Source organism: Mytilus trossulus, chromosome 12 (genome assembly GCF_036588685.1).
Source record: "Mytilus trossulus isolate FHL-02 chromosome 12, PNRI_Mtr1.1.1.hap1, whole genome shotgun sequence".
NCBI classification, from domain to species: domain Eukaryota; kingdom Metazoa; phylum Mollusca; class Bivalvia; order Mytilida; family Mytilidae; genus Mytilus; species Mytilus trossulus.
Window position 1 is genome coordinate 36,459,610 of NC_086384.1, and position 69,231 is coordinate 36,528,840.

Below are 69,231 nucleotides of genomic sequence, written 5' to 3' on the forward strand. Positions count from 1 at the left end.
TATGTTACCTTCATATAAAAATAGCTGCGCCATTAAAATCTGATGATTTATTGTAACCTTATTATAATAAGCTCTACATCTTGCGTTTGTCATCTGGTATTAACGTTGGAATGTCTAAACTATTTCCTTATACATGTTATAGACAGCTGTGTCTCTATGTTGATCGACATACATGTGTTGAAGACCGTACTTTGACCTATTATGGTTTACTTTTACAAAGATTGACTTGAAGGGAGCGTTGTTTCATTGGCACTCATACCACATCTTCTTTTACATGTACCGGTATCTAGGCGTAAGATGTTCTATGATTGTGAGTGGGTCGCATAAATGAAAAGATGAGCACAAAGACATTTGTCTGAATTCGTTTAGATTAGAAAGAAAGGAGGAGACTACATCTATTACAAAGATTACATTTCTCATGTTCCTTTTCTACATATACCGTGCGAATTCACCACGTCTATTCATTCCGATTGAGTAGTATTCACTTGTGAAGGAAAAGACTTCACCGCCAAGCCCTTTTTGTTGTGTTCTCTGTTTCAGAGACATTTTACGCTTATCTTGTCTTAGTTTATACCCCTTGTTTTTGCCCTCTTGTATGGATGAATGATAGGTAATTGTCTTTGTTTGGTTTTAAATGGTCTATACTATATCTAGATAGCAGCTATACACTTTGTCGTATATTGACCCATAAATGTACATAATGTATTTGTTTTATTACTATTATTTTGTTATTGAAAGGACGGTAGTATTACGTATACTTCACATCTCAGTCGGTCATATTCTTATTAATCAACCCATAGCACAGCTGAACCAAACTATATACCTCTAGAGGACATCATGTTGAATGTCTCAAATTCAACAGAAACGAAAGGCATAAACTAGAACGTAGTGTATAAGGCAGTTTGTGTTATATAACAGTGAGTGAGTCGTATAAAAAGAAAAGAAAAGCACAATGACATTTGTGAGGCAAACAAATAATATTGATATACAAAACAAACTTGTATTTACAAATAATAACAAAGTATAAAATACCCATATAGGACAGGCGTAACTATGATTCACATTATATATATTATGCGCAGATAATTCAAACAGTAATTGCATTTTAAAACACAAAACTCATATCCTTTTCCTCAGCCAATAATAACTGTTTCCTTATTTACTACACCAGCTCCAGGAGGATTCGTTATAATCCGGGTTGTAAATGCTGATGTGTCTTTATAAGGCGCGGGTGTTTCGACATTTGGTAAAGTAGGGGCCGGGGTTACAACATTTGGCAAAACTGTCGGCGCTGGTGTTTCAACGTTTGGCAAAACTGTCGGCGCTGGTGTTTCAACGTTTGGCAAAACTGTCGGTGCTGGTGTTTCAATCTTTGCTAACGTAGTCGCAGTTGATGTTTGTGTCTTAGCCATAGTTGTTGGCACCGGTGTTTCAACGTTCGTTCCGGTTGTAGGAGATGTCAACATTTTAGGCATTTCTGAAACATACAATGATTTATTCAACTATGTATTCACCTTACAAAAGCTGTCTAGATGAACCGTATTAAAACGAATTTATTTTGTATTTACCTTAATGTCAATTTCAAGGTGATGAAATATGATGTAAACACTATTGCCTTTATGGTATTTATTCTCTCTCCCAAACAATGCAGGAATCTAATGTTCAGTAGTTTGTTGACGTGGTTCATAAGTGTTTCTCGTTTTCCGTTTTCACATAGACTATAACTAGACCGTTGTTTTTCCCGTTTGAATGATTTTACACTTAGTCTAGTAATTTTTAGGCCCTTTACAGCTTGCTTTTCATTGTGAGCTAAAGTTTGTGTGAAAGACCGTACTTTGACCCATAATGGTATACTTTTACAAATTGTGACTTAGATGGGAAGGTGTATAATTGGCACTCACACTTTCTTATATCTTTATTATGCATTAATGTATTCATTTAAGAAAGTGTCGTTGTCTACTATATTCAAGGGTACATGTATTGAAGATTTTATGACGTGTCAAAACACACAATTGTCATTCAACAGAGATTTGTTTTTTTTTAATGTATCAACACTTGCATATAGGTATTCATTCTTTTGGAATCTATTCATTACTGTAATTACTCACTATATTCACAAATACTGGAATAATGATAAGCAGGTCCACCACTGCATGGGAAATCATGCCATTTATAACCGTCATTAACACGGATCTGAGCACAATCTTCAAAAGTTCCCTTTGCAAACAGGAATCCAGTTTGAGTCACTCCTTGACCATGTTGCCAGTAACCCCAGCTCATCTTTTCTCCTTATTAAATTAAATGATTGTTTCGTTCATATTTGATATAAGAGACATATCTAAAAAACATGTACATGTAAATAGAAATTCTTTTTTTCGTATGTTATATTTTATTTTTCGAATTTAATAATTCTCTTTAAAGATTTACTTTTACCAATTGTTTCTTGGATGAAGAGTTGTCGCATTGGCACTCATACCGCATGCCATCTGCTTATATATTGTACTAGCTATATAGTACCTATATCTTTTAAAATTAGCTTAATATTTAACTGGTCTGTCTTTAACCAATTATGTTTTGAGTATTTTACTAGTTAACAACAATTTAGTGTTTGGTTTACTTAAATCAAAACAGAGAATATTACTAAGGATTTCTATGACCGTGTCGTCAGTAAAGGGGAATAATTGTTATGACGCTTGATATTTACCTGTGACCCATTTCCACTCGCCTTCCTTGTCTGCGTCCGTTCCGCCGATCCAGACACCTTTTTTGTCCCAACGAAGATATTTCAAAGCATTCATTACAAACTGTTGCTTTGTTAGGTCTTTTATGACTACCAAGTCGCCGCCATGTTGTTGACAGTGTCCTCTCGCATCGTTCCAGGAATGTTCGTCGTGAACGATTTCAAAACATGTGTCTATGTAGGCAAACAAGTTTGAATTCCGAGGAAGAATTGGAGGACAACGAGTTAAATCATCTGTAATAAGTTGATATGAATAAAGTAAACATGAGGGACAAATTCATACAATTCCTACAATATACTAAGCCATAAATATACAACCAATTGTGGAGAATAAGTATTGTAGCAGACTTTTTATATTTAAACAAAATTGCGGAACACCTCCATAAATACAAGAACACAAGACAACCGAAAATATGCAAACTGCTTGAAATGAACAAAACAACGTTAACTTTGTTAACCAATATAGAAGTCTTTTCATAGTATGCTAAAGAATAATTATAATTTTGTATGCTCGGCAACGTTTATTCATCTAATAATAATTAAGAAGAAAATGATCGCCACGAAAAAGCACCAAATAACGTAATGTGGAGTAAAACACCAATCATTCAATCAATGTATTATGTACAACATACAAGCTTACCTTTGTTAAAAATAACATTTGCCTCTAACAGTACGACTAAAAAGCTTAGGAATAAAAGTACTGTTTCCATGTTTGAGTTAATATTCTAATTTAATATGAAGACAAGGGGTCGCATTCACTTTATATACATTAGGTTGTATGCCTTATCAACATAGACATGTAGACAAACAATGACCGAGAGAATAACGGCATTTATAGATAACACCAAAACGAACCATGTATACAATGAAATTCGGTAAGGATGACTGTCTGTGTCCGAATTTTGTTAAATTGTACAATAACAACATTCGATCTCTTGATCAATCGTACGTGGTCTTATCGGTCATCGAATGTCCGAACATTGAACACAGTGAATGTAAATAAATCGTAGATAACATGATTTTTTTAGAAATATTAATAGCGGTTATTTCCACCATAAATCTTGGTAAGATCCCATTTGTGGTTTTGTCTTCCAAACAAAATGTATTTAATTTCGTGTCATTTCGTTTTGTTATATTTGTTTATTAGTTAATTTGATTTTAATTGTTTTTTTGTTAATTTGATTTTATTTGTTTATTTGTTAATTTAATTTTATTTGTTTACTTTTTTGTCGTATGTCTTTCTGGAGAGTATAAAAACCTAGTCTAATACAAATTAATCAATGTTAACATTTAAACATGATACCTAAATCATACCACATCTGCGTATACATGTTTCTACTAAATATATAATTGCTGCATGTATACATGTATCTGTGCAGGAAATAGTATATTCATGACCATACATCTTCTAGATACTGTTTACTTATATTTTGGCATTGCTCAATGTCACGCATTGGTTAGACTCTTGATGACGAGTTTACAAAAAATCCGTTGGATGTGCACCGATAAATACTTAATTCTGAGGGACCATGACTTATTTATTATAAGTTGATATTTGCGTTGAACTAGCATTCAATAAGCGCGAATACTTCGTTCTGGGGTGCTTTGTGGGACATGGTTAGTGTGTATCGTGGAAGCCTTAGAGCTTTGTACTGATAGATTGAGTTAAGACTTTTGCAATTTACAGTTTGTCCTTGTATTGTGTTATTTATGTGCCTGTCCTAAATAAGCTAACAGCCTTTTATCAACTGATTTTTGTTGATTTTAATATCTATAATATTTGAATTTCAAGTATTGTTATAAATTAGACTTTTTACCGGGTTTGTACTAAAAATGAGCAAAATGATTGGTGCCACATGAGCAACTGAGATCACCCCTAATTTTTTGCGGGGTTTGTGTTGCTCTAAAAATAGAAAATGTACATTATGTAATGAGGGAATAAGGGATGAGTTTTATATATTGTTTACCTTTAAAATTGATGATGTTTCTACTCTTAGATCAAAGTTTATACCAAATTATTATGTAATGAATCCAAGCAAGAACAAATTCACTGGCTTGTTGTCTATAGGTAACGTACCAGCTCAAAGGAAATTATCAATTTTCGTGAAGAAAAACATAAAATAATTAATCTGATTATACCTGTCCAATTGTCTTTTATAGTATACTATGTATCTGGTTTCGTTTGTCCTGTCTCGCTATGTATTATCTTATAAAAAAGAAGATGTGGTATTATTGCCAATGAGACAATTGTAATATTTAAATGCAGTCAACTTTAGCTATATAGCGTTTGATAGTTCATTGATAACAATGAGACAGCTATCCACAAAAGACCAAAACGACACAGACATTAACAACTATAGGTCACCGTACGGCCTTCAACAATGAGCAAAGCCCATACCGCATAGTCAGCTATACAAGAACCCGATAAGACAATGTAAAACAATTCAAACGAGAAAAAAAATAGTTTGTATATATTGTCCTCTTGTACTCAAGTATGTCTCTGAGGTTATGAATAAAATCTTGAAATCCTGTTGTTGTTTTGCTTGTCTGTTTGTATTTGTTATCCCTGCCGCGCCGTTGTCACTTTATTTTCGACTTTTGTGAGTTTTCATACCCCTGGTATCTTTCACCTTACAATACGGTATTAAATTTTCTTATTGTTATAAATGCACACATTCACGTGATTTGAACTCTAGCGAATAGTTGTAAAATAAAGTCAAATTTGTCCCTAAAACGTGTAACCGATTTTTAATGTGTCAAATAAAAACTGCAGTTTTTTTTCTTTTCGTAAGAATACTATCCTCGTGACTCTCCTATACATCTATAAATATTCGTCTTCGTATTGCTTTATAAAAAACTCTACTGAACTTCATTGGTTCCTGATAGCATATAAAAATATAGAATGTATGATACAATCCTAGATCAAGAGTGATGAGAGCGACATACACCAATTAAAATGTTGCTGTCTGTAAGGCTAGTTTTATATTACAAAAGAATGCTGTCCACATGGACATTTCAAGAAGACGCATTTTTCTTTTGACATCATTTATATTCAAACGACTATATATACTTTTTATAGATAAGTAAGGTGATGAACAACACAGGCAACAATGAGATTGTCTAATGACATATTTGTTGGTTACAGCTATAGGGTTGTCCTTGGTCTTCAATACAACATTAATATGTTGTTTAAATTGAAATACTTCGAGACTTGGGAATAGAATTATGGTACTTTTAAACATTTCACAAAAGACAGTAAAAAGTAAAAGGTAAAATAGATAAAAAGAAGTCCCTGATCAAATGGCAAAATCTCCAACAGATCAAACAATTTTTTGTCAACCTAGGGTGTCCGTTTGATTGCGGGATGTATAAATACACAGCCATGTGCGATCAGAACTCGTTCATTAACTCTTTGAGGAGCCCGTGTCCTATAACAAGCTAATTTTCGGTTCCTATCTTATTGAGTACCTTCATTAATTGTTTGTTTTCGGCAGTCAACAATCGGCGACTATTAATCAGGCCTATGCTTACATTGTATTACTGGACCTACGTACTCAAAGTTATCTCGGATGCAAGGATGTTTTTTTTCAAATTAAAAACCGGCTTATTCATAGAGGCGTTCAGTCAAAGATGTATTTTACCCCTTTTTAGCCCTGGACTTTTCACCTTTAATTTGAGCTCAAATAAGTTTTCAAAAAATATTTATTGCCTCTCCCATCCCAATAAAAATACACTAAAGAACAGATCTGAGACTATTTGCAGTCAATAGAATATTTCTAAAACTCAAAATGGTTTAAACAAATGTTTTTGTTTTGTTTGGTTTTGATTGTGCGGCAAACATTTCTAACGGAAGTTTACAGCCGATAGTGCAAAATTAATGAATAAATAAGCGCTCCCTCTTTTTTCGTTACGGCAAGTTACGTCAAGTTAGGGCGATTTTCGTTCGTTCGTAAGATGTTGAGAAACCTCTAATAGGCCGTTACATTATACATGTAGTTTTCTCGTTTGAAATGATATTTTTTTTTCATGGTAGAACCTTTAATGACTGACTGTACCGTATGGGTTTAGTCATTGTTGAAGACTGTACGGTGTGTTAAGTTGTGAGTAATGCATAAAAACGCACAAATATTCGGTCAGAATGGCTTAATATTATGCTTGATATAGAGAGAGATCCACGATCCATGCATGTGATGAACTACTGCAGCAACTCTTTAGGGCGTCCATAGTTGTTCTATTGCAAGGTACATTTGTAGTGAAGTATTTTTCTAGTAGCCTTCATAATTCCCGTAATATCTTATTGGTTAGCCCTTAATACAAGACCTACGTATTGTATGTACTGTGAATTTGTTCTCGTTCTAAACTTGCCTGACATGTTTGCCACTGGACGTATGACAAATATCAATCAATCTGATTGGAAACGAAAGAAAATGATATATGATACGATATTGATGACCTTATTATCTCCTGCCATTTCTGACATGCTTACATGTACAGTATGATTATAAATATGAAATGTAAATAAACAATTCGTTTATTATCAGTGATTGTACTATACATTAAGGTCACCGATTACGGTCGCGGTTTTATGTGTCAGGGTGTAATATCCCACAGAAAAGGATGAAAACACTTGAACAAGTTACAAATTGTCAGAAAGTCAGCTATGAATGCAAGTGGCATTTCTAACAGCATATCATTTCGAAACAGCTAAGCCAGCTTTGTAAACAATTAACAAGGAGTGATGGTAATGACAAAAAGGGGGTTACCTACATTAATATTATATACTTCAATTTCTTTAATTATGTAATTTTTGAAAACGAAATATATATTTCTGTATTTTCAGAAGAATTTCTTTGCTGAATTTCAAAACAATTGTTAAACATGTTAAAAATTTGACCTTGACATTTGAACACATATCAGTGTGAAATCCGTAATCGAATTTTGTCCACAAACAAGATAACAACTACATGTAGATTATACGTTTTATACACTATTTGTTTTCAAACAGAAAACATAAAAAGGCTTTATTTTGTCCACATTTACAACCAGTTACTAGTTATATTAATGTACTATTTAAACTGTAAAATTTACATTGCATGTACGATCCGATCCTACTTTTGTATGATTTCGTTCCCTTTATATATGATTGTTTTCATCTTATATCTTCTATTCAAGTCAGAAGTATATAACGCGTAGTTGTCGGTTTTTTTCTGTTTGTTATATTTATTTATCGTTTATTGTTTTGTTAGACTAACAACTTGTTCTTGTGTTGAGGTGTTAAACCATCATCCCAGGTTAGGGGAGGATTAGTTTCTTCAAACATGTTAACCCTGCAGCATTTTTGTATGTGCCTGTCTCAAGCCAGGAGCTTGTAGTTCAGTAGTTGTCGTTGGGTCATGTCTATGATATCAATTTTTCGTAAATTGTTTTGTGATATAAAATGCCTTTATGGTTCATGTCGGGTCTTTTATTGTCAAATTATCGTCATGTTTTTGCTGTTGTTGATATTGAACGGTTCATCCACGTTATCCGAACTTTGGTAGATAATTGTCTCATTGGCATGCAAACCAAATTTCCTTATTTTTATAAAATTTTCTATATTTTGTGCAGCCGAAACGACTGAATCAGTTGCACTGCATCACGTACGCTTAAACCCAAACATGTCAAAGCCAAAGCTGAAAAACGAACTAAAATTTGTATTCTCAATTCTATTGAAAACAAGACGCGCAATAACCCCAAAAAGGGCATCTCATCTCTTTACATATATCACGGCAGCACATAAACACTGATTATACTGAGCCGCATTTGCAGTTCGTTAGCATCGGTGTATTACGTATTTATTGATCTAAAATCATGCAGTAATAAACAGATCGGTTAACGGCCTTTCGACCGCGATAGATATTAAGCTAATCTTTTTAGTTCAGATGGTTATATTTTCAATAAAAAAATAATAAAGCTAATTTAAGTACAATCCAGCTCGATCTGAGTGATGTAGCTTCTGTATAAACTTCTTATCACGGCCAATCTCGCGACAAGACGAATAACACAATTAATATTAACAATGTAACTTAAGGCTTGTGAGCCAACAAATCATCCCTTTTCATTATCAATACAATGTAAATAATGACTTTTATTTTGGTTATTGATATAAATATATAATTATCTCTCATCGTACGATGCTGGACCGTCTACATGTTAGTTTGGACAAGCTGATATCATTATGATTGTAAACATATAACTTCAAGCTACCTTAAACTGCATCATCATTTCATTTGTTGTCAAACATGGATAGATTACTTACTTTTATTATATTTGTCTCACTTTTGTCTTATTGTGAAGCATGGTTTTTTGACGGGGTTTTAGATCACGGTAAGGAATTAAATTAAATGTAATATGTGGTCTAATGTGTGAGGTACATTTTTGTACAAGCGTTTTGACTAACAAGGTTGTCTACATACTGCTTGTTAATTGACGTCTCACGTTAAAAGTCTAATTTTTATTGTATGTGTACAAAAGTCATGTTTTTGTGTGAGATGTGACCTTATATTTTAAAGTTTTAGCTGAGAATGGCCATTACTGTCATAAACAATCAAATAATAAGTATGTAATTGACAGTGTATGCTTAACATTGAAATTTTGTATTTGCATCTAATAAAATTCTTTATTATGAAAAAAAACCATTTGGCTGAGAAAAATACCAGAATATGATCAATCGAATTTAAAAAAATAGATAATCTGTACACACTTGATAACAATTTGGATGCAATAATACTTTTACATTTGTCATTGTTTGAATTATTTACCCATTAGGAAATGTTCAGCGGTGCCCTCAGAGCATTCCAAGAGATAACTTCTTGTTTGCCCTCAATGATACATGTATTGAGCTGATACGTAACGAACACTCCTGGTATGATGCAAGACGACATTGTACACAGCATCACGGCGACTTGGTGGTGATACAAGACATGGCAAAACAACAAATTATCATGAACGCCTTAAAAACATCTGGGTGGGTTAAACATGGTATCTGGATTGGTGGCACTGATAGAGAAAGGGAAGGACACTGGAAGTGGGTCAATGGTATGTTTGCTCACTAACATGCTTTTTAACCAAATTGATACCAATGCAATTCATTTTTGTTTCCATACTCGTTATTTTACATATCTTTAAGTGACAGTTACAAATGTATCGAGTAAATGTAAAAAAAAAACACAAAAAAACACACCAGATATTATAATTTAATGCATGAGATCGTTGATAAGGCAGTTTTCAACTTATATCAAGGTTTTGTAATTTTCAATGTAGTTAATCTGAAAGGACGGTTTTGTAAACAAAGTTAGTTGGGACGTTTCCAATGCCTTGTAGAAAGACATCGGCATACACATCATGAATCATCGACAAGAATATATATGTGTCAGGGTGCTTACAAATTGCAAAGTTCAACCTAAATTATCTTTCAAAATGACATAACGCCTGTCAAAATAGTAGGTTAGTGCTGAATTTAGAATTCACCAAGACATTTCGCACATAAACCTATTAAAAATGTATATATATTTGATGATAGTTTTACAAAATATACAAGAGTGTAACAAAGGGCATACATCTTTTCAAACAAAAAAAAATATTGGTATTTTACCGAACGTGTTTTAGACATTGCTGAAACACTTCTGGTTATTTAAATCTTGCAAAAAAGTGACTTCGCAAATATTATGCTGTTGAAAAGTTTAAGAATTTGTTTAATTCATACAATTCTATGATTCAAAATATAAAATATGTAAGTTTTATCTAATTAAAGCAAATAAAAAGTAAACATTTTTTACAATGTCTTGAATGAATTTTGATAAATGTATGAAATTTTTTTTAAAAATCGGTGAAAACGCCTATATCAGTTTTTGGTTTATTTAAAACTATAGGACAAACAATTACATGGGGTAACTGGAAGAGAGGTCAAGGACCAGGAAACAGAGGGTTTCTTTTCTCAAGTGGAACATTGGAAGATTGTGCTGTGATTCGCAAAGATGATGGATATAAATGGCATGACTACGCCTGCAACCTTCCACAATATCATTACGGCAGTATATGCGAATACAGTAAGCATAAGTTATTACTTAAACATACAATGAGTATATTTGTCACTACAACAGCATAAATAGAGATTATGCCGTTTTTATATTACGAATTACGATTACGAAATAAATATTATTCTGTCTTCGGCTGACATTGTTTCTTTCTGATTCCATCTTTGGAAATGTGATTCAAACAATGAATGCAGCATGGATTTTTTTATTGAAAGAAAATATCAGAAAACGCATCTTAAACCATACAAAAAATTTGCCACTGTTTTCTTTATACAGTTGCATCTCCCGTAACCTACATTCTATTGATCATCATAACTTATTAGTGTATGCAGTAGTTATTTTTAATGACAGACATATACAAATTTGAGGAGAATTGTTTGAGTCTAAACAGAGAAAAAACAATTTCGTTTACACAAAAACTATTTGTGCTACAAATTTTATATCAATTGAAAACACTTTGATTTATTTAACAGATTTTATACCATCAACTTATAGACCAACTACTCAAATATCGACAACACCTGCATCAACAACTCAGTCATCGACAACAATGTTGGAAACTTCACAGACATCGACAACACCTGCTCCAACTACTCGAACATCGACAACAACTTCACCAACTACTCATACATCGACAATACCTTCACCAACTACTCACACATCGACAACACCTGCACCAACTACTCATACATCGACTACACCTTCACCAACTACTCACACATCGACAACACCTGCACCAACTACTCACACATCGACAACACCTTCACCAACTACTCACACATCGACAACACCCCCACAAACTACTCAGAAATCATCATCAGAATTAACAACTACTTACACATCGACAACACCTGCACCATCTACCAAGAAATCGACAACACATGCACCAACTACTCAGACATTGAGAACACCTGTACCAACTCCTCAGACATCGAGAACAACATATACAACTACTCAGACATCGACAACACCTGCTCAAACTACTACCTCGGTAACGACCTCATCAACAACATTAAAAACTACAACCCCTGTTCAAGCAACGTATGTGCCCTCGACGTTAACTACAAAAGTTATTTCAGCTGCACCATCAACAACTAAGTCTCATGTTACGTCAACTCTAGAAACGCCTCATTCGGCAAAACCTTTCCACACATTGCGAACAACGAAAACTAAGTCGACTTTGTTATCGACGCCTATTCCAATAATAAGACAGACGAAGACTGCTGCCACAACTACTAAAGAAATGAAGAAAACGACGACTAAGCCAACTATTCAACTAACTACACAACTAGTCAACAATCAAGGCGGTCTCTTAAGACGCAGTAAGAAATATTATAAATATAGAAAATAAATCAATATCAATCATTATTAAAATTTCTTTTCCTTACTCTCTTGACATTTACCATAAATATCTATGGTATAATTAATTTCTTCTATTAATAAAATCGGTTATTCCCTTTTCTTCAATTATTGTAGTCTTGTGTATTGGTTGCATTTTAAATTAGACGAAGAAAGGAAGAACCGAACAAATAACGGTATAATGATTTGAATTTAAAGTCAAGAACACTTATACAGTTTTCCGCATTAGTACCTTTTGAAACACGCAAAAGTATTTGACGGTTAGAAATTTGCAGAATGATAATAATTCAATTGTTTTTCCAAATTATTGCAGGTGATACTGATCAGAAACCAACAAACAAGTCAAATAAAGGTACTTCGTTTATGATTTAAATCTAACACTCTTTTGAAATCTAAAATGAACCACTTTCTGTATATTATGAAACGGTTTTTTTTTTGCCCTGATATTAAAATGATTAATAGAGACCTTCCCGATGTTATAAATGCATAGCCTAAGCAACTTCTGATGATTAAGTTCATCTGTTGTTTTATAAAAAAAAATGGATTCCAGGAATTGCCACAATACTGTAGAGTACAACAAATCACAAACACCTGATCCCATGTACATCTCAAAACAGACAAACAAAGACTTGAAAAAACTTTTATCAAAATTGGATAGATATATCATTTCCCTCAACATGCTCAATACCATCAAATAGTTCTGTAAAAAAAACATTTTGATAACTACGTTGTTTGATTTTCATCATGTCTTTAAACTTTTAAAAGTACACACTCAGTCTTACTTTTAGTATTACTACTAAAGTCTAAACCCATCCAAATGTGTAGCTAGTTATGTACAATCACCAACTTATGGACACTTACGACAATATGTACTGCATAAGTGCACTGCAGGAAAAGACTCCGTTTCAATCCGCCCCTCAGACGTTCAAAATTTATGAATAAAAATATATAATTGCCACCTTTTATACTGCAGTCTAGAACTTATTACCGGAAACAGTTACGCTGCAGCGCACTTTGATTAAGCCGAGTACATCATAAATACAAACAAAAAGGGTACTGAATATTTTTTTTGGTAAGTCATGACAGAATTAATTTACATGCATAAAAAATTAATAATATATTTTAAGGTTACATCATTGGAGGAGTTTGTGTGGCAGTTGTCGTAGCTGGTATAATCGTAGCAGTGTTTGTCATCAGGAGGTATCTATTTCAATTATTTGTTAAATTTCTAAAATTGGTCTTGTTTTGTCGTCGTTATTATCATGTATTGATGATTATGGGATCATGGTTTATTTTTCGACTAAATCACCCGGACTCGGTCTGAAACTTAGGTTGTAATTATTTTTTTAAACCAATTACTGATTGAATGTCAATACAATGTACATGAGCTTTTACTTGATTGAGTTAAACTTAAAATCTTCTTGATGGGAAACGCAAAAATTAATGTTTACGCAATACAAAAGTACTCACATAAATAAAGGCAACAGTAGTATATCGATGTGTTCAAAAATCATAAATCGATTAAGAAAATATAAATCCTGGTTACAAACTAAAACCGAGGGAAACACATCAACTATTATAGGAAAACGAAACAACAGAACACTGAAGTGGAACAAAAAAACCAAACGACAATGCAACATCCATAGAAACGAACTTCTAGAAAACAACTGCCATACAAGTTATTCGGACATTATAAGAACAAATGGTGGGTTGAACCTGGTTGTATGGTTAGCCAATCCTCCGCGTTTTATGGCAATATTAAATATACCGCTAAAATGACAACATTACGTAAAAAAGTAACATTAAAAGTATATGTGCTTATACTTTTGTTACATTTGTTTGCATTTCTGAAATTAAATAAATATTTTTTTCTTCCAGGAGAAGGCTATCCTCCAATGATGCAAACAGAAAAGTTCATGGAGCAGAAAATCCTATGTATAGTGTTATGTATGACGATACATCAGTACCACCAGTAGGTGCTGATATTCAGATTAATGATATGTATGAACCGACAAAGTATTTTACGAATGGAGAATCCATGTCTTAATCTGTATTAAACAATGTAAACTAGATCTGCATAAATAATTGAATAGTTGAATTGAATGAGTGCTAAGTTATCTAATATTTGTATGCTTGTTTCGTTTTATATGAGTATCATTTTGCGTATTTATGTATTATTGGTTCTGTAACCATCATTTCTTACATATGTTTTTATATTCTGGTTTATGTTTTGAGTGTCAATGTATATATATGTTGTATGTAATATAGACATACATGTATAGACTGTAAATAAACCTTTTTTTACAAAACTATATTACATTTTATATTCATACTTTAACTAATTGACAAGATGACACTATAAGTTTTGGGTAATTTGAGAACTCCTTTCTTAAAAGTCAATGCAGCTGTAATAAATTGAGATGAAATTTGAAATTTAAAAATCTAAATACTATGAAAAAAAAATTTGAACACAGGAATTATAATGCAACAAAAGAAGCAAAAACATACAGCTTTAGATTTTTGAAGGTAGCCAAATGATTTATTTTATATTGTCTATACGTTACAAAATTGCGTACTTTTCCACTAGTAATCCTCTATGTCAATGATAAGCATGCGTCACAACTTTTCAAAATACATAATACATTTTGCTTAAAAATTTATAAGAATGCAGCATATAAAAAAGAACAAAAAGACCTACCTAGTCCTTACTATATAACTTAAGAAGTAGTGTCACGTCGGTTAACACTTTAATGTTCCTTCTGAAAATGCACCTTTTACAACATAGCAAAGATTATTTACATAAGCTAAACAACTAAGCACAAAATAGTTGTTTAGCTAATGTAAATATTGTGAAACTTTTTTTTACTTGGATTGGCACACTTTTTGTTCTTTCGCTAAAAATGGGTAGTCTGAAAATTCCTTTCCAAGTGATTCATGTCAATATGAAATAACTGGTATTATTACCTTTTATTTTATTTTTTAAGCAATCATTGTCTTATTAAAAAAACACGAATCATTCAATGTTTACATGCATTCAATTTATCTATGTATATTGGTTATGATAATTATATTTATCGCTATTTTGTGCGTTTTACCTTTGATCTTTTTTTGTGATAATTATCATATCATGCTTCTCGCTTGAGATGGAAAAAATTATCGCTAGAAACTAAGGAGGTCACGTGGCGTTGCTAACGAAATGGACATTGAAATTGACACCGTCGTCATAGGTAAAATAGCGATAAACAGATTATCATTGGTCATCTCAACTCGATTGCTTTTCTCACTTTCGCTGTACCAGCTCAAGCGAGAAAATCAATCTCGTTGAGATAATCAACGATAATCTATAATTACTGGATAAATTGGTTACACTTAAGCACGTATAGAATCGACTTATGATATGTTTTTTTAACGCCTGGTTACTTTATCGTTCATCTTTTTTTGCCAGTCGCACTGGTGTGTTGTAGGTTTGAAATTCTAGCACGACAAAGTGTAAGCAAAGACAATTATTCTTTAGCTGTATGTCTTTTAATATTTGGAGAACGTAATTTTTTTTTAAATAAATGTTATGTCCTGTATTTGATGATGTAATGGTTTTGCCACTTTGTTTTGTCAATTACTATTTACTTACTTTGAAAAAAAGGTCGAATTATACAGGAGGTCACTACTGAAAATTGGATTGAACAAAAATATCAAGAAAAATGCCAAACTCCTAACAAACTTCAAAAGGGAGAATCCATGATATCTGACAAAACAACCTTCATGTATCACTAAATGCATGACTACTTTCAGATACTTTCGAACAACTTGACACATTAAAACTTTCTTTTGTTTAACTTCTATGAAAGACCTTTCATATATGTTTGCCTTCATGACACATACCTTACATCTATATCGACATAACATTCGTGTCCTGATTGCAATTTTATTATTGGTATAAGGACATCATTCGTAAATATAACTCAACTTTCAGTAATCTTATATGTTCAGGTATTTCACATCGAATCTTTTATGGTAATATCTTTTACAAAGCACAAACATGTCAGTATTTACCTCTAAAGCTAACAAAACCTTTAAACAGACTTATTAAGAGGGGGTATAGTTACGATACTGTTGTCAGGTCATTAAAGATTGCACATTTTGGTTTTCATATTGATTCACTTATAGGGTCTTTGCATTTAGAAATAAACACATATTTTTTATGATGGTATAATACTAAACCCTAAGGTGAAGGATTGTGCTTGATATTTATATGATGAAGACATAATCTTTGAATCAGTTTAAGTTAGGTCTGGAGCTGGCATGTCATTAACTGCTTGTAGTTCTGTGTTAATTTATGTAATATTGTTAGTTTCTTTTGTTACCTATTCTGACATCGGACTCGCATAATAGGAAAATTAATATGGAATGGCTTGTTACCCAACATATCATCCCTTTTCATTGTAAATATAATGATATATAATAGATATAAATATGTCATCGTAGTGTGCTGGACTATCTACGTGTAAGTTTTGACTAGCTGATAGCATACTGATTGTCTACATTACTTACCGAAACTTCAAAATAAATTCATGTGTTGCCAAACATGGATGAATTATGTACTTTTATCATATTGCTGTCATTTTTTCAAACTTGTGAACCATGGTTGTTTGACGTTGACGGGATTGCTGATCATGGTAGGTAAATTATTATTACAAGATCATCTGTAGCTTGCAACGAATCTGTCCACAAGTTGATACACAAAAAGGAAAGGTTCTGGCCGGTCACGAATTTTGCAGCACTATTGACAATCAATTTCATTCGTGCTATTTATTATTCCTCATACATTTCAATCATATAATGGTGAGGAAGTCTTTTAATACGGACAACATAAGTATTTTGAATAACTTTTGACTAATTTTAAAATAACCTTCAATACCTTCAATATCATGATTATTGTTAACAAACAAAACATATTTGCCTATATATATCTAATAACAAGCCAGAATCAATTTTTGTTCGTAACATTTAATTCACTAATGAAAGAGGAAATTCATTCTTATTATAAATTTATATGTAATTCTTATATTTGGAAACAAAAGTAAGATTTATTTAAAAAATGGAATGGCATGGCAAAAGTAGGATATTTTTTTTTCTTTACTTACTTGCAAATTTACAATTTAAAAAGTCTCGAATTTGCACGATATTTTATCTTTCACTTGACATGGTTCTATTTATAAAATTATAAGATTCTTGCATTTCTTGAGAAAAAAAAATAATCGGTAGAAGAGAAATAAACTTCTATTAACTGGTATGAAGACATTTAAGCATTTAATCTGTTTCATTTTGATATACTTCTTCTAAAAGCAAAATGTAAAAAAAAGCTACTTATTTCGTGAAATTTCATACGAAGTCTTTAACATATACTGTGTTTTTAAAACAATGACATATCTTTGCAGAACATTTTAAGAAAATATTATTTGTAGAACTGAATAGTCTGTTAAGTTCTCATCTAAACTGCTTTGTATCTTAAGTATGATATAAGTAGCCTTCTTTTCAAACTCCAGAAGTAGAAACTATATGTTATGATTACACAATGTTATCAAATACTTTGAAATATAGCTAGTATTGAATTTGAATGTTTCAATATGATATATGTTTAATTATTTTTTACTTCATTCTCAACTACCAAAAAGGAGATGTTCAGCGATGTCCTCAGAACATTCCAAGAGATAACTTCTTGTTTGCCCTCAATGATACATGTATTGAGCTGATACGTAACGAACACTCCTGGTATGATGCAAGACGATATTGTACACAACATCACGGAGACTTGGTGGTGAAACAAGACATGGCAAAACAACATTTGATCATGAATGCCTTAAACACATCTGGATGGGTTAAGAATGGCATTTGGATCGGTGGCACTGACAGAGAAAGGGAAGGACACTGGAAGTGGGTAAATGGTATGCACATTCACTTATATGTACAGTATAAAATTGAGAATGGCAACGGGGAATGTGTCAAAGAGACAACAACCTGACCATAGAAATAAACAACAACAGAAGGTCACCAACAGGTCTTCACTGAATCAAAAAATTCTGCACCGGACTCGATTAAAATCATGTCATTTAACTTCATTTAAACAATCCAATTTGCAAATATGTGTTTTAAAATAAAACGCAAAAGAATAAGTTAATTTCTCCTAATTTGTAATTATAAAGATTTACGAATTTACAAATATACACTCAGGTTATTATAACAGAACTCATGCTTTTGGCTGTAATAAAACAACAAGTGTTATAATTTATAAAAAGTTAAAAAAAAAAATGTGTTACCGGAATTAGTGTTCCGTAGCCAGTCCTTTAGAATACACATATACTATATTCAACAAGTAATTATTGTCTTGTCAATACACTAGCATATGCATCCATCATAAACCTAAAAAATATGTGGTTTCAGATTAATACTTCTATAACATAAGATACAGATATTAGAAAAGCTACATAACTATTGTTTATTCGTATTAAAGCAAATGAAATAGTAACATTTATTGAATTGATAACAACGTTCTTTTACTATCTTAAAATCCTTATGTCTCAATGTATTTTAAACCTTATAAAATCTGTGTGAATGACCATACTAGTATTTTGTTTTCTAACCCTAAAAGGATTATTCTCCAAATAAATATTATAGGACAAAAAATGACCTGGGGTAACTGGGGGAGAGAAAAAGGACCAGCAAACAGCGGATTTCTCTTCTCAGGTTGACAGTTTGAAGATTGTGCTGTGATTCGCAAAGATGATGGATATAAATGGCATGACTACGCCTGCAACCTTCCATCATACCATTACGGCAGTATATGTGAATACAGTAAGTATGATTTTTTTCATTAAGTTATTACAATATATTTTTGTTTTAGCTTGGATAGACCATTTGTACATTTACAAAACGAATCTAAGAAGCGGTTAAATATGTCTTTCCACAATGAATTGTCATGTCCTACTGACACAAACATTTTTAGTTTTAATAGTTATGTATGCTATAAAATTCTGTCATTTGAGGATGTACATTTTGTTTCTTCTTTGAAAATGAAAAGAATTCCTTGCTGCATCAATTCACCCATAAGTGGGATCCAAGATGAGTTATTACACAGTTAAAGAAAACAAAAACAAACGAGACAGCGCACAATAAACAAAGAATAAGTATGTTTTAAAGATTATCATTATCTTCATACTATGTCAACTTTCCGAAATTGTTTTGTACAAAAGAGGAATGCAAAATACCAAAGGAACAGTCTAACACATAATAAACTCACAACACCATGGCTAAAAAAAAAGACAAACATACAAATAATAGCTAACAAGGCACAAAATATAAAACCAAAGACTAAGCAAAAACTAACACTGCCGAAACCCGGGGATGATGTAAAGTGCTACAGATGGGTAAGCAAATCCCGCGCCACATGTGGTACCCGTCGTGTTGCTCATTTTGTTACAGATCCTTTAAATTCAAGTAATCATAACTTCTTCATAAACTTTATGCATAACACTTTTCGTTAATTGAATGCTATTAGTCTTGTTCAACAGATTTTACCCCATTAACTCCTAGAGGAACGACTATAATGCCTAAAATCATTACTCTATCAGTTGAAACTCTTCCATCGACTTCTGTCACACCATCCAGGTTGTCTACTTTCGGTATTCTTTCAAAAACATCTCCTGCACATACAACAATATATACTAAACCGAAGCCAATCAATACACTAAAAATCCAACAGCAACAACAATCGATCCAACATCAACTGTTTCGACAACCTTGTCAACAACACAGCATGTTCCGAACACTGCATTGAAGACCTTGTCAATTATAACACATGGAAAAACTTATCCGAAAACACCTGCAACAGCTTCACAGAAATCAACAACAACATTACCAACCACCAATTCCATTAAAATACCTGCACAAACCATTGCTATGGTTACTTCATCGACATCCTTTCGAGATACAAAGCCTTTTTTAACGAATTATGTATCTACGATATTATCAGCTAACGTAATTTTAACAACAATATCAACAACTAAGTTCACTGTATCCACATCAGCAAATCAACACACAACATCATCAACAATATCTAATTACACCAGGCAAACGACGAAAGCTGGGTTGACTTTTTCTCCAACACCCATTCCTACATTACAACCACCGACAATTTCACCGAGACCTACTGCTACAATGAGACCGACAAAGGCTACGCCGGCAACCGACATAGTAACCAGGGAAAATAAAAATAGAACTACACTTCCAGTTCTCACTACAGATACACACAACAATCAAAGCGGTAAGTTAACTTGTTAACATGCAGACTCTTAAAACGATATTTTCATCGTTTTGTATGATGATCTTAATTATTATGCATAAAAGGTGCCTTATTTCCATATATATCATAGTTAATTCCCTTTCTTTTCTCACACTATTGTAACTTGCAAAACAAACATGGTGATAATATATCTAATATTCCTTATTCATGTTATTCTTGTTTATTAAAATGATCGTTCAAATATAATAATATCATATAAAAAGTAATAATCACAACAAAAATAGTGTATTCATTATGTTTTGCTAATGTTTTTATCATTTTGTTTTATCTGTTATTTCATCATTATATGGTTTAAATTCATATCATTATCATATGTCATATTTATATCATGTTCATTTATATATTTACATTGACAATTGACGACAAATGATAAGTTTCGCGCGGCGTATCTATAAAAGACAATTGCGTGTTTGATTTTAAGAACTACTTATTTATACCAAGGAATAATTAAAGTAATTAAAACTATAGGCTAGAATGCGGTATTTAATTAAAATCAAAATTGTATAATAAATGAAAGGAAATAGTTATCAAAGGTACCAGGATTATAATTTAGTACGCCAGACGCGCGTTTCGTCTACAGAAGACTCATCAGTGACGCTCATATCAAAATATTCATAAAGCCTAATTAGTACAAAGTTGAAGAGCATTGAGGATCCAAAATTCCAAAAAGTTGTGCCAAATACGGATAAGGTAATCTATGCCTGGAATAAGAAAATCCTTAGTTTTCGAAAAATTCAAAGTTTTGTAAACAGGAAATTTATAAAAATGACCACATTATTGATATTCATGTCAACACCGAAGTGTTGACTACTGGGCTGGTGATACCCTCGGGGACGAAACGTCCACCAGCAGTGACATCGACCCAGTGGTGTTAATAGTTATCAAAGGTATCAGGATTATAATTTAGTACGCCAGACGCGCGTTTTGTCTATATAAGACTCATCAGTGACGCTCATATCTAAATATTCATAAAGCCAAATTAGTACAAAGTTGAAGAGCATTGAGGATCCAAAATTCCAAAAAGTTGTGCCAAATACGGATAAGGTAATCTATGCCTGGAATAAGAAAATCCTTAGTTTTCGAAAAATTCAAAGTTTTGTAAACAGGAAATTTATAAAAATGACCACATTATTGATATTCATGTCAACACCGAAGTGAAACAACTTATTAGTCTTTTATATGTAGTATTTCGGATGGAAAGCCATTTTTTGTATAACAATCAAATATCAGACCATAAATATTTTGAGTGTTAACATTTTGATATGCATATCTGTTTTATAGTGCCGGAACAAATTGTAAATTTCAATTACAGAATGAAAGTTTATTTAATGACAGAAGCTGTATAATGCCGCTTCCCCCTCAACAAAAAATAACACCAACAAAAAACAAGAAATAAAAATAGTAAAATTTGCCGTTTTTAGCTATAAGTCACAGTTTTTGTTTCAAATTATCAAAATACATTACAGTTGTTATGGTAATAGTGGTGAAGTTGATTCTTAAAGTGTGATTGTCATAAAAGAGAGACGAAAGATACCAGATGGACAGTCAAACTCATAAATCGAAAATAAACGGACAACGCCATGCTAAAAATGAGAATGACAAACAAACAAACAACAGTACACAAGATATAAAACATAGAAAACTAAAGAATAAGCAACACGAACCCTACCAAAAACTAGGGGTGATCGCAGGTGCTTTGGAAGGATGAGCAGATCCTGCTCAACATGTGGCACCAGTCGTGTTGCTTATGTAATAACAAATCCGGTAAAAAGTCTTATTCGGAAGGTCAAATTCATGAAAGGGAAGGGGATTGTAGTTACGACGTAAGGAACAGATCCGATATATCCGATATCATTTGTAAAACAGTTATTCCATAACGATCAACCAACTCGCGATGGCAATCCGTACAATTCACGAAGGGATGATTTCAACTTCACCATTTGTATCTGGATAGATATAGTTTTTCTCCATCATCTAAGAAAAGTTGAAAAAAAACCATATTTGATTAGAATCCTTACAACTATGAAAGATATATGATTGAAATTCATAGAACTGTGTTCTCCGATATAATTTAAGGGAAACGTGTAAAGTTAATTGTCCTCTTTTCTAGAATGTTAATATCAAAGCTACTACTAATCCAATTTTGTAGCTGGTTCTGTACATGTAATCTATACGCAAACTATATGTTACATGTGGAGCAGGATCTGCTGACCCTTCCGGAGCACTTGAGATCACCCCTAGTTTTTGGTGGGGTTCATGTTGCTTATTCTTTAGTTCTCTAAGTTGTGTCATATATACTGTTGTCTGTCTGTTTGTCTTTTTTTATTTTTAGCCATGGGGTTGTCATTTTATTTTCGATTAATGAGTTATTAAGATAAAGCGAAACCCAACATCCACGGCTTCCCTCTTCATCTTCACACAATTACTATCATTGTTTTCATAGAACATTGCAAGGTTCATGTTGGGAACCATATCGAAATATATTGGTTTCACTAATGGATTGATTGCAAACATATAAAATTTATAAATAGCATATATAGTACAAACTTAATATTTCTTATCAGAAGGAATCTATCTCTTTATAAACATAATTCTAGATTTTGTGATATAATTATTGCAGGACATTAGTGAAACCAATATATTTCGATATGGTTCCCAACATCAACCTTGCAATGTTCTATGAAAACAATGATAGTAATTGTGTTGAGATGAAGAGGGAAGCCGTGGATATTGGGTTTCGCTTTATCTTAATTTTCTTTCGACCTTCTTTTGACTTGCAGGAACCTAACCCGTTTTAATCCAATTTCTTGTAAATTTAACCCCGTTAAAAACTGAAAATTAGGAATAAAGAGCTACCAAATTTTTATTGAGAACTTCTCCGGTGATTAACTCTCGTTTATAATCAATTGAAGCACGTGCTCTAGAAATAGAAGAAAATTCACTTGCAGTAGATGTATTCCGACTGCTTATTCTTCGGTAAGTCATTTATCTTATCATATTTAATGATACTATGGAGATAAACATTTAGATAAAATACTTGGAAATATGTTTAATTAGTTTTGTATTTTAATAGTACTAAGAACATCATCGGTTGAGCTTGTGTGCTTTGCTATTATAACTCCTTATATTGTACAAGTTTAACTTTGCCTTTACATATTTGTAACCCTAAATTTGACAGCATTCCTTTATAAAATGAAGAGTGCATATGTTCACTAGCAGTAGTGCAGATTATAGGAATATGATATTAATTTCAATACGCATAAACACTGTTATCGCAAGAACTTTATTAATTATTGTTAAAGCACAAAGTTTGAAACGCCCAAATTTAATCAAAATAATGAGTCACGATAAATATGTTAACTACCTTAGATTGTAATTTGGTCTCTTCTGTTTTCTGAAATGGTCAATAATGAATCATACGTAATCCTCGATGTTATAAGCGACTTCGCAATTTTATTTCGTCAATAAGAGACGTTAACAAGCATTTTCAAGCATTTTTAAAATGGTCCGTTATTGTGTATTTTTTGCATTTGTTTCATTTCCCACGATTTTGCTTATTTCAAGTAATGACCAGGAAGGTTATTGTCTTCCTATTCTACTGCTTAGAATCACCATTGAGTATAAGTACCTCCAAAGGATTTGAAAAAAAACAAATGTGAAGCCAGGTAAAGTCAAACTAATATTTATTCATTATTCATTATAATCTTCCCTTTTTTCTGACAAGTAAAGTTTTGTGACAGTGTTTTCTAATATAACGTACGTTTGATTTAGACCGATTCTCTTTTCAAATTGTCAGAATCGGATGGGAGGTATACGTACCTGTTCAAAGTAGCTTTTGACGAATTAAAACTTGATAAAAATGCAGATAGCATTTAATCTTGAACATCACAGCATTCAGAAATTAACTATTTTTGACACAGAGAGGTTCACGCGAATATATTTAGAATACATTCTTCTTATAATAGCTGCGAATTGTTGTTTACTCTACATGTATCATAACATATACTTTTGCTATCATTGTTTCTTTGCTTCGAGTTACCTTTATCCGGTGGTGATTCTTACCGGTGATAAAATTGGATAAAATTTAAAAAGGATGATATATTTTGCAGGTTTTTCAGATCTGAAGTATCTATATGACCAGTACATCCGACGATCGGGAACTAGTTGTCTCGTATAGATGTATTACCACCACTGATTTCCCCTATTAGTCTGTGTTCGATTTGCACTTTCATAATTTGTTGACAAAATTCATCTTTTTTTCAAATAAAGAAAAACCTGGCATGGGGAAGGATTTATCCTGTCTTTGACTATAGACACAATTTCCCATATCATTTTATTGCATATAAGAAAATAATTATGTCTGGAAGTTAAACAATCAAATATTCACATTTTACCTGTGTACAAGGTTGAGTAACTATATTACCTCATGTTTCCAAAAATATTTTATAGAAACACATTTTAAAATATATAATGCTTTTGAAACACCAAAGATATATATTTATGACCCAGAATTTTTTTTACTGCAATGAACTGCAGGATTAATTTCATACATCTTTCAAGTTCTAGGGAATACTTTGTTTGAACCTTTCCCATATGCAAACGGATGTGACATACTATGATTTAGTTTTATAACACTTATGTGCATGTAAAAGAATGTTGATATTTTATAGGACATGAAACCAAACTGAGTGTCGCTTTATTCAATTTGAAATGAGGACAAAATAAGTGTAGCATGTGTAATGAATTGGAAATTGATATAGAAAACATCGGGGTCATACAGTAGCTTGGATACTTCCTATTACAGGAATCTGCACGTGTAACCCATACATTGAGGTAAAACATTTGAGTGTTTGATGAATATTGAAGAGTTTAATACCATGCCAAAGGAGATTTTTTTAAATTTCATAAATGTTCTAGGTCCACATATTTGTTGGATATGTGATCGTTTGGGAGAAGAGGCAAAACTATACAACCCTCTGTCTTAAAATGCTATAGAAGAAAAAACGACGTCCTTAAACAGGGTAAATGAAAAAAACTGTACTTAGCCATAGATTTGCTTACATGATATTTGAGAAAAAAATTGAACCGTCAGGAATAAACATGTGTCACGTTATGTCCCCAGCAGCATTATGTGAACTCTTAGCACCCGTAATTTGGCCGATACGGTGTTAAACCATGCCCCTAACAGAGACTCCATGTCATCAAATCGGAAAAAGGTAGAAAAAAAAATAATGAACAATCCACGGGATTAATATACACAATTTGTTATATTTGCTAGAAAGAACAACAGGGTATGCCATCAATAATCCATCTTAGGGTGTCACTTTAGATTTCAATGGTTATTGGTCACACAATGCATGAAGACGGTACTTATATGAACGTTGCAATTTTGCACATAATACATGATAACGCGTTTGGTTTATATGTACAATTCATTCTTTTCCCTTTGTTACAGTTTCGTGATAACTTTTGTTGCTGTTAACTTAATACGAATCTATTTCATGAAAGTGGAATCGAAAAATCTATGATTTATCATTTGAACAACATAAATTATTACTAGTTAGACCATTCGCCACATTGTTTTTGGACATTGTACAAACCACAAGGGTACCAACGGTGTATAGTGTATATTTTTAAAAGGGTTGTTATATTGACAGTCAGGTTCAACTAGTATTTTCCGATATCTTATTTTCTATACCCATCTTTTAAGTTCTTGTTTGCTGTCGGGGAAATAGTAAAACCACACTGGATCTGTTCATTTAGATTTGCAGCCTTTAAGACAATTTATTAACAATATAATATCTACCATCTTGACCTCTAACGTCGAACAAAAACTAACAGTTTTTATTTTCAACATTTACTTATCAATCCCCATCTCAATCCGATTATAAAGTTTCTTTTTTTCTAATTTCAGTAGTAAAACGTGTTTCGACATTCATGCTGAGAAGTGTACAATTTGGAGAAGCATCAGTGGAGTTATTATCAGGCTGAAGATATTTGTCAACAACATCTGGATTTATGGGCTTTAGTCGACGAATATGTTCAACAGAAGATCTATCAATATTCCAATTTTTAATGTTACTTTGTATTAATCTTTGGTAGAAATCGCGTTGAAGACATTTTTTTTACCTCTAATAAACTGCTTAAACTGATTTCTGATGATAGTCAGATTAAATTAAATGAAGTCAAATATCTGTCTCTTATGAAACCATTATAATATGTATATGTTCTATGTTTATTTATAGCTGACTATACGGTATAGGCTTTGCTAATTTTTGAAGGCCGTACGGTGACCTGCAGTTGTTAATTTCTGAATTGGTCCCTTGTGGAGATTTATCTCAATGGCTTTGTTCTGATACATGGGTAAGAAAAATGCATTGTTATTTGGATTATAGCTGACATCTATGGACATTGTATGTTTGGCTGAATTGTTGCTGCAAATTAACCTTTCTTTAAAAAAAATATCCAATTGGCCAAACAATTGCTAGAATGGATAACTGTTGTCCTGTATGCACTCGTCGTAAAAGGCTCGATATTGTTACATAGTTTGTCAAGCTTATGACATGCTATGGCACATATATTTTCCAATTTTTGGATCCCCAATTCTTTTCTCTTTTCCTCTAATATGACATCGCCTTGACTGATCACCGACCTTATGTTTCCGTCATGTGCATAAACAACACTATGAGTCTACATGAAAAGCAAGATTTGTTTTAATTTCCTTCTAAAACATGCAATTTGAATCCCAGCTTTATAACCATTTGTTTTTGTCACTCAGTTTTTAGTTTCTATGTGTGTATGTGTATGGTGTTATACTGTTGTCATTATGTTGTTTTTTTATTTAAACTATTTTGTATCTTCTTCTTCGCTTGTACATTTTATACACTCAACGTCTTTGCAACATGGTTTTGTCCAATTCTATTCATTCTAAACAATCACCTTCCTAGCTGTTCCGGATTATCTGCACCTAAAATATGTGGGACGCTGCAAGTGAGTGCCCTGCTGACCATTGACGGTTATAAACAAGTGTACATAATGCGTATATATCTTAGGTCAAATTGATATGCTGACGCACCTACTCAAAGAAACAACCAATGCCTACTGCAAGGTATTGATCCGTCAAATAAACACAATTTTCTTTTTACATTATATTAGAAGAAACAATATATCGTTAATTTATACACATAATTCTATTAAAACATTTATCCGTATCTTGCATGGCATCATACACTCGGCAAAATTCCATGTGAATTTTAATTACCTTCTAAGTAGCTGAATAAATTCTCCTGACGTAATACAGATAAATATGGGTTCACAACTTGACGGCGTTAAACCAATAACTTCGTCACAAATTATATTACCTCGAGATGCGTTTACACGTTGACGACTATAGTAGTATTGTTTGCTGTACTTTCACCATCACATATTACACATGAGTAAATACTGATTTGTTTATTTCTTTTTTTTTCAGGGTGTCTTCATTCAACTAATTTAGACATATCACAAAAAAAAATAACATGTACATATATGATTCATGTATGCATACTCACACTACAGTAAAAACACGTCATGTTGTCTTAATCTACCAAACAAAGTAAAATGTAAAATAAAAAAAAATACGGAACTCCGAGGAAAACTCGGCAATCACATGACAAAATCTAGTGTTCAAACCCATCAAACGAATGGCTAACAACTGTCATATTCCTGAATGACATTTCTTTTGTAGAAAATAGTAAAATGAAGCTGGTTTTATAGCTAGCTAAACCTCTCAATTGTATGTAAACGCATCAAATTCCTCCTCGATTTTCTTTACTCTCGTGAATGGACTGAAAATAAGTTTAAATTTTGTTATCACATTTTCATAGTACTAGTAACAATTGTTTCAATTTATAGCCTCAATAATAACCATATCACTTCATTGCCAGAAAAAAATCTTCTTTTTGTATTCTGCACAAAACAATTATAGTCTATTGATAGTCCACTAGCAGTGGTATCATATCAGTTATATAAAAAATGAAAACAATATGTTTTTAATTCGAGGTTAACGACGCGCTTTTCTTGATACCGCAACTTTCGACTTACACGAGTTTCTAAGCCTAGTTCAAAATATTTAATATTTTATGTGTTCTTGAATTGCATATATGTCAAATAAATAATCTAGCAATGACGTCTTTTACTGTCATGAATGGAAGTGGAAACATTTATTTATGAGTTAACAAATGATATTTGAACATAATTAGTCTACACGGAAATCATATTTAAACATTGTATGCATTCCCTCATAGTTTATTATTAGGGGTGTCAAAAATTCTGAAATTTAATACTCGGATACTCGGTCAAGATACTCGAGTACTCGCGAGTACTCAGATGAATCTTATATGTCTATTGAAAAGTTTAGATTTTAGGTGGGAAGCAGTGTTTTTGTGATTACTTTTCATAAACATATATGTAAGACAAACGTACTACACACATAGATTGCTCCTCTGTTTTTGTGTCAATTAAATAATGAATTAATTTACCGGCCGCTGTTTCTACAAATAACATCTCATAATAGCAGTTATTGTTTGTGTACGTGTTCATGAACCAAATTCCATTAAAATTAGAAATATTTGCCTAGAAACTCCGACAAAGTAGACAATACTGAGGAGTTGGTATTTTTTATGATACGACATGTCCATTAATTTGTCAACAACAAAATTGGATTTCAAATTACTTGTGCTTTTTCGTGTTGCTCAGCCTTACTTTTTCTGTGTTTTTTTTTGCACCATCGTTTGTCTGATTTTCATTATTTTAACTATGACGTTATCGTTTTATTGTCGACTTTTGGGTTTGAATGTCGCTCTCGTACTTTCCCCTATCTTTAAATTGTAAGTTCAACAAATTATAGTTAAGTTTCAAATACAGACTAATTAGATAAATTTAAATGTACATCTCATACCAATCACGTTTACATAAAAGTCTTGATTAACAAACAAAGGTTAGGTTTTACAGCTTGTGATGAATAAATTATTAATCCATGAACGTGTTGATATGTGTACAGACACCGTTAAAATGTCTCGTCTGTTGCGAAGCGTTCACCGCATGTTTCATTGATTTTGTTCTTGTTTAGAAATATGATCTGGTCAACAATTACAAACGAAAGCCTGTTTGACGTTCTATTTTTTGTTAGTAGTGTACATAAAAACACTCCCTCGGAACGAACAGACGTTGCTGGTACCACTATAACAAATAGTAGCATCAAGGTAAACATATTTATGTTCTTATTGAGATTGTTTTGTATTACGAAGGGGATATTTCAACGGACCTAAAGTGAGTGGAAATGTGAAGGAAACATATCTCAAAATATATAACAGGCAAACGAGTATCCGAGTACTAAAACTGTACTCGAGTACTCGGCCTCCCGAGCGAGTACCCGAGTACTCGAATACTCGTTGCCATCCCTATTTATTATACAATTTCTGTTTTATGAAATCTTTTCTTGCTGTCTCTAATTATCTTGAAAAGATGTCAATATACCCGAAAATTTATTCCCTTTGCAAATAACGAGACAAATAAATCAATCGATGAACAGTTTGTAGCCAGTTGAATTTAATCACAACAGAATTTTTATCTAGGACGAGTATTACAAGAAACATTTTTCCTAAAGGAAATTGAAATAGAAACATTATGTCTCACAAATACCACTTTCTGTCAGCTTCATTGGCCTTAAGGGCACAAGTTTGCTTCTTTTCATATGCAGTTTGAGAACCCTTGGAAACGAACCCGTGAATAAAAATCAAACAAAAGACTCATTAAATAATTTTTTTTTTTACCTTTGAATATCATTGTACAAAAATACAGACAAAAAAACACACATATATATACGATTTTTTTTTACTTCAAAAGCTTAAGTAAGATAGACTATCGTTTATATGTCTTCGTTATGAATTTCTTCGATTTACAAAATATGTAAACGAAAGATACATTCTGGTTATTCCCGTCCAAATTAATAGTCCTGTGTTTGTTTATATAATGAATATAGTAATACAAAAACTGATCATTGTTTTCGCCAGAGGCGTTTAGTGTACAAACCACTCATCTCTGACGCTCTAATATATTTGTTTGACAGCCAAATAAAGTACGAACATGGTGATGAGATTTGAGGACCCCAAAAAGTGTAAAAGTCGATAGAAAATAAGAATTATTTTGTGTTAACATTCTTAAACATGAAATTCTAGCAGTATTGACTATAGTAAAAAAAAAAATCGGCACAAATCTATAAACTGGCCTCCACCAGTTTTTAGGTCTCATACAAAAACCTTAATATTTTTCTGATATTGACCTTTTTAGATATATTATTATTGTACTTCTAGCAGTTATATATAACACTGCTTTAAGCGGAGGTGCAAATAATACGTATAACGAATAATGAGTCTACAAGGAAAGTATATCCAGATAGCAATTGATTTCTGTCTTTGTTTATTTCAAAAAGTTTGTATCGTCAAGAAACATATTTACCGCTGGTAATAATTTTGAGAGATGCCAAAGTGTCTTGAAACCTTTTTTCGTTCGAATATATCGAGACATATAAGTCAATCGGTGAATTTTTGGAAGCTTGATTGAAATAATCACTACATCTCAATCATCTTAGGTGAATACAATGAAAACTTCTCGTGGTTACAAGATAACGTGTTATTAGTCTTAAAGATACCAATTTGAACTAAGTACATTCGCCTGTAGAAGAAATCTGTCGTCAACATTTTGAATAATTCCCAGAAAAGATCCCGAGGTAAAAGTTTTAATAAAACGATTTATTGACTGTTTGGTGAACGCCGAATATTATATTATGTAGATGCAACGGTCATTCAGTAAGAAACAATGTACTACAAATCAGGAAAGTGTCTGGTATCATTTTGTAGAGGGTATCACCAGCTCAGTAGTCAACACTTCGGTGTTGACATGAATATCAATAATGTGGTCATTTGTATAAATTTCCTGTTAAAAAACTTTGATTTTTGTCGAAAAACTAAGGAATTCCTTATCCCAGGAATAGATTACCTCAGCCGTATTTGGCACAACTTTTTGGAATTTCGGATCCTCAATGCTCTTCAACATTGTACATATTTAACTTTAAAAATATTTTCATATGAGCGTCACTGATGAGTCTTATGTAGACGAAACGCGCGTCGATTTACTATAATATAATCCTGGTACCTTTGATAACTATTTGTAACAATCAAAAGGCTTTCATTGTATCTTTTATTTAAAGTAATGTTGTAAAGTGTTTTCAAAATGACATGTCTTATATGATATAGGAAGATGTGGTGTGAGTGCCAATGCGACAACTCTGCATTAAATACTAGTACACCAGTTATTCAAAGTATAAAACCACTAATTGCCAAAACCTAACAAAATAAAACTGGAATTGTTCTTGCTATATCAAGCTTTTATCTAAAAATAAAAGATTTCAACATACTAGTTGCAACAATATAAACAAAAGAAGATGTGGTATGGTTGCCAACGAGACAACTCTCCACAAGAGACCAAACGATACAGAAATTAACAACTATGGGTCACCGTATAGCCTTCAACAATGATCGAATCCCATACCGAATAGTCAGCTAAAAAAGCCCTCGAAATGAATCTGATAAGGAATCAAATTAATCATTAGACTACATTACATTAAAGTGTGAACATGTCCTGTTATGTTAATCAAACAAAAAACAGTTACAAAAACAATTATTATCAACAAAATTATTAAAAATGTTTACGCCCGACGCGCGTTTAGTTTTAAAACGGCCCATCAGTGACCCTTTCAATTGCATCATAAAATCAAAAAACAGTAATAATGCACCAGGTTATAAAGAATTGAAGACCCAAAAAAATATTTTTAGCATGTCTGATTTAATGGTACACCACTTTTCATCATGAGTTTGAGACTGGCTACGGATGGTCAATATTTTCTTTTTTCGTGTTAATATTTAGATAAATATTATTGTAGCCATATATATAGCTGAATTTAAAAACATCATAAGGTAAATGTCAAAAATATATATATAAGAGGGACGAAAGATAACAGAGGAACAATCAAATCATTGATCGAAAATAAAATAACAACGCCATGGCTAGAAAAAAACCAAAGAGACAAATAAAAGCACAAAATACACAACATTGAAAAATAAAGACTAAGCAACACGAACACAACCAAACATATATATAAATTTTTCGCACGAAGCTGTTAAAATCCTCATTTCCTACAAACCATATGATATTTTCTGACATTGACCTGATAGTGTATATTTATCACTTAATTTAGCAGTAATATAACCAGCTGTCATAAGCAGAAGAGACCGCAAAAACATTAATTAATCAACCGACTAATATTAAGAATAGTATCTAAAATAGCGAGTCTACACGGAAATCATAAACTGATATTGAATGCCTTCCACCTTTGTTGATTGGATAATAATGTACTTTGTATTAGAAGACGTATATTTTTTCTTTTGTTAATTTGAGCCAACAATGGTCTTCGATGAGCTGTGCGTAGCTTGATTAGAATAATCAAAACAGGTCAAATATTGGAGGAAAATAACTCAAACTATTATTTTAACGATGATGGTAATATACTTATCTGATGGTTGTGGGCTGTTATCCATTTCCTGCACGGCTATATATTTTTCATTACACACTGCGCGAAGTGTGATACGAAGAGGCTAAACGAACATCTGCATTAATTTGATTGGCTTATCCAGCATCACAAGACCATACGGCACTGCCATTGGTTATTCCTAAGGTTATAGATGATTTTTAAAGTTGAAGACGATGTAAAATGTGTCCATGGCAAGGGACCTCTGTGATTTCTTCAATAATATACAAAACACTCACACATTTCACCTAAACATTTTGTTTTGTCAGTTTGTATTACATTTCGAAGCGTACAAAAAGTGTCAAAATATCAGATGTTAAAGTTTGACACCAGAAAAAGACATATGGCGCCATTCTGGAATGGGCAAAACATTAAATTAACATAATAAACATGTCGCGGATTTTTTAATTTAGCACGTGGAGAGTGTTGACCATAAAAGAAATAGGTTTAAAACCTTTGAAATTATTATATAATATTGAAATAGAATAACGCAAATTGATCCAATGTTTACTCGTTATGAAACCTATAAACGTCTCATTATGTCTCAAAGATAACAATTAAATCAGGTTTCATTAAACATGTTAAAAGCCATGTGCATTTTTCATATGTGCGGGGAAATAACTGACAATGAAAACAATAATGAGCAACTCAATGTATCAGCAATGCAAGTTTTCAGTTGTAAATCATGAAACATTTCGTTCGACACATTGAAATGAACTTCTGGTCAAATATCTTTTAATTTTTTGTTAAAATTTACAATCTGAACCGAATTAAAACTCTTTGTATGAGCTGTATGTCATGTATGCAGTAGAAACCTTAAGCTTATTTTTGGAATTGATTCATCGCATATATTTAACCTACATCATCTATACTCAGCACGTAATTAAAAGAAAAATGCAATTCTATCAATATCGACTGCACTTACAAAAGTATACTTTTTTTGACACGAATCTTAACAGCCCATGGTTTGTTTATATAATTAACATAGTGAAACGAAAACACCTTATTGATACCAGACTTAAAACTGTTTTCACCAAAGATGTTTAGTCTACAAAACATTAATCTGTGACGCTCGAAAATAATCGTTTAAAAGACAAATAAAGTATGACCATGGTGAAGAGAATTGATGACCATTAAAATTGTCATCTTGTTAAATTCGATGGGAAATAAGAATTATTGTGAGTAAATATTTTTAAACATCTTTTCTAGCTACATTGACTGCTGTAAACGAATCCTCTAAAGAAATCGGTAAGCTAGCCTTCTCCAGTTTCTAGATCTCATATAGAAAACTTGATATTTTTTCAGACATTGACCTAATAAAATGTATTTATGGAAATCATACCTAGATATTGGATCCTTTCCTGTTTGTTAACCAGACATCATATGAAGTATCAAACACGTGTTTTTCACTCCTTATAATGTTCAAAAGATAGCACTGTGTTTCATGTTTTATTTTTTTGAATATCGAGTCTCTATCTAAACAATGTGTAGCTTGATTAAAATAGTGAAAACAATTTTATTATCTGAGGTGAATTACATGAAGAATATTTCTCACGGCAAAAAAAGACATATATTTATGATTGTGTATAGTATACATATTCATAGAGTTTCATTAGTTTAAACATATGTGTTTATAGTGGTATGGGAAACAAGTTATTGCAACTTATATTAAACGCTTTCCACTTTGCGGGTGCAAGTGCTGCTTGGTATGGCAATAACCTGCTCTTTTTAGAAATCTACAAGGCTGTCTTTTACGTGCCAGAGTTACGGCTCTCTTTTAACACGGATGAACCATTTATCGTCCCCCTCCGACGGACTATCATCGTTTTTTCAAGACCATACCAAATGATGTCATGGGAGAGCCTAAAATTCAGTCCCTAAAATTTTCTCCCCGGAACGGTGATCGAACCAGGAACCTTTTTGTTAGTAGTCCGCTGCACTAACCACTACACCACGACTCTCTTGAGTTTCATTGTCTATGATGATACAACAAATCTCGTTAAAAAACTTCTAAATATATGCATATTAATTTGTACTTAAAGTCGCCGAATTTGAATGCTTTGGTTTCGTACTGTTCATTCAAAAGGTTTCATTGATTGGCACTTAGTAGTCTTTTATTTTGACTTTTTTTCACTAGCGTTTTAAGTAAAAATATCCCGTTTGTATATATATCCCCTCTAAAGTTCTTCTGACCCACTGTACCAAATGAGCTTTTTCACACCAATTGGCGTCCGTCGTCCATCGTCGTCCGTTAACTTTTACAAAAATCTTCTCCTCTGAAACAACCGGCCAAATTAAAATAAACTTTAAAATTTTTCTACGAACTGAGCTCAGGTCATCGATTGCAAAGATGACGATTTGTTTTAACATGGTCTTCAAATATATCCAATTGTGAAAAATAGAACTGTTTCGGTTTATATACATCCTAGGCTTTCAAATCCGAAAGAGTTCCTAATGCAGGTAGCTATAGAAAAACGCTCTGGACGCATGAAATCATTAAATGTATTGTTTTCATAGTTAATAAAGAACCAATTTTGAACAATTAAAGTATTTCATTAATTAAGTTTAAGATTTGAAATAGAATACTAGTATCGCAAAAAAAAATATAATAGATTGAAAAGGGTACACGGGAAACAAAGTATTCGCGAAAATAAATTGGTTTTTCGGTAACCAATTAAATGCCCGGTCTTCCGGCAAACAAACCTTGGCTATAAATAGAACATAGGGGTAAATGTTAGCTTATACCTCTGAAACCAAAGTATTTAGAGCAAATCTGACAAGGGTAAAATTGTTAATTAAGTCAGAAGCTATCTGCCCTTTCATTTTCAGAGACATATCGGACAAACCGTTTTTCTGTTGCTGTCCCAGAATTGGTGATTTAAATGAAATTTTGCAGTTTTTACACTGAAACTACTAGGACAATTTTTAACAATGATAATTAGGGTATCTTGATTAAAAAATGTGTCCATTGACTCCACATGCGATCCGACATTGCGGACATAGCTTATATATGTAACAATAGAACAGAGTAAAATGCAGTTTTGGGCTTATATTTCTGAAACTAAAGCATTTAGAGCAAATTTGACAATTGTAAAAATGTTCATCAGGTAAAGATCTACCTGTCTGAAAATTCTCAGCTGCCCCTTAATCAGTATTTTAACGAAATTTTACAGTTTTTAGTTGTTATCTCGAATATTTTTACAGATATAGGTAAACTATAACAGTAACAATGTTCAGCAAAGTAAGATCGACAAATAATTTACTAGAGCTTTCTTACAAATTGACGAAAGGTACGTATGCTTGACGAATCATACGTAAGACTCGTTGTAGGGATCCTTTTTTTGACATATTTAAATAATAGTCGTGGACAATTATCGTGAATGCAACGACACTTATTAAATTGGATTTTTCTTGAGATATACAAGTATTTAGAATTTCGGGACGTACGATAGAATATGATTATTGATACCACCAGGTCGGAGGAGTTAACACTACATGTTCTAAATATAGAGTAGTCAGTCGAAAAAAAGAAGACTAAAAAACGGTCTCCTCCCACTCTTAAATATTACAATGTTGCACTGTTAAACATAAGAAATTGTCAGAGCAAATGCATTGTCTTCTTCCCTAACAGAAACACAAATATTTCCTTCATTCAAATATTGCAAAGCTCAAAAAAATAAAATAAAACTGAAGGAAAAAAAGATGATCTTCATACTATGCCATATACTGGTGCTCGTTTCATAACTTTTGAATCATCGCCTCTCCTCTGGTTATATTCATTGCCCTCCCCCCTAAATGTGTATAACATGATAAACCGGGGCAATGGGACGGTTAATTTAGCGCATAACTGCCTTTTGCCTATAGTCCTGAACATTCATGAAATTTAGCCACTGGACGATAAGTGACAACTTCGCGTCTATCTTCCAAACATGTGTACTGTTAAATCGTCATTATAAAATCCACAATATATATGGTGCAAAATTGTAGATTCATTTTCTTGATATACAAATGAAATTGAGAAAGGAAATAGGGAATGTGTCAGTCTTTTTTTCTAGATTTATTCAACATTACTTTTTAAAAACATTGTAGCATCATTTTTTAGAAAATCTCGAAATTCCAATTTGACAATTTGCTGAAAGTATACTGTAACAAATAGAAATAAATGAGAATCTTGTCGTTAAATTTAGGCTAACGTTCTTCAATAATGCCATTGAAATGTTAATCGTGAAACTCGTGCTTACGAAATTCCCGCGGAAATGCGTGTACTCGGGGTTTACGTAAGTAACTTATCGGACGTAAATGTATTTGACACTATATTTATCTGTTTCATTATATTAAAATCGTGTATCAATTGCGATATTATTCTTTTTTTTTAAAATAAACTTGATTTAGAAAAGAATGTTGTTTTACTGGATAAAACAAAGACTCTTTTAACTGTTATTTTAGAATTGAAATACGTGCTCCCTTTACGTTCGTTCGTACCTTTCGTCAATTTGTAAGAAAGCTCTTATATGACCAACATGGCCAATCGATCCCATTATATAAATAACACATAGCTGAGAGGGTGATAGAGCAGATTGGTACCCCGAGAAAACATTGTCAACCGCGGCGAAGCCAAGGTTGACAATGCCTTTTCGAGGGGTTCCAATCTGCTCTATCACCCTCTCAGCTATGTGTTATTTAATTTATTTTACTGAATGTTCTGTTATTAATGTCGATTTTTAAAAATTCAAAGTAATAAACTGTGACATCTTGTACATAACCATCCGTATTTAATAAAGCGCACACTTGATCAAACGTCTCCGTGAAGGGTAATAGAGTATTTGCCATAAGATAGTGTCGTATTTAATAAAGCGCACACTTGATCAAGCGTCTCTGTGAAGGGTGATAGAGTATTTGTCCTAGGATAGAGTTTTATTTAATATAGTGCACACTTGATCAAGCGTCTCCATGAAGGGTAATAGAGTAAATTGACACCCTCGTATTAGCCAATCAAAATCTGACATTTTTACCCTTTAAAGTCAAATAAATCGTAATTTTTTGTAAACTTTTACAAAATTCTTCTCCTGAATCAGCTGAGACAATTTAACCAAACTATGTCAAACTCAGCATTAGGGTATCTAGTTTACAAAATGTGTCTGATTACTTTACCGGTCATCCAACATGGCAGACATGGCTAAAAAAAACAAAGGGGGAACATGCAGTTTTTGACGGGTAAATTATTGCATGCATCAATTGTAAATAAAAATATCAAGTAAGGGACACAGGCTCCTTGAAGCCTGTAGTTTTAGTTTATTGTCTGTATAATGTCTCTGGTGTAAGCGGCCAAGTAAACAAACAAATAATCTTGCAAATACACAAATATTGTGATGCAATATTTTAGAACATGTATTATTACTTGTGCTTAAATATTTTGATAGAACCCATATCTATGTTTTAATTAGTTTAAATAAAACAAATTCATTTTGAAATAATCATGTAAATGGTTCGTGAATTTATTTGCAACAAGCTATGCAACATGTGTAATGACCTGGCTAATTATTGGGGGAAAACCAAGCCGTAATTAAAAAACGGTATGAAATGTGATAATTGGTAAAGACAAAAACATTAACTTGGTTAATGATTGTTAAAAAAACACAAGCCGTAATTATAAAACGGTATGAAATGTGACAATTGGTAAATACAAAAACATTAACTTGGTTGTGTTTTTGTCATTCACTTTTAAGAAAATAAATCGTTTATAAGTCTAATCAACTGTCGTGAATTGCCTATTACAAATATTTAAAATCAAGTAAAAAGTCAAGTTCAAATTGGTTCAAGAATCTAAGAGAAGTTAGATCTAAGACACAATGGGATCAGTTTGATTGATAGCACATTATTCTCATTCGTAAACGACAACGACTCACTGTCACATAGACTGGAATATAATTAAACGTTGGATAACAATAGGGTTCCATTTCCCGTCGCGATGACAGAATATATAAGTTAAATAACTTCAAAGATATTAACCTGATTTGTTTCTTGGATAATGTTTCTTGATTGCGTACGACTACTTAGAAATATCGTTGTTTCTTGAATAATATCATGTTGGCGTTTCTTTGATATTTTTAGTTATAACACGATAGCTTAATATCACGTTTATTATTTTTCTGTGTAGGCATATAGCTCTAGGAAGGAAAAGATTTAGCGTAATAATTATCTATATATTATTCGAAAACCTATAAATATCAGAGGTATAAAGTAAAAATATCAAAATTAAAATGGATGAGAACACGGGATTGTATAACATTAACACAAGGGTTATTTTTCTGATTGTTGGATCATTGTTATATGTGATTGGTGTTGGAGGGAATTCACTTATTATTTGGACTTTGTTTCGAATAAAGCGTTTGAGAATCGTCCAGAATGTGTTTGTAGTTATGCTTGCAGGTGTCGATCTTCTTATCATCGGATACCTTCTACCTCAAGCCATGTTATCATTAATTTCAAACCAGGAACCATTTTCAAAGGGATTTTGTATCTTCAATACAATTTTTGGTCACTTTCTATTCACTTCCTGTTTACAACTGATCATGTGTATTGCCATCTGCAGATATGTAAGAATATGTCATTCATCCATGTTTGACCGAATTTATACACATCGGAACGCTTTAGCCATATGTGGAGTTTGCTTTGGATATTGGCTTCTGTCAGTCTTTCCTACTTTCGCGTTGACGAATCCGTTTATTTTTGAAGAACACATGCATTTGTGTATATTTAATCGTTTTGAAAATAAAATATATACGTATATGTATATCGTATTTTGTTTATTTTTACCGGTTTCTGTTGCATCGTTCTGTTATACAAACATCTACATGTATGTACGTACAGCAAAGCTAAAACTATATAGAAAATGGAATAATGGTCTTGCAAGACAACGAGTGATGCATGAATTAACGGTAACAAGAACTCAGTTTGCAATCTTTGTTGCATATTTGATATTTTATGTCCCTTTTGGAATATCAACTGTTATAGACTCTAGATCAAACAACTATTCATGGATTAACACCATGGGAATATATATGGGATTTGCAAATAGCTGTATCAACAGTCTGCTATACGGTGTTATGAATAGTAATATAAGGAAAGCATATTTCGAGGCGATACCTTGTATCCATCGTCGTAAAAAGATTCAAGTATGTGCAACGCCATCAAATTTGTCTATAAATGGTCACATTTCCAGTTTGCAGACATCGTATGTATAAACTTGACTTTTGTGTGTTTATGTGCCTTGATTGCTTTGTATTATATTAATAAATATTAAAATTTACCATTCCTTATCTGTATAGTGTCAGAATTTTAATTTCTGCTGATAAACCCATCATAATCTTGTGTAGTGCTATGTTTGATCGGAATCTGAAGGAACAATATTTTATTTTACTTTCACTATTCCGATGAAAGAGTGCCATACTTCAATTAGTAAACATATTCAGGTCACAGGACTTTCCTTCGCGTAATTGAGGCAGTAAACATAAATGTTAAGTCGAAACTTATCTTAAACTGATACAATTTTTAAAAAAAACATATACAACAAAATTACAGAAATATAAAGCACTTTGTATAGTCAAGCAGAAAGAGTGACGAACGATACGAGAGGGGCAATCAAACTCATAGTTCGAAAATATACAAAACCATGACTTAAAAAAAACCGACAAATAGTCAAATAATAGTACACAGGAATCAACATAGAAAACTATAGGATAAGCAAAACGAACCCCAACAAAAACTGTGGTAGATATCAGGTGCTCTGGAAGGGTAAGCAGATCCTGTCCCACATGTTGCAACTGTCGTATTGCTCATGTTATTCAAATCTCGAAAATTCTAAAATTACGAAATGAACTCTTGGTTTTATAGCTTTCTGGTTAACAGCAAACAAGTTTTCTGTTGTTTTAATAAAATACGAGTACCGAACTTCAATGGTTATACTCATAAAGATACTAAATAATATGTTTTCTTGATACAAGCTAGTTCATATTATGATTAATGTTTACAAACTTAAAACAATGTTCCATCCCAGTATGTTATAAATTTGTAAATGTTATGAAAAACTTTGAAATCAGGTCCAGAAGTACGTTTAAACCCAAATTTTGATTCCATATCAAAACTGGTAATTCAGAAAAAAATCTTTTAATTACGAAGACACATTTCCACAGACTGTACTTTGGAAATATTGCATTACAGTTTGTTTTAGAATAGTAATGACATATGGAACAAATTTCACTGCACCAGATGTCCATATCAACAAGTCATGTCTCTTCAGTGGTTACCGAGGCCAAAATAATAAAAATTTGAAAAAAACATATCGTTGAAAAGTTGATAAAACCGAAAAAGACTTGGTTTTGATTTGGGCTACGAATTGTAGTTTACGATCTATCGCTTTATTTAAACCATGTCTGCTTTATAAAAGGTTGATTGAATCTGTCTTCGTCATGCTTTATTGTGCTTCTCAGTAGTAGTATGTGACTATTTTAAGTTATTTTTTTAACACAGCACACAAACTGCATGCACTTACAAAACTATTTGTGTTCGTACCGGTCGAAACATTATGTGATATGTACGATATGGGGTGATATATAGTAAATTATATACGGCACTTGATGTACACGAAATTGTTTAATCTGTTACATACAAAGTCTTGCACTCCACATGTACAGATATTGGAAATAGTAAATTATCATCTCAGGCCACACCAATTTAATTTCTTGTTCTACGGATTTTTGGACTCCAAAAATTGGGACGAGCGAGCGATTTGAAAATTTTAATAAAAAAGTATTTAATTTGCAAATTTTTGAGGCGAAGCTTAAAAAGTAAAGGCGAGCAATTTTTTTATAAACTTAAAATAGTAGTTTTTGACTATATTAAAACTTGATTTATCACTTGTACCTTGACATTTCTTTAATTTATGAAGTATTTTTTTCCTGTTCAACAAGAAATAATTGAATAACTAAATCTGGTCTTTGTATGTGTGACTGACAATGAGACAATTCTCCATCCAAGTCATAATCAGGTTCAGAACAACGCTTTAATGTTATGAATATCCCTTTTATGAGGGGTCAATATAAGTAATAATATATTTTTTTTTGAAAAAACACTTTGAGTACAAAAGGGGTAATATTTTCCCAAAGAACTATAATATCTATATGGTCAAAACATGTCCAAGAATTTTGTAATATTCCTGGACTTTGACCATGTTAACACATTTACTTTTAACAGTTTAATACTATTCAAAATAAGTGGACCCTTCTTTTAGAAAAGTTGTTTAAAATATAATGTATTTTTGCTCTTTTTGAGTAAAAAATTCTAAGTTTTCAAAGGTTTTGTATAGCAGCACTATACAAATCTTTAGTATTTCTATTTTCTTTTCTACTACAGTAAACATGGTTAAATGACCCCTTCAATGCCCTTGTCGGAAGGGGGGGGGGGGGTGTTCCCAACCTAATAATAAACACAGGTCAAAATACGGCCTTTTACACATAGCTTTGATCCAGACCAAATAGCAAGCTATAAGGGACCACAACTTAGTATTGTATACAATACGAACAGGAAAACCAATGATCTAATTTATATAAATTTTCCAAACGGGAAAATACCAATGAACCACATCAACAAACGATAACTGCTAAATGACTGGTCCCTGCATCAATCAGCAGAGGTGCACAAACCTGCAGCGGGTATGACCGTCAGCATACATTATAATTTAATTGCAGTTGAAGGCAAATCCTTCAGAAGTTCTGTGTACTTTATCTTAACAACGAACATTTGTTGATAGGGAAAATAAGTCGGGGGGAAAGACACCAATGTTTTGTTCTGTACAGGTATTTCCGCTGTTATATATTTATATCGGAGCACTCCCACTTGGAATAAATTGGTTTCATGCTGAAACAAATATTCTCATAGATATGTGTTGTGGGGTGCTTATAGGTTTAAAATCGTTATATACAGGTTAGACTGTGATTTTAAAAACAAATATTGAGATCTTTTAATAATATTCACAAAAAAGCGGTGGGGGAAATGGACATGATTACATTTCCGGATGTGGGAAGCGGAAATAAAAAAAATAAAAAAATCTGTTTTGAAAAAAATTGGTGCGAGCGGGTCCGTCGAACAAGGAATTTAATTGGTGTGGCCTCAGCTTTAAATTTCCTCTTTAACTTAATTTTAAAAGTCCCTACTATATAAGCCATCTAACCTTTACATCAATACAACCTGTTAAATCACTTTGATTGTTAATTGAAAGCTTTGTTAAAAACCATCAGATAATAATGAATTTTAAATTTATTTCATCTTAACTTATTTTCTCACTTATTTGCAAGAACACAACCCTGCACAAGATAAAGATATCTAATATATTGATTCTTATCTAGACATCTACTAAGTTAAATGTCAGGATAATCTCATTTAAGGACAAGTTTCTTTAGTCTGTATAATATAAGCGACAGGAAGTAAATCTATCTCGGAAAGACGAATCTTATTATATTTTGGGAACCTAACATTATATATTTAATCAGACTACATAGATATTTGACCATCAAAAAGAGTTTTATGAATAAATGCATTGTTAACGTGGGTATTCATAAAGAAATAGCTGTCATTGAGTTAAAACAATGTACCAGAAGAAACTGTGCTTCAGCCATGATCAGTTAAAATTCAAACAAAAAACATTTCAGCATTTCAGCAGTTTCTTTTAAAAAACAATAAGAAGAAAGGTTTATTATTTTTTTCATTCAAGCGTCACTGACGAAACGCGCATCTGGCGCAAATGTACAATTCAAATCCTGGTTTCGCTGATGAGTTTATTATTCCCTGAGGGTATTACCAGCCCAGTCGTCAGCACCCTAAGGTTTTTCTACCTCAGGAATAGATAATCTAAGCTGTATGTGGCAAAACTTTTTAACATTTTTTCATTCACAAATGATGCTTTTGCGGATGAAACGTACGTCTGGCGCAAATGTAAAGTTTCAATCCAAGTATCTATGGTGAGTTTATTTACATTCAATACATCGTTCATCGTCGCTTACATGTAATCATTAATTTGCGTCATGCATCATTTTTCAATAGCATGATGTATATTCACTACTGCACCAACTGCAAACTATTTACCTTGTACACCATACACATGCGTGTGATGAAGTGTACATATTTTAAGGGCTGTTCTTGTATCGTATCAACGGCTGTAATGTATTTTAATTAGTTATCAAAGTATTAAGCCTCCTAACTTGATACGCCAGAAGCGAATTTTTCTACACAAGACTCATCAGTGACGCTCAGATCAAAATAGTTACAGACCAAAACGTATAAAGTTGAAGAGTTAAAGAGTGAAAGAAGAATGTTCCAATATGTTTGGTATATCGTTCTAATTTAAACTTAAAGGTAAAATCTCAAAAATACAGAAATCCGTGAAAAATTCAAAACGGAAAATTCCTAATCAAAAACAAAGTCTAAGCTCAATCATTTCAAACATAAACAACAACTTTCATGTTCAATAAATGAGTTCATGGCTTGGTACAGGCATTTTCTTAATTGGAAAATTGTGAATTAAACCTGGTTTTAAAGCTAATTTAACCTCTCACTTGTCTGACAGTCGCATAAAATTACTATATATTGACGATGTGTGAACAAAACAAACAGACATACAATGAAAATGGTACAATGTCAAATATAAGGGAACATCAGTCAACAGTGTGTTATTACATGTATTATTCTAACCACTATAAAACAGACAAATGTGATAACAAATATTTACCATGGCACAATAACACATTGACATGATGTATACAGCCACGTCAATTGCAACAAAAAAATACAAAAAGCATATAGACGAAGTATATTAGTTTAAATAAAAGATATGAATACAAAAACTATCATAAAACAATAAACACAAACACTGGAATAGAAGTGCAGAGCCACGTCATATATAACATATGTATAACAAAGGTAAACGATAGACATACTACTGTCGAAGGATACTTGATTGTTATTCAAAAGAGGGACGAACTATACCAGATGAACAAAACAAAAAGATTGAAAATAAATTGAAAACGCCATAACTAAAAAAATAAAACCAGACAAATAGTAGTAAAAGAAACAAAACATAAAAAAACTAAAGGTTAAGAAACACCAAGCCCATCAAACACTGGGGGTTTCAGGGGGTCCGGAAATACAGATCCTGCTCTACATGTTGCATTAATTTATGCATATTTAAGATACGTATATATACGGCACATTTTGTGTGAGTTTCAATTAATGAAGCTGACATCACTTTAAAAACTTAACGGTCACTTAACGGTCACCATCACATTGATCATTACAGATTACCCGATTTATGTTCCTTTTGTCAATTAAAGAGGGGCGAAAAATACCAGAGGGACAGTCAAACTCATACATAAAAAAACCTGACTTCGCCATGGCTTAAATCTCAAAAGACGAACAGACAAACAATAGTATAAAAGACACAACATAGTAACTAAATACTAAGCAGCACGAACTTCACAATACACTGGAGGTGATCTCAGGTGCTCCGGAAGGGTCACGTTATATCGTCCTCTTTTCCTCAAATGTGACCTACTGAATTAGACCAGTTGTCCGATTGTGTACTTTTTTGAGGTATAGGACGAAAAATAAGAGTAGAGCAGGATCTTCTTATTTTTTAGTAAAACCTTTCACCACCCACTCTTGGTAATTTTGGAATTACGTGTTACTCTGTCATTGATCTATATGTTGTTGATGTTCTTATCCGGCAATTGCGTACGCGATATTATAATCAAGACTAATTACACCCACAGGACTTGCATTATCCTATGCTCATTCGACAATTGAAGATCCGACCGATTTTCGATATCTTTAGCTCCGCTATATGCTTTTGTTTTAAATATCACACGAGGCTTTCCTTGTGCGAATCTACCTTTTTATAATATTGTCATCGTAACCATGCAGAAGACTGCATTGTATCTCGTATACGCAATTGATGTGTATTACATTCAATATTCTTAAATTCCAAATATACAAAATATAAAAGGGGCTCGCAATTTTATCTTTTTCACTTTTCTTTCTTACAAGTAAAAGATTAAAATTTGGGTTTCAAATTCATTTATTAGACCTGTAAATAAAGTTTGAAAAAATGTGATATGTTTGCAAATGTGACAAGTATCCACAAAATGAGTTGGATGTATGCTATTTCAAACAACCACACGTCATTCGACAACAGTCTTCTTGAAAGACGTTATTGAAACAACTATTTAATTCATATTATCACTTTTGACTTGTGTATTAGCAGTTGTATGTTGTACATTGGTTATTTCTACTGCAGCACACTAATCCCTTTATCACCCGAAATTAGCATCCCGTCAGCGTAAACTATCCAAATCGTGTTGTAGCCAAACTAGATGATCATACATGTAAGTTTCTTATCAGATACATCGATCATATACTCATCATAGAGTTAATCTAAAATGCCTGTCTTGTTTTAACTGTATTTCAGGCATTTTATCTTATTGATTGATGATTAAAAGATCTAAAGATTTAAATAAAAATAAGAAAATATGATATGATTGAAATGCGACAACTATTTACTTAGTTCAAATAAGATGGGTGTACGAAATTTCAAGCAACCACATGTCCTTGTTAATAGCATACTTATTCTTATTTATGATGATGGTGTTGATGAATCTAATAATATGATTTGTTTACGAGAGCCACTTTGACATTTATTTAGTACTTCCTTTAATTTTCCAACTTTTTGTTAAGAAAATTCAAGGCCAGTACTGATTTAATGATATACAAATATGACAGATATAAAATGTGCCTGCGTGCTGTATTCAAATAAGGTAACATATTTTTAGTTTCTCGTTTATATCATTGATTTGGATTTAAATTGAATCTTTTCCCGTCTCAAATAATTACTGTTTTAAAAAAACATGAGTCAACGACCTTTTTCTCAATTTTAACAAAAGCGATACCCACAGAACTGAATCATACGCCTCTTCAATAATAGTCATGTAAGTTATCAAATTTTTCGCAAATATTTTGCTGTATGAAATACTTTTTGCATTTAATCAAAACCCCACTAACAAGTGTAGAATAGTAACATCGTGGAAAATGGAATATTTATTTCAATGAGCTTAAAAAACAAGACGAAAAGCGATGCTCACCCAGCTTTTCTCCCTTTTCGTAGCAATTAAAGAAACAATATCTTTCTCGAACAACGAACATATATTGTTTAATTCCTGCAATTAACACCCAACACTTGAACTTTGTTTAATTCACGTCATTGACCCTGATTGCTCTAAGAAATCGACATAGTTTAAAGGCGGACCGCGAAGAGGACACCAATATAGAAGTATTACGCAAAATGTAATATCAATATAATATCTTGCCATACATTTAGCCGGGGGTAAAGACAGACAAGTAAAAACAAGCAAAAACTTAAATATGTATGTGTTTTTGTTTAGAGATATTTGTAAAGTTTAATTATCTTTATTCAATCTTGGATCGCACTGAAAATATAAAGTAACTGCGATAAAACCAAACTTCCATTTTTACCTGCACCAAGCCATATAGATAAGTTAGAACTGTTTTTTTTTTTAAAATAAAATTCAGACCAACTTATGAGGGAGCAGTTAAGAACGTAAAAAACAAGGTCTATCGTTACAGTAACCTACAGTAATTTATGTAAACCAACTTATTTTCGCGGATACTTTGGTTCGCATTTTAGCCCTTCTAGTCCACTTCGCGTCAATTTGAATTAACGATTTTGTTATTTACTTGATGTAGTTTAAAAATGAAGGATCAAAGCTTTACATTTTTGCGGCAATTTGTATTCGCGTAACTTTTTTACTCGTGAAAGTTGCGAAAATAAGTTGTTTTACAGTATTGTTTAAAGTATATATTATTTCCTGATTACTGCATTGGATACAAGACCACAGAGGCATTTGTGATAGAATCTTATTGATTTTAACTGTAGGTCAGATTCTCTATTCAAATTTCTTTCATTTTGTTTTAATATTTAGACTCTTCAAAGTGTCTCCAAGCATTTTTCTAAGATTTCAGCGACAGCATTTGTAGATTGTTTTATCATTTCTCTATCAGTATAGACTGCTGACAGAGAAGTAGTCTATGTCTATCAATTTGAATTTTACTTTTTGGTAAATAAAATTTCCAATTAACTCTGTAGGTGCAATAGTCCTTAACAATTATTTTTGTTTTTGTATTATTGTACCATGTACAAATAATTGTTTTTGAAAAATAATGAGACATGTGAAGATAAACTGTCTGAATTACCAACTAAAAAAACTAAATATAACTGCAGACCTTTCAAATAACATGACATTTAAACAGATCGTAAATATAGTGTTAAATAAATCTAATTATTTAGCCACGTGCACTTTAGTACAGCAGCTCTTAGAAAACACTATATAACTTGTGTTGCACTTACACAAAGACTGACGGGAAAACGATTATTAATTTCAATAACTTCATTCGGTCATTCAAATTTGTTTTCGAACAGAACATACAAAAACATCATAAAATATGTACTTTCGTCTTGTATATTATCAAAGGGGCATTAGTTTTGAATTTTATGTTCACCCATTTTTCAAAATTGATTTATTACATTCGCGATTGTAAAAAAAATTAATCCAAATTACATACAGTTCAAAACAAAAACAACAATGCATTGACTTGCTATAACGTATCAACATTCTGTGCATATTATGGACTACGCGAATAACTTCTAATTAGTCATCAAATATAGTACACTACGTAACAACAATGACAATACATCATTTCACAAAAATAGAATTTTGAACTGTGCGTCACACGAATGTTTCTACGCCACAAAAGTGACGTCACAGGTCTTAAAAACTGAGATTAAGTTTGTACTGGGGTTATTTATCAGTTTTCTTACCAATATGAGAATAATAATGCACAATTACATTAGAATTGATTTAAGTATTTGTACTTTCTTCAAATCAAATGAGTAGGTTCAGTAAGACCCCTTTTTGGCCCCATTAAAATAGCAGTTTTAGAAAATAGTGAAAATGTAATCTTTAAGCTTTAAGGATAGTAAAATGCTTCTGCTACATAAATATGAGCTGTTTTTGACAATACAATGCACAAATATCGCATTCTATCATCATTAAGTCATGCTTAATTACCGAAATCTTCAAAATTTAGACATTTCGGTTATTTTTTTTCGGTTTCCGTCTTAAATGAAAATGGACGAATTCGTGTTCATTCATAATATTGAAATGTAAGTTGTTTTTTATGATAATACAAAACATACATAAAGGTTGAGGATGAACACGGGTGCGACCACTTTCATGTTTAACAAAAACCATCTGAAAAGTGAAGTTTTTTGGCATAATTGATAGATTTTTCATATTTCAGCTTGATTCAGAACGTTTTAAATGACGACATCAGTTATAAACTTTTTCATAATCCTGGTACCTTTGATTACTATATCATAAACTAAACGAATCAATTGAAATAGACACTTAACTGTTTAAAAAGTGTCCAAAAACTTTTGGAAGATGAACCTGAAGTTTGAGGCCAAAATCGGCCCTTACCAGACCTGCCCCTTTTGTAAAAATAAATAAATCACATAGTTGCTTTAAAATTAAAAAAACACCATATAAATGGACTAGCTGATTGAGAACTAAAATTTGACATACATGCGTAAAATATATGGCAAAGTATTCAATTGCTGTTATTCTGCATTGTTATTTTGTTTCAAAAACTCTAAGCACGAAACAAGATCAAGTTCGTGTTGTTTCTTATTTATTATTTAAAACTGATAATGTAAATGTCTTTTGGTTTTACGAGTCTTTGTTTACTACTTGGTTTTGATTTTCAATGTCTTCTGCACTGTTATATATGTGGGCGAGCGAACTCCACTAGGAAGTAAAACCGTCTATAAAAGATTAAAAAAACGCAGAATTCCTACATCGGCAGATTAAGAGCTTTCAAAATAATCCCCACAATGATCTTCAAGTACATGTTTCGAAATAGATTTACTTGTATACATTTCAAAGTTAATTTCGTTTTGACATGACGGTCTGCATTATACATAGAATTCAGAATGGATAGTTGAGAATTGATAAGAAGTAGTGGATTCGTAAACGATAATCAACTCGCGACTTTATTCGCGAGTTTATTATCGTTTTCGAATCCACTACTTCTTATCAATTATCTAGTTTCACTCATTTCTAGGAAAACGACTTCACTAGACACCAGTTAATGATACAATAGATGCAATGGTTATTCTTAATTCTAAAAGTATATATAATGTTTGTGTATACCGGTTCCTATTCATTATATTTTGATTATTTTAACGTTATCATATTTGGCATCCATTGCCAATCAGTTAATCAATGAACTAGTATTATTTGGGGTTCGCATTCTAAAACCGAAGTAGAATTAGTCTTGCTACACATGTTCAATATATTATTATGTTAATTTTGCAATGAAACATGTACGATGTTCATAGCCGTGATCGTCTATTCGTTGGCATCGAAAGAAGTAAATGTGTGATTAACAGTGCTAAGTTCAAGCCTAGTACCCGGAATATTTTTTTTATTGTAATGTTTTCCTCTCCCTTAATATTGTTTTTCATCTCAAAGGTATCTATGTTTCATTTTTCATATAAAGTTGACAATTTTATTTCTGATTATACCGTCAAAGAAGTAGTTTTACTGTCGTAGCCTATCACACTTTATTCACATTCGAGTCAGTTAAACGTCGGTGTATATTTGGACCATTTATAATCAAACAAAGAAAAACTAAGTGATCATGGTATGGTGTCATTATAATACTGAAACAAAAAGTAAGCATTTGTTATGATGAAAAGGGAAAGGCCTTGTACGTTAAAAGTAATAAGTGTATGTGTACATGGATTTAGTTTTTCTCCTGGAATTGTACTAATAATTAATATTTACAATTCCTTGATTCTTTACTGTTTATATATTTTATTAAATAACAAACTGGTATACGCTATAAAAGTTATATTTAAATAACAATATTTATCAGCACTCGTGGCCTAGTGGTATCACGTATAGACTACAAAGTGACTTTATTGACGAAAATACACGCGAGTTCGAGCCTTGCATTAGTCACTGGTTTATGAGAGGATAACATATCGTAAGTTAAAAGTTTAAAGTTATGATAGAAGTTATCTTAAGTTAACATGGTTGTCAGTAGAATCTTGAAAAATAATCTACTGTTAGAACAACAGACAGACGTCAGGGAAATGGGTTAAAAATTGGGAATTAAAAACGTAAGATAGAAAAAGAGTACGTACAACCGCTCCACATATTGAAATGATAGGCAACTCTTCAAAAGATTCTACCATTTATTTCAGTGAGATTCGGCCATTTATAATGTGTATGAATTATATATGGCTGTCTCTGTTTTCTGGTCTCCATACGCGTTCAAGTCTTTAGACGATTGCGTGTTTGACATATAGTAGTAGCCCTTTTTTTTTGTTGAAAAGTTGCATATAACACATTCAGTTATATTCGTCGTCGTAATCTGATAATGTGTTTTGTATATTAACGACAGCTTTTGGTTGTTGGTCTTTCCGTTTAACTTTTGTGGTTTTTATGTAAATTCAAAGGTAGTATTGACATAACTTGGTTCGCAGAAATATGTCAAATATAAACATAGATATGCTTGATGCTGTATGTAATGATCTTGTTACCATTATTTTAAGTATGTCCCTAAATTAATTTTTGTTCTTATCATGCTTATTACATGTATTACTTTTGATTTGTTAATCTTCTTATCTCATTAAATTACTGTCTTACAAACAGGCATAATTTTTTTCGCAACTAGGACAAAAGTAAATGTTTGCACTTAATGAAAAGAAATTTTCAACCTCTAGATCAAATATTTATAAAGACATCTTGATATTCAATATGTTTTGCAGTTTCGATTGAATGAATCCATTTTTATTCTGAACAATACATTTACTTTTATATTTTTTTGTGGCTTGATTTTCATTACGAAATTTATTTATCAAAACATTAAAACACTAACCAGTATCTTAATATTTATGTAGCGTATGCTATTCAAAAACAATGCGACCAAATGCGTCGTCATAGTACACTTTTCTCCCTATGCTTATGAATACTCTAAAACGTAACAATTATCGGGAATAAAATTAATCATTAAAATCACATATCAAACGATGATATTCATGCAATTATCTGCAGATCTGTCACTACTGAGTGGTGACACATACATTATTCGTTAAATTAAATTAAAACGTATTGATCATGCAACCAGCCAACTATTGTATAAATTACGGGTACGCAACTATCTTTATTCTTCATTTGTTCAAATAAAGTATCCAGTTACCCCGCTTCCTTTTTGAGCAAACGGTAATGTGAATATTTCTTTCTGCGTAACAGTTCATTTTGGGGTTCTCTTCGTGTTCTGCGTGTATTTTAATATTCTAATAGAGACAGTTATTTAGATGATAACAACTAAGTTTTCGTATTTTAAGTACATGTATTGGGTTTAAATTTCAGGATTAAACGATATATGTACATTGTCGGAATATATGATATTTTTTTGTACTCATTTCGAAACAAAGGAAAACCTCATCCAGACTCGGTTTTATATATGACAACAATATTCATATGTTGTTTAAATAGCTTTCAGTTGTTCTTCATAGTAACTATGCATCACCTTGCATATCTTCCAGGTGAGCTTCCCTGATGAAAGTTAATCTAGAAAAGCGCTTCGAACGCCGTAAATTATTAAACGTGTTTTTTTCAATTTCTTCAAAGTGATGCCACATTAATGTGGTACATGATACTATAGGAACATACCTCTGTTAAATCTGTTAAACCTTTTAATCATATTGTATGATTGTGGAAATTTGAAGCTTCCCACTGATTAAAATTCATGTTTGAGAAACTGCTATATATCCTATGAAAATTTTCTGAGAAAGTTATTGATGTAGGTTTTAAGATATTTTTATATTTTTGTCAAAGTTTCATGAAAATTAAAGGAGCCAAATTAATATTAGTCAAAGTGTTTGGTAGCACCTTAAACACCGACACCGTCAATTTGCATCACCATGCTATATATTTTACTTTTTGGACCCTCTGTTCCATCTGTAGATACATGTAAGTGTAGTCGTTCGATAAGTAATAGAATCATGAGCCTTCTGTACAAGTTTTCTTCGTTTCGTATATGTTTAATGTGTTCCAATCTTTTTCGAAATATTAATTTAAGAAAATTATTCTATTCTTGTTTCTGTTGTATATAATCATATCAGTTTCATCAAAGAAATAATTTCGCAATACATTAATGTGTTTGACGACATTTAACTGATTTAATTGGTAATATAGCCCCCCGAAGCTATATCATAGAAATTGAACCATTATCATTTATTCTTGATGAAATATGATTCGTTCTCACGATGAAAACATCACGTCGTCAAATTATAAAAAGCTTTCGTATCGTTTATAATACACCATCTGTTTTTTTTAAATAATGTTGCACCAAATTTTTAAAAGGCATAGAATACATTAAATTAAAAGTAATTCTCTCGTTTCTGGTGCACATCGTTTGCATATGCTGTATTTATATAAAAAGAGAGATCAATTTAATGTCTCTTGTTCAAGTCATCTCTGTTGAGGTTAATGAGCAGTAAATTGTCTTTTTTACAGAATATAGCAAAATTTACAATTGGCAAACAACTTTTCCTTGTAGAATTATAAACAGGAATCGAAAAAAATGCATTGATTTGTTTTCTAATCTGAAATATAACTTATTTTATTCTTTTAAAGTAAGTGAAAATCTAAATAGAATGCTCGTCTAGAAACGGTTTTAAAATTTATTTTTAAATTGTCAAATTTCCATTTTTGATACATAGAATAGTTTAATAAACTATATGTTGTTGGAACTAAGATTTTCGTTTTAATGAAATGAAATAATCATATGGTCACCGACTTAGTTTTGCAATCAACCTTTACAATTTGATTAATGATAATTACTTGGATACTGAGACTTTTCACTAAACATGTTTTACTCCGTCGCAATATTTTCGCCTGTCCGAGGACAGGAGCATCTGGTTTTTGTTAGTCTTGTATGGATTTTTTTCATTCTTTTGTATGTTGAGGAGTTTAGTATGAAGTTCATTTTCACTCAACTAGTACAATTTTTGTTCTGGAGCCAACTAAAGTCCGGTTCCGAGTACGGATTTTCTCGCCATGTTGAGGACCTGTTGAAAGATATCGCCTGTGTGTATACTTCTTGGTCGGGTTTTTGTATCTTTGACACGTTCCCATTTCCATTCCCTTTTTCTTCACGGCTTTATCCTTGCCTTTACGCTATGTGGTGGTCAAAGTTCGAAAGAGAGAAGTCGAAATTAAGGTAAAATACGGGAAAAATATCGGCGAATTATTGTATGAGAAGACAAGAGTTCTCAACAGTACATGTATACAGATTTTGATACTATAAAAGAAGTTTATATACAAGAAAGTTCACATACACATGATATCTATATCACTAACGGAAAGCTGAATACTAACAGTTATGATAAAAGGGATGATTTTTCATTTCCTATCGTTAATTATCCGTTTTTAGATGCTGACGTTCCCTTGTCACCATCTTACGGTGTTTATATATCTCAACTTGTACGATTCGCTCGTGTATGTAACAATGTTTTAGATTTTAACGAGAGAAATTTATGTATTATTGAAAAATTATTCCACCAGGGTTTTCGATATCACAAACTAGTCAAAAAATTTACTAAATTTTATCATCGGTATAAAGACATCATTCGTAAATATAGCTTAACATGCAGACTTCTTATACGTTCAGGTATTTCACATCCAATTTTTTATGGCAATATTCTTTATAAAGCACAAAGGTGTCAGTATTCACCTCAGAAACTTACAAAACCTTTGAATAGACTTATTAAGAAGGGATATAATTATGATACTGTTGTCAAGTCATTAAAGATTGCATATTTTGGCGTTAATATTGAGTGACTGATAAGGTCTTTGCGTCGGAACTAAACACATTTATTCTAAAAACAGTTGTTGTCATGACACGGGTTATGTTCTTCTCATATATGTTATGATGGTATGATACTAAACCCCTAACGGGAAGGATTGTGCCTGATGTTCATATGATGAAATCATAATTTGTCAGTCAGTTTAATTGCAGTCTGGAACTGGCATGTCAGTTAACTGCTAGTAGTCTGTTGTTATTTATGTATTATTGTCATTTTTTTTTATTTTCTTTGGTTACATCTTCTGACATCAGACTCGGACTTCTCTTGAACTGAATTTTAATGTGCGTATTGTTATGCGTTTACTTTTCTACATTGGTTAGAGGGATATGGGGAGGGTTGAGATCTCACAAACATGTTTAACCCCGCCGCATTTTTGCGCCTGTCCCAAGTCAGGAGCCTCTGGCCTTTGTTAGTCTTGTATTATTTTAATTTTAGTTTCTTGTGTACAATTTGGAAATTAGTATGGCGTTCATTATCACTGAACTAGTATATATTTGTTTAGGGGCCAGCTGAAGGACGCCTCCGGGTGCGGGAATTTCTCGCTACATTGAAGACTGTTGGTGACCTTCTGCTGTTGTTTTTTTTATTTGGTCGGGTTGTTGTCTCTTTGACACATTCCCCATTTCCATTCTCAATTTTATAATTAAAACTTGCCCATTAAAGTAAGTGAATCATAATAATTTTTCTTTTAATTTGACCTTTCATATTACTCTACTCGACTTTTCATTCTCATCTGGTATTAATATTATTTGGACATTCCCCTGTTATCTTAATAGCCGAATTAAAAATTCGTCAGGAGACCTTTGTAGATAAGAAATGTGTAATCTTAAACCAATTTTTATCAAACGCCATGTACTTTTAGTAATGCTTCAAGCACGTCTAACAAATAACAAAACACACCTTAAAAGCACGTGCTAATTATTAATAGTATTACAATAAAAAGTAGCATCAATTAACTGTTCAACTAATTCTGTCTTGGACATACTTTTAAGACAAATTTTAATGTTCACCCTATATATAGCTTGAAAAACAATGATTGTAAATCTATATAAAGGAGGCGCAATAAAAAAAAGGAAGTGATGCTGTAAAATTGTCAAGACGAAAATTGTCCAAGGTTGTTGACAATTTATAGAATATTATTTTTTTTTATGACTTTTTTCTTTATATGTTTTTATGCATGCTTATTTGTGTATGTAGCTGTTCTACTCAAGGACGTATCTAAATATTATATATGATATTGTTTCCTGTTTTTGTTTCTTCGGAATATGTATCAATTATCGGCTCTGACAAGGTCGGAATATTCGTTTAGGAAACCCGCCTTCCAATTAGATAAACAAAGTTCCGTTCATTTAAATGACAGATGTTTATAAGATCATACTATACATGATTTCAAAAAAAAAATATTCAATGATATTTTCAATTAAAACGGACAGGCTTAAAGATAAGTTAAACTACTTTTTTAATCTGATAAACTATTATTATATATTTAATAAGATGGTTAAAATCTTATCTGTCATTTCTACAAAAGACATAAATGTTCTCATTTGTATCTTCGTACCAATTGTGTTTTACTTTGTCACTTGAAAACATTTTTTTTCCAAAATTGCCATTTTTTAAGTGCATTTCCTATCATATTATAAAAAAATGGCTTGCCATCGTGCACCTTGGGGTGTTTTTACTGATATGATTTTCTTTTCTGATATGTTTTTCTGTTGTTAGATATCTGACATTTGAATGCCTTATCAGAAGAACAGTAAACAGCAACGAATATTTCAACTAACGTTAAAACGAATGATAAAAAATCCATGATTACAAATACTGTGAGTTTTTGTTATATTTTGATATGATTTCAATCTTTTAACAATATTATTGTATATATAATATAAATACATATATATTAACTATGCTAGGAACATAATACAAACTACATGTAATGTGTCATTTGATCGTTACTGTTAAAGGGGCATATGGCTATGGTATGACAAATAGTTTGAAATTCTTAAAATGTCCTATACCATGTCAGAAAATAACAGTTGTTATCTCTAAGTTCGTTTCTGTGTGTGTTGCTTGTCGTTTTTTTTTTTTTTTGTATTTTTCGTTTTCCTCTTTTTTTTTCTTCAGTTTTTTTTTGTAACCCGGATTTGTTTACTTCAAATCGACATTTGAACAGCGGTATACTATTGTTGCTTTTATTTCTATTTTAACGTGAGTATATAGAAACGCCAGTAACTAGTACGTATACGTGATTATATTTATATATAGTTTGTTTTTTTGGCAACATGTCTTAAATTTCACTGATTTAAAACTTCACCCTCGTAACCTCTCCGTCTTCATATTGAAAATACACAATTATACAATCCTTTGTAGCACTAACGGTCAGTATAAAAATACGTCAGTAGTTCTTTATAATTCCCACGCCTCTAACCTCTATCCAATTTAGATCATGCATAAATAAAAATGCTTCAAGCACTTCTAATTTATCTCATAGATGGACTTGTCAATTTACTTTTTTAATTATGAATAGTGAAGCAATAAAAAGTAGTGTCAATGATTTATTAAGCTGATTCTGTCCCGATGAAACATCTTCGAAACATATTTGATGAATAGGTTGAAGATATCGCTATCTGAAAATAATATATAGACTTTTGAGAGCTACCTTTTGTCATTTTGGTATTTACTGAACGAGAGGCATAGAACTAAGGTATGAGATAAAGTTTTCAATTTTGACGTTAATATACGTTCTTATAACATTTAATTAGCAACATATCTTTTATTTCACCAATTACAATCTTTGCCTTCGTAACTTTTTCGTCTTCATATCCAAATATCCAATAACACTTATTCGACTTTTCTCTATAGTACTAATGGCCAGTGTAGAAATACGTCAGAAGTTCTTTATAATTCCAAAGTTTGTAACCTCAAACCAATTTAGATCATGTATAAAAATAAATGCTTCAAGCACCTCTGATATATGTCATTGATGAATTCGTAAATTTTCGTTTTTAATTGTGAATAGTGAAGTAATAGAAAGAAGTGTCAATGAACTTTTAAGCTGTCCTGATCATAACTTTTAGAAAGTTTTTTTTTATAACTTGATGATATTTTATTTGTAAATCATATTTGAACTTTTTACATTTTTAGTCCATAGACACAAACTATTGAAACGTTGGCAGCCATGATATATATTAAGAAAGACTCCACACCTGAGGTTTTTATATGCAAACGTACGATACGATGAATGTGTTGTTAGTCTAATGAACAAGAATAGAAACCGTTTGTCATCCAAACGATCATATTTTTTATCAATCTGATACCACTACATGTTTGGGTTTTAAAATCTCGACATGCGATTTTGAGTGTCCCTGTAGTCTTTATCGTCTTTCTTTTCGAGGAAAAAAAAATGTAAGGGAGCTACCATTTAATTTTTAAGAGAGAGCTAGGATGAAAACTGTGTCCTGTTTTTTTTAGTTGTAATCTATGTCCTGCATTTTTAGCTCACCTGGCCCAAGTGAGCTTTTCTCATCACGTTGCGTTCGGTTTCCGGCGTCCGACGTCCGGCGTCCGGCGTCCGGTGTCGCTGTCCGGCGTTAGCTTTTACAAAAATCTTTTCCTCTGAAACTACTGGGCCAAATTAAACCAAACTTGGCCACAATCATTGGGGAATCTAGTTTAAAAAAAATGTGTGGCGTGAGCCCGCTAACCAACCAAGATGGCCGCCACAGCTTAAAGTAGAACATAGGGGTAAAATGCATTTTTTGGCCTATAACTCAAAAACCAAAGCTTAGAGCAAATCTGACATGGGTTGAAATTGTTTATCAGGTGATTCGGACAACCTGTTGTTGGGTTGCTGCCCATGAATTGGTAATTTTAAGGAAATTTTGTCCTTTTCGCTTATTATCTTGAAAATTATTATAGATAGAGATAAACTGTAAACAACAGTAATGTTTAGCAAAGTAAGATCTACAAATATGTTAACATGATCAAAATGGTCAGTTGACCCCTTAAGGAGTTATTGCCCTTAATAGTCATACTTACCAATTTTTCGTAAATTTTGTAATCTTTTACAAACATCTTCTCTTCTGAAACTACTTGACCAAATTTAACCAAACTTAGCTACAATCCTTATTAGGGTATCTAGTTTAACAAAATGTTTGCGGTGACCCCGTCAACAAACCAAGATGGCCGCTATGGCTAAATATAGAACATAGGGGTAAAATGCAGTTTTTGGCTTATAACTCAAAAACCAAAGCATTTAGGGTTAAATTGTGTATCAGGTCAAGATCTATCTGCCCTGAAAATTTCAGATGAATTGAGCAACCCGTTGTTGGTTGCTGCCCCTGAATTTGTAATTTGAAGGAAATTTTTCTGTTTTTGGTTATCTTCTTGAATAATATTATAGACAGAGATAAACTGTAAACAGCAATAATGTTAAGCAAAATAAGATTTACAAAATGTCAACACGATCGAAATGGTCAGTTGACCCCTTTAGGAGTTATTACCCTTTATAGTCAACTTTTAACCTTTTTTCGTAAATCTTAGTAATCTTTTGCGATAATCTTCTTTACTCTAGAAACCACTTAGCCAAATGTATCCACACTTGGTCACAATCAGCATTGGGGTATCTAGTTAAAAAACTGTGTTCGGTGACCCAGTCAACCAACCAAGATGGCCTCCATGGCTAAAAATAGAACATAAGGGTAAAATGCAGTTTTTGGCTTAAAACTCAAAAACCAACGCATTTAGAGCAAATCTGGCATGAATTAAATTGTTTATCAGGTCAAGATCTATCTGTCTTGAAAATTTCAGATGAATTAAACAACCCGTTGTTGGGTTGCTGCCTCTAAATTGGTAATTTTAAGGAAATTTTGCTGTTTTTGGTTATTATCTTGAATAAAATCATAGATAGAGAAAAACAGTAACCAGCAAGAATGTTCAGCAAAGTAAGATTTACAAATAAGTCAACACGACCGAAATGGTCAGTTGACCCTTTAGGAGTTATAGCTCTTTATAGTCAATTCTTTACAATTTTCATAATTTTTGTAGATTTTCAGATTATATTTTCCACTGTAATTACTGGGCCAAGTTCATTATAGATAGAGATAATTGTAGCAACAAGAACGTTCAGAGAAGTAAAATCTACAAACTCATCACCATCATCAAAACACGAGTTTGTTATGAATTTATCTGTATCCATTGTTTAATATGCACATAAACGAAGGTGAGCGACACACTGTTTTTCACTGTATTGTGCCAAGTTGCTCATACAGCCTTTTTTACTCACAGATCTTATCCTGCCTTTATTTTAATTCTTACCATAACACCTCCCCCTTTGTCCCCATAAAATTTAAATCGGAGCTCCCTAACAACAAAGATGTCACACTCCAAGGGAAATTCAAAAGGGTAAAAAGTCCTAATTAAACGGATTGACCAGATACAGGCATTTTCTTTACATTGTGATGGGTAGAAACTGGTTTTACATAGATATAGGAGGATGTGGTAAGTGCCAATGAGACAACTCTCGATCTAAATAACAATTTATAAAAGTTACAACTTGTTGAACAGCCAATTATATGACACTTGAATATAGTTCTGTTATATCAATAAAAACAATCTCAGCAACCTAAAAAGAGTGTTGGTCAACTTGACAATAATGTGGATCCAACGGTTAAAATGGTTTAAACATGCATAACAAATGTGTAACATCATTATGGCAAATGATAAAAACAAACAAAACAATTTTCACAAAAACTGTTTTGAATACACACCCTATTCTGATAAGGTGCTAACGTATCATTCAAACCCAAAGGTACAAACCTGCAAACCTACAAATCAAAGGTTTCGATAAGAGCTAATAAGTGGACAAACTTTAGACATTCGATTAGGAGTATGTTTTTATCAGCTATTCATGTTCTTCTATGGAAGTTCAAGAAAAAAGATCTTCTCTTTTTAACGTAAGAATGTCCATTCAATTTTACATAAAACTTTGTCGTCTATATTTCCAATTAGAATTATTACATCTTTTATAGCTAGTGTAGAAATATCACAACAAGTTGTTTACAATTCACAAGTTCTTAACCTTAAGCCAATGTAGATCGTATATTTTAGTAATGCCGAAAGCACCACTAATATATAACACAATAAACTCGTACAATCACGTGTAATTAGGGTTATTAAATTAACAAAAAGTAGTATCATTGAACTGGTAAGCTAATTCTGTTCTTTCCTACTCATTTTCAGAAACGCTTGTTTGTATACAATTACTTAAAGCTACATACTGTAAACACCTTGAAAGACAGAATAGTGTTATTCTTTAAGAATCAAACAAAAGAATGTAGTGATTCTGTCACAGTTTCAAGACGGGACCTATTTAGGGGTTAACAGTCTCCGTATATAGATGGAACCAATTTAGACTTTGTCATTTACATTTTATATGATTATAGAGTTAGTACGCCTTGACATCATATGTTTTACTTTTGCTAACTTAAGATCCAATAGACAAAGTCTAACATCCATATCATTCTGATAGTTGTTCAGTAAAAAATGATAACCAGATGTTTGTACAGACTTTTCGAGTAGACAAATAAAATCCCCGAAATGAAAATACAATACAAAAGTCAAGGTAAATTAAAAAAGAGAAGGTTCGTGAAAAGGATTACGTTCGAATATATCAACCAACGAAACGATTGAAATACAAATATCATATTCTTGATTTGATACGATATTTTTTTAAGTTTACGATGGGTTTAACATGTTGTTGCAGATTGCCTCAGCTCCAACTTGTATGATAGTTGAATGTATATAGATAAAAAGATATGGCATAGGTGCTAATGAATCATGGTCATAAAGAATTGCTATTTGGTTAATGTCACTCTTAAAGAAACCAGTGTCACAGCAAATCTGAAATAAATAGTTCCTTCGCTGCAAACACTTTGTAAGTAATCAGTAGTCAGCAATCTGCTGGTATCTGCTGGTATCTGTGAGGAGGTTTAAGAACTTTAGGTATCCATTACAACAAAGATAAATCCTCAGATGTGTTCGATGGAATGAATCCATGATGACCTTGAGATTTACCAAAATATTGTACTAATCACAATTAGTTATTGTAAGTGGTATGGTACACAAAAAATGTATCAAGACACTCGTAGTAATACGAATTGTTGTGTGTGATGTTTTGTCCGCAGGAAGAATTAACAATTATTCTTGAAAAGAAGATATTTATTTAAAATCTTTTTTGCCTCTGAATATGGACTTATGTCGAACATACACTACGCAGTTTTTCAACTTGCTGATTCGACGATGTTTGAAAGTCCTACTTGCTTTAATCCATGTTGATAGATTGTCTCATTTAACCATTCCTTGCATGATTTAAAAAAAAAATTATCGTTTCAATTGATGTGTTGGTGCTCTCTATTATTTTAAGACCATTACACACCATCATACGGCGATGTTCAAGTTGTGTATATTAAAATCAACAGTAACAGTAACAGTAATTGTACGGCAAGAGTATTTTTTAAAGCAAGGTATACATATAGCAATGGTTGTATATTGATAAATATTGTAAGTGAAACGGTTTTTGTGTATCAGTAAATAAGATGCACTAGGAAAAGACTGACTAGAGCGGCTTTTGCCTTATGTTACTTTCTTTGTAACGTTCTTGGAGTCCTTTGTGTTAAAATCGTAGATTATTTTACTAAATAAACTTAATTTGAAGGCATTTTTCTTATTTTATTTTAGAATATTTCCGATGTTAATGGTTATAAAAGTCGGAATATGTATATTTTTTTACCATGACTGTATATACGCTTTTATCAATACATTGATATCACTGTAATGAGGCTAAATACAAAAAAAAATCATAATTTATCATTTCAATTGTCTGGCAGAATCTTATTATCTATTTGTAGTGTTTCTAGATATAGGAAGATGTGGTGTGAGTGCCAATGAGACAACTCTCTATCCAAATAACAATTTAAAAAGTAAACCATTATAGGTTAAAGTGCGGCCTTCAACACTCCGCCTTGGCTCACACCGAACAACAAGCTATAAAGGGCCCCAAAATTACTAGGGTAAAACCACTCAAACAAGAAAACCAACGGTCTAATCTATATAAACAAAACGAGTAACGAGAAACACGTATATATTACATAAACAAACGACAACTACTGTACATCAGATTCCTGACTTAGGACAGGTTATGTCTGTTTTGAAAGTCGTATATGGCTATGGAGTCATTCCATTTCATTTCTAGACAGGAGAGGTAGCTGGGTGCCTCGTCATAGATCCCTTAAGACAGTTTTTGGGCAAAATTCTATCCATTAGATGATTAGCTTTAACCCTGCAGATTCCAAATCGAGTCTTCAACTCATTCTCTATCCCATGTCCTCCACCCTATACCCCAATGTTCAATTACCCCCATTGTTACATAATCAGAAAAGGAGAAAACACAATCATAGTTACTACTCGGATATATTATGATCCAATCTGTACCCATATAGAATTACTTTTGATACTGCTTAGAATTATCCACCTGATCCCCCTTTCAGATAAAATGGTCCGTTGTTATGGTGGTAGATCTTCGCGATGATACTTATTTTCATGGTGAAGAATGATCCTAATTTGTTGGATTTAAATGGCTACAAAATATAGAAAGTACATAAAGTTTGTAATCTCAATATTTTTCTAAAAGTGCAGACGACAATTTATAGAAATCAGTTTTAGGTTTTCAAGATTTACGTGATAAGATAAAATTCAAAGCTAAGTGTATCAAACTATGCAGCTGAGGTTGCGTAATAAAAAAAACAATATAATTATTTCAACAGATTGTTGTTTCTCATTAATTTCATCATGGACACATCTGACAATGTGGTTATCAAGTGAGATAACATGGAGTGTAAATAAATACATTTTTTTTTTAAATTTTGAACGTTAATCCACTTTTCCTGAAATGAGTGGGAAAATGGCTACTTTCGGTATAAAGAGTTTCCCTTGAACCTTTCAACAATCATATGTTTATATATAATGCAAGAGATTTTATAACAAATAAAAAGGTCTTTGGACGAAAAGGAGAGACTACATTCATGATTCTGAATACATAGAGTGATGATACCAAAGGAACACTCACAATTTATAGGGCATGGACAAAGCGGAATTTGACTGACTGCAAATCACAAGGCGGATAATGCAGGCAAAACAGAAGATGCATGACAAAGTACCCGGTCTTGCTGCTTGTGTCATTTGTCTGACTGAGTTTGTTCTTAAAGTTGTCGTGGTTTGTATCTTCTTTGTTAATAATCGAGATTTCAATATCAGTAAACAACTACTGTCTCTTTTTACTTCTTAATAATATATAGTTGTAGTAGTCCAATCGATTGATGAAACAATTGTTCGGATTATGTTAAATCATCAAACTTTGCAGAGTGTTAGTTGAGGTCATAATTAACATTAATTTTATAGCTATAGACCAAATTCAGAAAAATAAAACGGCTGCTCTGGGCGGCCATTTTTAAATTATGTCCAAAAAATTGATAAAATTATTAGAAAAGTATTAAGAATATATTATAATATATTACGACAATAATGATAAACTTTCGTATTTATTATAACAAAGAATATCAACTGAGGACTATTGAAGTATTTAGTGGCCATTTTGGAAACGTAAATTTCCAATATATCATTATTCGATATCCGAATTTTTTTTTAATTATTACTAAGTTTTATATGCAGTTTTATATAGTAAAAGTAAAATCACAAAATTATTGAACTCCGAGGAAAATTCAAAAAGGAAAGTACCTACTCAAATGGCAAAATCAACACCTCAAAAACATTAAAACGAATGGATAACAACTGTCATATTCCTGACTTAGAATAGACATTGTCTTATGTCTGGTCTATAGAGTCTTTAATCTCGACCGGTTATCATTTAAAGCGCAATAACCGAAATTTAATATAAGAGATTCTGCGATTTTATTTCTAATTTGTAAAATTATTTGTAGATTATAACCAATAATGAATCTCGATGTCTGCATGTTTTCTTTCAATTATAAGATCGTGTATCATAATGAATTATTGCTGTCGAACTGACCGAGATAAACTAAATGACCTATAATTATTTTCACAATCAGGAAAATGAATCATAATTTGTCTTAGAAAAACTCCTTGTAACTTGATCTATAGCGATACGATTCCCTATACATGCTTTAAACTTAGTGCTACAGCTTTAGACAAAGTCTTCATTAGACGTTTTGGAATCCGTTCTCACAGAACATATACAAAAAATGTATGATATAATGTATCACATTTCATCATACATTTTAGGAAGAAAAAGAAAAAAGTAAAATCACAAAAATACTGAACTTAGAGGAAAATCAATTCGGAAAGTCCATAGTCACATGGCAGAACCAAATAACAAAACGCATCAAAAACAAATGAACAAGAACTGTCATATTCCTGACTTGGTACAGGCATTTTCAAATGTAGAAAACATTATAGATTAAAACAATCTATAATTATAGTTCATCTGAGTTTAATATCGTTCTTAGTACAATTTGTGTTTATGCGATTATCATGAATAATCATGTGAAAAGAGTACGTCCAGTAAGATCCCGTTTTGTCCCCAAATTTATAGCAGTTTAACAAAATTATTAAAATGTAAACTTTTAGTTATTTATTGGACAGTAAAATGCTTCTGCTACATAAATATGAGCTGTTTTTTTACAACATAATGCACATATATCAGGTACTAGCACCATTAAGTAATTCTAAATTACTGAAATCTTCACAATTCTAGCATTTTAGTTAAATTGTAGACGGTTTGCGTGTAAAACGAAAGTGGCCGCATTCGTGTTCATCCTTAATATTAAAATATAAGTTGTATTTGATGATAATACATAATATATATACAGGGTGTGGATGAACACGGATGCGGCCACTTTCATTTTTGACAAAAACCATCTGAAAAGTGACATTTTGCTGCATATTTGGTAGATTTTTTATATTTGAGTTTGAATCGGATCGTTTTTAATAACTTAATCACTTAAAATCTTTCACATAAACTCATTGATTCAAATGAAATAGACACTTAAGTGATTAAAAAGTGGTCAAAATCTTCTGACATATGAACCTGAAATTTTAGGCCAAAATGGGTCCTTACCGGACCTACTCCTTTGCATGTCTAGGTTTAAACAAATACAAAGAGGTATATTGAACAAGCGGTGTGTTTAAGATATGTATCCTTAAACATTTGAAGGATCCACAGTAACACCGAAACCTTCGATTACAATCGTTTTTCAAAGCTTGTACTATACAAAATGTTAAAAACTACTTGTAATGAGAAAATCTAACTGTGTGAAGAACCGTACTGATTCAGACAACTAATAAGTTTAAACATATTCATTTATATTAGATTGGGAAACAAGTTATTGCGACCTATATTAATCCCTTTCTACCTCGCGGGTGTCAATGTTGCCTTGTGGCGGTATTACCTATATATATAGCATGCTCCTTTTCGAAAAGTACAAGGGTATCTTTTACGTGCAAGAGATGTGGCTCTCTTTAAAACACGCCCCACTTTTCCGACGGACTAATATCGTTTTCAAGACCTTACTCGTAAATGTTGTCAAGCGAGAATCGAAAATTCAGTCCCTAGATTCAGACAACAAATACACTGAATGTGATATCATAATGCTGGACTTCCTGGCCATCTATCATTCATAGATTTGTTATTTCAGCAGTCGTTATTCTAAAGGCTACTTACCGACTTGATGTACTCCTTTGAGGCAGAATTCATATGGAATATTCTCATATTATTCAGTATGTTTTGTTTATTCACAAAGCGGCATGTCCAGTATACATGTAAATTCGTGTGTTGGTGCAATAAAGCTATATCGATTACAAAACGTGGATAAGCTGTAAGGATCGGTACAATTTAATTTATTTCCTTTTTTTCAATTAATTTTAATGTCAAATTATTACCAGCATGTATGTCCGAAATTGAATGATCATATTTGCAAAAGTATCAAACACGTTGCAGGAAACCATTGTGATAAATCTTAGCACACTTTGTAATTGTTTTAAAGCTGCAAGGGTTGACTCCTTACAAAACATACAAACCATCAGTGAAATTGTTTACCAACTGATTAAATGAATATAAAATGTCTATAACAAAAAGCCATTAAATAAAAAAAAACTGAATAATAGTTAACTTCTCTTTTACAAAAGTCGTATTCAATACCAGCACGAGTTGTCTATCATTGGGCATCGCAACATTAACAGTATTATTTACCGTTGGTAAGTATAAAAAATCGTTGTTTTTTTAACTTGACTCGCTTTGCACCGAATCTACTTTTGCTATGGACAATGGTAAACACAACATAAAGTGTATTTTTATACTAACTGACTGTCAATTTCTAAAATTAATCTGAAAATGTTCATCATGTGTACTGTTTTAACGTGTATAACATGCATCGAAATATATAAAAAATAGAAGTATTTGACAAAACTCTTCAGAATATAATTGAGAAAGGAAATCGGGAATTTGTCAAAGCGACAACAACACGACCATAGTGCAGACAACAGCCGAAGGCCACCAATGGGTCTTCAATATAACGGGAAGCTCCCGCACCCGTAAGCGTCCTTCAACAGGCCCCTTAAAAAATATGTATACTAGTACAGCATGTACAGTGATAATGGACGTCATCCTAAACTCCGAATTAAACACAAGAAACTAAAATAAGAATTCATACAAAACTAACAAGGTCAGAGGCTCCTGACTTGGGACAGGCGCAATATCTTTGAATCTAAATCTGTGTGCTCAGACGATTTAAAAGTTAATATTATGGAATTATTTGTTTAATCCATAAGGTATATATGACATGTAAATAGCCATAAAATTGACAAAAGATCACAAGTATATTAGTCTTGTTTTTCATGAACTTGTGATCCTCAATTATCAATCCCAGTCAGTCAAACATGACTGACACGGTGATTGTTTATAACGATGTTCTAGTATACATATGTGTTTAGGGGCCAATTGAAAGACGCCTCCGGATGCGGGAGTTTCTCGCTTCATTGACGACCCATTGGTGGCCTTTGGCTGTTGTCTGCTGTCTGTTGTCCCCATTTCCATTCTCAATTTTATTTTTTATTGAAGGACAACTTAGCATATATGCAGGAATATCCAATGTGCTATAATAGGGGGGAAAGATACAAAAAGGTCAGTCAAATGCATATAAGTATCATATCCATTAGATAATTGGCTTAAACTCCGCAGAAGCCAAGTCGTGTATTCAATCCATCCCACCACCCAATGTCTCCCACCCCATATCCCATGTCCACCAACCCCCATTGTTACATAATAAGAAAAGGAGAAACAAAACAATCATGGTTACAATTCTCGGATGTATTAATATGATCCAATCAGTACCCTTATGAAATGACAGTTGATACTGCGTAGACAAAATTATCAACCTCCCCTTTCAGATATCAAATGGAATGGTCCGTTGTTATGGTAGTATATCTTCTCAATGATACGTATTTTCATGATGGAAGAATTATCCTACCTCTTTGGATTTAAATGGTTACAAAGAATAGAAAGTACATTTGTGATCTCAATATTTATCTGAAAGTGCAGACGACAGTTGATGGCATTGTTTAGAAAACATTTTTAGGTTTTCAAGATTTAGTTCAAACTAAGTATGTAGCTGAGGTTGCGTAACTGAAAACCAATATAATTGTTTGAACACTTTGTTGTTTCCCGTTAATATCATCAAGTGAAATAACATTGAGTGTAAATGAAAAAAGTATTTTAAATCTAAACGTTTATTCACATCACCTTTTTCATTAAATGAGTGTAAAAATGGCTGCTTTCGGTCTAAACAGTTTCCCTTGAAGGCTTCCGGTTGGGTCTTTCAAAGGCCATAAATAAATTATGTTTATATCTAATGCAAATGACTAATGATTTTAAAATGAACTAGTATAAGGTCATAAACTAAACCGTTCAATTGACCCTGACCTCAT

At 32.2% G+C, this 69,231-nt stretch overlaps 1 protein-coding gene and 1 long non-coding RNA gene across 2 annotated transcripts; one reads left to right on the forward strand and one right to left on the reverse strand.

Moving 5' to 3' along the window:
- Window positions 1–987: 987 nt before the first annotated feature.
- Window positions 988–3,504, reverse strand: LOC134693274 (lithostathine-1-alpha-like). The gene is made up of 4 exons (XM_063554019.1): window positions 3,381–3,504; window positions 2,705–2,974; window positions 2,109–2,288; window positions 988–1,477 (listed from the first exon to the last, which is right to left on the reverse strand). Exons 1-4 carry the CDS (start codon window positions 3,448–3,450, stop codon window positions 1,134–1,136), a joined length of 864 nt encoding a protein of 287 aa, XP_063410089.1. The 5' UTR covers window positions 3,451–3,504; the 3' UTR covers window positions 988–1,133.
- Window positions 3,505–23,418: 19,914 nt separating this feature from the next.
- On the forward strand, window positions 23,419–26,561 carry LOC134693737 (uncharacterized). The gene is made up of 3 exons (XR_010102457.1): window positions 23,419–23,506; window positions 25,201–25,363; window positions 26,445–26,561. It is a non-coding gene; the product is annotated as an uncharacterized LOC134693737 (long non-coding RNA).
- Window positions 26,562–69,231: the final 42,670 nt, after the last annotated feature.

Excerpts from the sequence above, each read along its gene's own strand:
- LOC134693274 (XM_063554019.1), bottom strand. The coding sequence starts at position 3,450 with ATGGAAACAGTACTTTTATTCCTAAGCTTTTTAGTCGTACTGTTAGAG. Across the intron at positions 2,975-3,380 it reads AAATGTTATTTTTAACAAAG|ATGATTTAACTCGTTGTCCT; the intron begins GTAAGCTTGTAT and ends AACTTATTACAG. Across the intron at positions 2,289-2,704 it reads CGAGTGGAAATGGGTCACAG|GAGAAAAGATGAGCTGGGGT; the intron begins GTAAATATCAAG and ends TAATTTAATAAG.